This window comes from Histoplasma capsulatum, genomic scaffold (assembly GCF_000149585.1).
Source record: "Histoplasma capsulatum NAm1 scaffold_12 genomic scaffold, whole genome shotgun sequence".
Taxonomy (NCBI): domain Eukaryota; kingdom Fungi; phylum Ascomycota; class Eurotiomycetes; order Onygenales; family Ajellomycetaceae; genus Histoplasma; species Histoplasma mississippiense.
In genome coordinates, this window is record NW_001813971.1 from 518,201 (window position 1) to 587,030 (window position 68,830).

The following is a 68,830-nucleotide window of genomic DNA, read 5'->3' on the forward strand; positions in this document are numbered from 1 at the left end:
CCTTGACCACCACACTTACTTACCCATCACCACCGAACCACTGTAATACCAGTCCGTCCCTAGGTCACTGCCACTACCGACATTCCTTGTCCCGTCACAAGCCAGCGGCCTCGTAGTAGTTTCCCACCGCCCCCGCGATTCTACCAGACGATACCACGCTTATTTACTCCCGGAATCCCTACTACTGAACTGCGGTTGCTGCCACCTGGTACTTTATTTAGGGGCTTTTTATTTTTGCTTATTACTACTGTGCCTCACACCATCATCTTTCTGGGTTTGACGAAGCCTGTCGCTCTCTTCCGACCTCGTGTGTGGTGTCAAGGTTAGAGCCTGCTCAGCTTGAAATCCCTAAGGCCCCGGCTAAGGCGATTTCAACCCTCGCACAAGACCAACACTTACCAAGAGAGAACCATAGCACATTCCCAAACGCACTTGCAAACCTTCACCCCATCATTCAATCGTCCCGTCATCATTCTATTTTATTTCTAGTTCCTTCCCCGGTTTTTTCTTAGTGGTTGATCGAGTTCACGACTAAGGCCACGCAGTCTCCAACGCCAACAGGACAGGACTATCTTCCGCTTGTTCGCCTTGTATTTGGCGGGTTTTTGACACCTCCAGGAAGCAAACATCGTCGCTCCCTGACGCGCTTCCATCAACTTGTTCCTTGCTATTCCTCCCAACCCCCCCCCTCTCTGATAACGCGGGTTGTTTCGTGACCAGACACGCCTCACTGGCTCTCACTAGCACGTAACGTACAGAAGTTCATTACTGTTCCTGTGAGGAAACCTTTTTTCCCTTCCAGTTGCGCCAAGCGAATCAGTTTCCCCAAAAGTGCGCATATCGTGTTTCGCTGGCTAGTCGCAAGAGAGACTAGTATCAGTTTTTTTGTAGGGGGAAATAGGAGGGATCTTTGCCATTTTCAGACGCAAGAAAAGTCATTATATGGACAGGCCGGCCTCTGATTACGCGCAGCCAGGTTTGCATTCTCCGAATCCAACATTGGCGGAGCCACAATCTGAACGACCGGCTGCAGAACAGACTGCTGCTGCTGCGTCCGGTCAGTATACTTCGCAGCCCGAAGCCCGCCCGGCTACCCAATACACTGCATCAACGGACAGCCGACCATCCAACATTTCGTCCTCCAATACTCCCCAGCCGAACTACGGTCTGAACCCGGCGGTGCCCACGCCTACCCAACCCCAACAACCGCAGACTCAACCTCAACCCCCTCCGCCGTCCGCTGCTCGTCCCCCTCCCGGACCCTATCCCGAATACTTGACCCGTCAGCCACAGTACCATCACGTGCCTCACACGCAGCCCGGCGGCGCGGCAGGTATGGCTCAAGCAACAAGTCCGTCTATGCCCCTACAAGATGGACAACAGAGTGACCATCGCGCTCCATCGAGTAATAAATCTGACACCGCCGTTCCTATAGATCCCTCAATTGCGGCATCGAGCCCCACGTATCCTCCTCCGTACTCCCCATATAACCCCCAGGGCCACGAAATGGCTCAATATCAGGGTCATCCCCCTCCACAGATGTATGGCCGCCCAGATTGGCCTCCACATCAGTATGGGCAGCCTCCACATGGCTTGCCAGGGCCATATAGCTCCCCTGGAACAACGGTGGGTTCTGCGTCTCCAGCTGCGACCGCAGGCCCTCGTCCAGGACAGGTACGTTTTTATCAAGTTTTGGCAAACCAACCCCCCTTAATTTGCGTGAGGGAGAAAATTCACTGGAATGTTTTGACCATATTTTGCCGGATCGTTCGAACCACCTTCAATAAATGGCCAAAATCAAAACAAATCATCTGATTATTATCTACACAGACTCATTCTCTTTCCCAGGTATACTCCTTCGTTCCCATCCCCGGTGCCCAGCAGCACAAGCGCCCCCGCCGCCGATATGAAGAAATCGAACGAATGTACAAATGCGGCTGGAACGGATGCGAAAAAGCATATGGCACGTTGAACCACCTTAATGCACATGTCACAATGCAATCGCATGGCGCGAAAAGAACGCCAGAAGGTTAGTTGTTCCTACCTTTTCGGAGAACGCGTTTCTTATTTTGTTCTCGTTACGCGATCATATGTTTTCCGCTCGCTTGTTGTTTTGTCTTGGTCGCAAAATGCTTGAAGTGGTTAGCTTTACTCGTGCGTTAAACTAGTCGCGTTACACTGCACTGGTGCTGGAAACCACACGTGGAGACCTTCGCAGTAGCGTGCAACGGCGCGCTGTTAGCTAAAACCATACCCGACGCCAAGACGCCGCTACCCACCATCCCAAACTCCCCAAAGTCATCCACCTTATATATGTCCCGTCTGGTTGGTTCGTTGGAGCTTATCTGTAACTTGGCTAACATCATCATCACCCGACCCCGCGCTTCTGGGGTTCGTCTTGCAAAATTAAATTTAGAATTCAAAGAAATCCGCAAGGAGTGGAAGGCCCGCAAGAAGGAGGAAGAGAACCAACGCAAGGCTGCTGAGGAACGAGAACGTGCTGCCGCCCAGGCAAGCCAGCAGGTCGATGGCAACGCACCTACCGACCCTTCGCAAGCGGCGCAACCAGCATCGTATCCTACCAGTGTTCGTCCTCAGCTACCGCCTATTGGATATCAGTCTGCGGACGGTCAGGTTCCTACCCAGTACGGTGCTTCAACTGGAGCTGGCCTCGTATATCCCCCAAGCAATGGCCAGATGGCGGCACCATATCCTCCGGCCAACTATCCTCATTCCCCATATGGCCAGGGAAACCAGGTATACCAACCGCGTGAGTGATAGTTCGCACGTCCCTGTCTTTGTCTCTCTCACCTCTTGAATCTTTTCCGTCAAGTTCTTCAAGTTTTACCCCGATACACAACAAAAATGCAAGAATTTTAAAATTGAAAATAAACGGGAGGGTGGAATGAAAGAGAGAAAGAAAAAGAAAACATAAAAAAAGGCTCTTTTTTCTCATGTGTGTGGTTTTGGTTTGAGCATGGGGGAAAACAAAATTTGCAGTTTTTTATTTTCCTATAAATATTATATTGTCTTGTTTTCTTATGTATCACAGTGTGGTACTGACGGCTGATGCTGTAGCCCCAGAAAATCAATCCAGTAACTACCAATAAGGCTTGATTTGATGGGGGAAAGTGCAAAGGGAGATAGAAGGCAGAAGGAAAATGTTGGGAGGGGGGATAAACGGAAGAAGAGCAATTCCCTGATGTCTGTTTTTTTACTGCTTGACACACGCCCTTGTTCCATTGAAGGGCGGTTTCCTCTCCCCCTTTGGCTTACTTAATTTGGTTCTCATGCTTCTTATTACGTATCTGGGGGGAGGTTGTCTTGGTGGGTTGTTTCTACTCTTTCTGTTCTGCATTTGTGTTTGGGGTTCATCTTTCACTATGTGTGCATGTGTGTGGGAGTAAGAGTGAGCTAGAGAGGAGAGGGGGACCGATGCTATATATGTGTCTCTCTGTGTGTTGCGCGCTTTTATCTCTACGATTCCCCAGTTTACCATTACTTTTCCTCTTTGTTATTTATCTCCACAAAGCTGTTAGCAGGATTTTGTCACCATTTGGTCATGTTTTTCGTCTTCCATCCCCCCAGGGCCTCCTCACATCATTTTCACTCGCCCCATAATATCTGTTCTCATTGCGCCTTGCGATGTTTCCATCCCCCCATTTTCTTTGACATCTCTCACGATTCTTGTTCGCCTTGTTCATTCCCTCAATCGTTATTTTTGGTTTATGTGTGAATTTCGTCGTTTTGTTTTTGCGTCCTCGTCGCTCCCATCCCCCCTTCTCTATAACCGTTACTGAGTGCAGATTTTTTACAAATTGTTTATGTACGTAACTCTATTCCCATCCATCCCTTGAATACCAAATTCGCTGCGTTATGTTTTCCGGTTCTCTCCCACTGTCCTCCCAACTCCTGCCGAAAAATCAAATCATATCAATCAAATCAAATAACCGTCGGTGTCATGTTTGTTAAGATCATTCGTCTAGCTTTTATTCCTATTCCTTCCCCCCCTCCCCAATTTTTCATTCGTTGGCAATAGTAACTAAACTTGACAGACTGCCACTATAAGAGACAAGATGGCTACCTCTTCTATCACATACGAACATAGGGAGTGGAAAATAGGGCTTCCCGTCCGCTCAGCCGTACTCAAGCCACTATACAACGTGCCCAACCGCATGTCGAGCCTCCGAGTTGCTGCCGCTTCAAGAGTGATGGTCGCGCGACGCGAGGGTGAGTGCGGGTGAGTGCGGGTGAGTATGGGTGTGCTGGGTGAAGACATGGGTGAGATTGGAATGACACTGTGTGATTGCAGGTAGGCCAGGAGGAATTGCCAGCCCTACCTCCAGAACTATTTAAGATAGACCGGACGGTCCGTAAAATTGAGGTTTTGCTCTTTCATCCTTCAATTCTCTTCCCACCATCGGACCCTCCCGCACCCATCACGTGACTAAAAATGGATTCGGTTGAAATGTGCTGCATCTCGGGGATTCACTGCTGAGTATCAGCAACAACAAGAAGAGCAAGACAACGTTGTTTGCTTTCGAAAGCTCGCCCCTGCTACTGTAGCTAAACAAGAGCGAGCTGCTGTAGATTGGGCACTGTACGCTTCGGACACATGATGCTAGATGATTTGTGCTGATTCAATTCAGTTGGAGGCATTCTCGCAACGAGCCTATACATGCGAATTTCGATAAAGACGAGCCCGATCCCACTCCTCGGACCCTAAAGCTATTTGCCGAAAGCTTGATCGCATACCGCACGCCTCTCCCCTCCGTCAAGACTGTGTGTGGTTACTTTATCTCCTTCACCTCAAAGTGGGAGCGTCACACTGGCCGAAGCATCTCAAAGGCCGTGAGGCAAGACGTTCTTAATGCATGTTATCTTCCCTGCTTCTCGTATCTCTGTTCCTCTTATTTCTGTTCCTGCAGCGCTGACTAGATGATAGCATGTAAGAACCGAGCTACAAGTCAAGTACAATCTGCCCACAGTGGTTCGCGAGCCATTCCATGTGACTCATCAAGACATCAAGCTACTCCAGCATCGCCTATTTGGCGAGGACGAGCATGACTATGAACATGAGTCTGCAAGGGTCCAGATTGGAGCTGCTCTCTCGCTCTTTGCAGGTTCAGCCGCGCGAGCTGGTGCGGTCGTTGAATCGAGCAGCTACCGGAATACAAACGAGTGCCTCTACTATAAGGTATGAGAAAAGACCTAGCCATAAGCTTGGATGAAGTGGTTGCTAACATATTTGCAGCATCTTACCTTTAATATTAAACGGACGAGCGGATCAGAGGAAGTGATACGCTGGGTCACCCTTGATCCTGAGTTTTTGAAAGGGCATCGTTACCGAGACGATGAGATATTGTAAGTTCGTATCCCCCGCTGCCCGTTGATCGATGAGCTCATGGCGATGCTTAGACCCAGAACCTGGTTCAATTCTCATCCTGTACTCGGGTTGGGGTTTCTCTTTTGGGTGTCTGTCATTGGACTCGCAGACCATGCATTCAGAGGAATCTCAACAATCGATGAGCTGCTGGAGAAACGCCCGCCAAAAGGAAAGGAATCCTGGACACTTCAGTGGAATGATAATGTCAGAGACTGTCCCTTTCTCCGGATGGTCGCTGTTGAAGGACGTAGCCACGACCGCGCGTTGACTTTCTCATCGCTGCGCCATCATATCACGAGTTTGGCCCAACGAGACGGCTTTAGAGATCCCCTACGCGTCCACGGAATCCGAGGCGGAATGGCAAACAAAATTGACCGTACGTTAGTATCTAGTGTCTCGTGGCTGGTTGGATTGAGCTAATAATGGTGCCTAGCCAACGCATCCACGGCTTCCCGTAATCAGGGCCTTGATCATAAAAACTCAGCAACATTTGTGAAGTACCAATCACAACTTAAGTCTCTGGACATGCAAGCTTTGTTTTATGATCTCAAACCGGACTACGAATGCCGTGACATGGAGCGAAGTATGGCCCATCATCGAGATCCAAATGTTCCTCTAAACCTCGATGCTGAGGCTGTTGCTGAGTTCATGCATGACGACGAAATCGTGTCAATCAACAAAAAAATTGCTGAATTGACCCGGCAAATCGCAGGCGAGCCGGATAAATACCCAATTTTGACTTCGGAGCGGATTACGTTGTATTCTATTAAAGCCAGAAAGCTTCGGTCAAAGCGACAAGATTTTACTGCTAGTTGGTGGGCGGCTAGCTATGATGAATACATTGCGGGAAATGAGTTCAACGAAAAGGATACAACGAATCTCTTTGATATCTACTCCAAATACATACCTGAAAGGGCTCGACTCAAAGAGAACCTTTTCAAAGAGGCCTCCCTTGATAGTGAGGTTGGCAGGCAGTGTCTGCAAGATGCAGTAAATCTTTGCATGTCAACAGAAAGAGTTGCATATTACCCCAGGCTATCGCCAGTTGATGGACTGTGTCCTGTGTGCTCTTGTTCAATGTCTAGGTCGGTTCTAACACATCATGCCTTTCTCTGCTGGCTGCTAATGTTCTAGCAGTGTCTCCCTTCAGTTCCGCGCAAAACATATTCTGCAGTGCAGGAGAAAATCGATGAATGCCGCATCTTATCAGCAGCAATACCAGAACGGCAAAAGGGCCCATCGATGAGTCGGCCGCGTATTTCTTGAATTCTGTTATCTTTGTACCCTCTTCTGCAATGACGAGGCCGACTGGGCTCGGCAGTGCAAAACCCATTTGCAAAATCTCCAACCCCGATGTGGTAGGCTTACATTCCGCTACACACTTGTTGCCCCTGGATTCTGCCCATTCTGTTTGGGTGACGAGAGGATGCCACCGGAAAGACGGTTTACACAATGGATGAAAACTGCCACCCTACTGAATCATATTGACAATCAGCATTTGAGCAAGTTGAGTTTCGAGAAAGCTATTTTATGCCCTCATCCCTGCTGTGGTGACACAAATTACAAGGGCGTGACAGGTCTTAAACGCCATTTCTACAATGTCCATACGCTCAGGGAATCTCGTTCGAACTGCGTTTCGAGGAAGAGAACATGGGATTTCAGTGACGATCGTGCTCAGCTGGATGAAGCACGACCTGTGGAAAACTTTGGGGTTGACAGAGCTACGGTTGAAGAATCGTGCCAGCCCAGGGATCAGTGCGACGGTCCGCCACAGCCCGCGAGCAAAAAGCGCCGTTCCTCACCCTGAGCCAAGACAAGATGATACAACAGACATCTAGGGAAGTAAATGATGGGTCGAATGCGCTACTAGCTGGCTGCATAGCGTCTAATTTGGCCCCTCGGAACCATTTAGTTGGAAGGAATGCGGCATCGGTTGGGTCCAAGCTCACGCTATCCTTCATCCTTGACTTGCCATACTATTCAGCAGCTAGAAGAAAATCGAGGCTCTACTCTTCAATTCCTAATCACTAAACTGTCCCAATTTCCGCAGAGTTGATAAAGTCGTAGCCTTAATTCGCTGTAGGAGCCAAGTGGCGAGTCTGTTTCGAAACATCTTTTCTACATGCGGACAGCATACATAAAATTATATTTTGCCCTGTGGTTCACAGGAAGAGAGATGTTCTAAGAAAACAAGAAGAAGCTAATATCAAGAACAATTCAATAATCCACTCTGTTTCTATTGTGATGCCAGTCGTTTTGCTCTGCGAGTGTACTGTCGTGAAGTGGGCTTGCAAGCATTGATAGAACAGATCCTGGAAACAGCTGCAAGTGAATATTTTATTGAGAACGAAATCGGCGCACAAAAATCCTAGTGTTAGTGTAACTAGGTCCAACACTCTCCTACCGAATCTGTAATGCATCGCAGACAGAATCGGCGCGCATCTCACATGCATACTTAACACCGCAGATGCCGCCACTTATACCCTCAACTTCACATCTATGCGGAGACACATGTATAGCTGCTGACCATGGCAGAGGCACGTAACCACAACCGTTCCTACTGGAGGACTAAATGCCGAAGGGCATTATCAGATCACATCTGTAAGGTCAACCAAAGAAAGATAAATGTCCCATTCAGTTAACAAAATCAAACAGGGAAGATCTTGAAGATCCGAGTTGATCCGGCTGATGTGCGCTTGATCCCAAATGTCAATACATCTTATAGATGGAAGGCAGCTCCCTCAATCAAGCAACTGCTCAAAACGCATCTTAGCAAACACTCAATCAGAGCGTACAAGACATTGTGCCAAGCAGTGGATGAAAATTTGGAGAGAAAGCTTTTACAGGCTATTTTTGCAGAAGAATTGCTACAAGTGTCAGAAGATGACGATGACCAGGCTGACACAGGCTCAATAAATATGGTATTCCACGCTGTTCTAGCTAGAAATGAAGAGTTAGAATCTGAGGAGCTGGTACAATGGAAGCTACAAGCAGCCTGTGAGGTGAAAAGAAGAGAGCTTGCTGAGGAAACCATAGAGAATTTAAAGAGACTGAGTGAGGAACAGCAGGCAAAGATCATACATCTCGAAGGAGAAGCTAAGCAATGGCTATCAACGACCAAGTTCTTTCAACAGACTGCTGGCGAATGGTTACAGAGAGTGACTGAGGCTATCTCACCTCTACAGACAGTTCAGTCAGAGCTCTTATCAATGACACAAAGCAGTTAATGAATTGCTAAAATTATAATTGGAGAAACAATATCCCTTTCGTATTTAAAACATGATGGCGGTTAGTGGTAATTCAGGCCCTGTCTAGCGCTTCTAATGTACCTTTTCCGCCAGACATTTCATGCATTATTTGATTGGTAAAGCTAGAAACGCAGCCCCATGACAGGGAAGAAGATATAGACGATGGATTTAGTTCAGTGCATAGCATCGGAGATATACTTCACGCGAAAAGACATGGATCCAGGTGATGGTATTTTCTCGGCATAAAATGCCATGGCATTTCGCGAACGTGCGCACGCCGAAAGGAACTTCTTCTGCGAGCCATTTTCTGGTGCAGGCTGGTTCAGTTGCACTATATAAATATTACGAATCGTTTGCCTCCTGTCCCTGCCATGCGCCAAACATGGAGCACATGGAGGATATTGACGGCCACACAGCCAACCCGGAGACGGTAGAGGCCATCCGGCATTTCCGAGGGTACGCAAAGATTGACCTTTCACATTTTCGGCTGGAGGATGACCACGTCCTCGGCTCCCGGCCCGTAGGCCAGAATGTCGAGACTCAAAATGTCTTGAGACTGCTAAAATTATTTGAGTCTGTGGGTTGTGACCGTGAGGACCCTGAGAATTATGTTCCTGTTCTCATTAGCCAGAATACTTTGAGCCAGGCAATAGATGACTCCAGGACGACACAGGTCGTGCTTTTAAATGGTATCGAACCCCCAAATCTAATCTTGGGGCATGGCACAAGGCTTCTATGTTTGCAGGGCAAAAGCCGCATACGAGCGGCGCAGGAATTTTTCTACCTGGTGAGAGATGGTGGGGAGCAAGACTTTATCTAGACAGTAACAGTAAGTCCTGCCCTTTTTCTCACGAGTATGATATTCCACTAACTAGTGAAAAGGCCTTCCAGCTGCTGCGAGAGATCGGCTGCGAGAAAAGTACTCAAATGAGCAGAATTTCGGCGATGGTGACATCTATCGCAACCTCCGCTATCATCAGCTACGGGGTAATGGTCCTCGAGCGGAAGCCTGGTGGGCAAGGTGGAGTTCCCCTAAACGCCGCCATGTGCGCCAGATGCAGAAACAGGAGCGACTGCTAAACCAATTTGATCGCCTCTTACCGTATGTTGGGCTGTGGGCCTCAGTCAATGTTAAACTCTTTCGGCGTATTGTTGACTCCAGATGTTATGAGGTGAGTCTCCTGCCCATAAATGTTTGTTGTTAGGGCATGCTGATTTCTTAACAGGAGTCGATTAATTACTTAGACCAGACTTTTAAAGTCTGGTCTGTGCTTCCTCATGATGCTGCTGCTCTGGTTGATGCACAGTCAGTGCATCTCTTAGAGGGTCTGATGCCAGCATACTCTCTAGTGGATCAGAAACGTATTCAAGATCTGATGAACAACAGAGAAATATTTCCTGCACTTATAGATTCAGAGAGAAGAAGCAAGGTTTTGGAACGTTTGCTTCAGGTCTCCGGAAGAATACTCTCTCTTCACACTTTCAGTCAGGACTTACTATTCCTAGAACTCCCTAGCAAAGCATTACGTGGTCTTCTTCCGAAAACTTTTAAGGGCTCTGTCAGGAATGCACTGTTGAAGAAATATGTGCATACTGAAAATTCATACATCATCCAAACATCTGCAGCAGGTTACAGAATAGCAGCAGGTACTTTGAAAGCAGCATCGTATCTATCATACGTTCAGCTGTGGCTCTGTGCTATACGGCTATTCGTCAGCCCGCTCAAGGATTCTCACACGTCTGAGGCTATCCATACGTTTTCCTCTATCTGAGGTTTGCCTTTTTTGGCAGACGAAGCCATAAGCTTAGGTTTTAGCTCCACAGAGATTAAAAAGTTATCTAACCAGGATGCCAATGAACAGACGTGCCGCTATTTCGTTGAGCATATGTGTCAGGTCGAACTCTATGAACCAGAGCCAAAGAGACTTAGTGACACTGTGCGCAGAATACAAAACACTCTAAAGCAACTGCAGGAGAAAAGAAAAATAGCTGATGGAGTGCCAGTATTCAGTAAAAATGCAACGAGCGAGCCTCTTTGTCGTCGGTATAATCGACCCCTTGCCTCCCACCTTGAGAGTGACCGGTGTTATTTTTTCATTGAGCATATTTACGGTACTGATCAATCTATTGCTCATCATCCGACTTCAATTGCGGTTACACGGGAGATAATATTCTCTTTCTTTGGGAAGGAACCCATATATGATCAAATTTTGGAACTTCCGGAATCTCCAGAGCATGAAGATCATCCAACAGGCAGCCCTGGCATCCCATTGGAACGACCCACCCTGCCGTGGCAAACAAGTAGTTATATGGAGTCGACACCACCTACAGAATCCTGGGTTCATGAAGATCATTCATCAGGTAGCCGAGACGTCCCATTTGAGCGATCTATCCTGCCAGGGCAACCTTCCATTTTAAGCAGCTACGTGCCCTCGGGCACGAATAAGCTAACGGTCCCCCAAGCATCAGGATTTGAAGACTTTAGCGGCGACCCAAATACGAGGCTTGCCATAGCAGCGAATCGCAGTACAGATGAGATATTGAACATGTGGTATGCTTCTCAAGACGACGGCCTCATTGTCTTCTATATGTTTTCTACTCGACAATTCTACAAATTTTGGAATGATGACTTCGCTCTTCAATCTACGATATTCTTACTATCTAAAGATCACTTTTTCATGCATTATGTCGGGAAAAAAGGTCAAAGTTTACCTGATGAAAGAATCCTGGCAGTAGCCGAAGAGGAGAGATTGTTATTTGTTGGTCCAAAGACAGCTCCTGGAATATCCATCACAGCTTCTGCATCAGTAGATGATATTGAGAAATATGTGTCGATGTATGATACTAAAACTGGAAAGCGGAAGGCGGGACGGCTAACAAGATCAAGGCAAGAAGAAGAAGAAGAAGAAGAGCAGGATGATCCGAAGCGGACTCGTGAAGTACATCCGCAGGATGAGATAGACGAAGAACTCTAGAAATTGGAATGTAACTTAGCTGTAAACTCCCTAGGCCCTTTTTCTCTCTCTGATAGAGAATAGCCACCTCTGCCACAATAAATTCTTAGCATTAACTTTTAGAGAATTGGCTTGCAGATCATTTTGACTTGCAGATCTTGCTTGCAGATCTTTTTAGCTTGCAGTTTTGACTTGCAGATCTTTTTTGCTTTTTTAAATAGTTACTTTAAGCTTGCGGACTCTTTTTCTTATATGTTTAAGCTTGCCAATTTTCAGCCATCGGCTGCGTCTGTTCACATATATGTAAGTTCTTATTGCCACACAAAGTGATCAGATAAAGTTGCCTTTCGTAACTATAATTTTTGTTTATGTATCAATTTTTTAATTATGACTGATGTCTCTCAACCTTTCACTAAATCTGAATGAACAAGCAGTTATCTCATTCTAACTTAGTCTTTAGTGTATTGGTTCTGTCTTTCTCTTTGCCGCTGCCAGGGTGTTATTCAGCATTAGGGCGCACAAATACAAGAGTTCGACATTATGGCGCATCAGTGATTGGTGTGAAGCATGCTACCTATGTTGTTTTTTTGATTCAGGATTGCACTCGGGCAGATGGATATCAGAAAGTGCCTGTAATGCTAGCGACTAGATGATCTCAACAGGAAGATGGAAAGAGAGCCTGGAGCATCTTTTATAGCAGTTAGAGAGCTAGCTAAAAACAGCAGCGATTTAACTATAAGATTCAATCTATACATTGTGTAAAGGGGCCACTGCCTTCCCTGGGTTCACTGCCTTCCCTAGTTCACTACCGTCCCTAGGGCCACTACCGTCCCTAGGGCCACTGCCGTCCCTAGGTTCACTGCCGTCCCTGGGTTCACTGCCGTCCCTAGGGCCACTGCCGTCCCTAGGTTCACTGCCGTCCCTAGGGCCACTGCCGTCCGCCCACTAACGCGCCTCTACAACAGCCTCGAGACAACACTGGGAGAAGGAGCGGTCAGTCACCTGGAGTCGCGGATCCCATTCCCGGTAAAGCCGTGGTGGAGAGCGCCCACGGTCACTATCGCGGAAGATCGAGAAGCGGCGGAACGACTGCACACACACATTATCAGCGGAGCCGATCCACCACTAGCAGTCTACACTGACGGTAGCGGCATCCACGGGAAAGTGGGGGCTGCTGCATTGGCGCCGCCGATCCACACCCAAGAACTCGCTTATCTCGGCAAGGAAACGACTGCCACCGTGTATGCAGCCGAGCTTCTTGGCATTCTCATGGGCCTAAACCTAATCCTAACGTCAGACCGGCGCAGAGCAGCGATCTTCACGGACAACCAGGCAGCCCTGAGGGCTCTCCAAAACCCCAGAAGATCATCCGGCCAATCCATACTTCGGAGGATCATAGATGCTCTAGAGAGGGTCCGCTCCCAGGGCCTTCAGGTGGAATTCTACTGGATCCCGGCGCACCAAGGGATCGAAGGTAATGAATTGGCGGACAAGCTCGCAATGGAAGCGACGGGCTGCAGACAACAACGAGGCAGAAGAGGGAGGATGATCACAGTGGACACTGATGACACCGCAGCTACACCTGACTTCCTAAGACACCTGATATCCGCAGCCAAGTCGGAAATTCACCGCCAGACCCAGGTACAGTGGGAGCGGGACTGGGAGAACGAGTCATCGGGGCGAGCCACCTACGCGCTCACACCCGCACCAAGCCCCACGGTCCTCCATCTACACCACTCCTTACACAAGGCCCTCAGTTCAACCATCGTACAGATGCGCACCGGCAAGATTGGACTACGACAATTCCTATATGAAAGAAAGGTGCCAGAGATCACTGACACCCTATGCGAATGCGGTGGCGGAAATCAAACAGTACGGCACGTCCTATTAGCGTGCCCTAGGTTTAACAACCTCAGAACGGAAACATGGGAAAACGGGGAAGGAAGGGGGGAAAGGTTGGATCTCAAGGAGATCTTGACGACGCCTAAGCTAGCTAAGAAGGCTGCAAGATTTATGATCTTAACTAGACTCCTCGGGCAATATGGAGCAATTACGGAGGACAAAATACGATAAGGCATGCACTGAGTTCTTTCGGTTTATAGGACAAACAGGAGTCAGGGGGACCCACTGGAGGACCTTGGCTACCATCTAGACTGTATTATATGATGTATATTAGCTATAGATACCCATCGTCTGCATAGCTGCGGAAAGCGGCTGGGCCGGACGTTAAATTGAATAGAAGAAGAAGAAGCCACTGCCGTCCCTAGGTTCACTGCCGTCCCTGGGTTCACTGCCGTCCCTAGGGCCACTGCTTTCCCTAGGTCAGAAGCCCATCAATCAACCCCTCTCTCAACAGGCCAGGAAGTTGAACCGACGAACCCCTGCCCGAACCTCGTGATCACTTTCCCCGCCCTGAGTATATATATATGGGCTCCCTCCCGCCTCGGATCCATCTTTCTTTCAATTCCCTTTCTACCTTCCATCCTACACCGTCGACTGAAACCTTCCGCCAGGCCCTCTCTGGAGCTCTTCGTCACTCCTCTTTGCTGATCTACGACACGACCATCTTTCCATCTCTTAGCTATGGCGTCAGCGGATAGTTCCCGCACTGTCATCATCATTTCAGACGAGACGGACGACCAGCCCCTGGGGACGCGAAGGTCACAAAGAAAGAGAACCTTCACAGACTACAGCTATCCAACCTATGATGGTCCATCCGATGATTTAGTGTCCTCTGATGCTCTGGAGCCCGAAATGGAGCGGCCACCGAAAAAACCAAAAATATCCAACCTGGACACGGTTTTGGTAAGCCCACGTTCACGGTATTTTCTGTCTACTACCAATTGAGTAACCCAACAAACGCCCTGGCCATTGTATCTCCAACGGCGGTAGAATGCATTTCCGGCAAGATCCCCATCAACAGTCACCGTAACATAGTAGCTCTCGGTAGCGGGATGGGGAATATATTCCTCTCGCAGGCGGCGCGCACCAATCTTAACAGGTTTCCCTGGGAAGGTATTAGATATATGACAATGAAGAAGATCATCCTGGCGTACCTGGGTTCCGTGAATGCTCTCCCCAGGTTCCGTAGTTCTCACTGAATAGTCTGGCGGCTACAGACAGCATGGCATCGGTGACTCTATCACCAGAAAATATCTCATACAATTGCTTTTCCATTTTGATACTATAACTAAAGCAGGCTGCGGCAAAAAAATTTCCTCTTGAGGTCTAGCCGTCCTGCCGCCGATCTCTTCCTTGCAAACCTTCCAATCTTAATGCCGGATGTGCGCTGCATTGCACCGAAGGCCAACTTCTACCCGGATAAGCCCCCAGATATGGGCTGCACGTAGTCGCTGGTAGATGTGCCAGCTGGCTCATAAAAGGATTGTGCTCCCCAGCAATCTATCCATTTCCCAAAATGTATTCTGACTCCAAACCCCGGATTCTTCCAATGTGCTATTTCTGCCGCTACGAGAGATAAGTGAACGATGTTCCCAACCGGTGAGGTACGTGTGTTCCTCTCTGAAAACAAAAGTACCGCTGCTGAACTTTCCTCAATTCCCAGGAAGAGGCCGTGGGCAACTATATTTCCTTACAGAGATCGAAAGAGCAAGAGCTTCAAAACCTTATCCAAAATGCCGGCGAATATCCACCCCACAATCCTGGTTTTTACGGCGTGCTCCCGTCTTTGTCAAAAATAGTCAAACTCTGCCTGGAAAATGGGAAGGCCATTGCAAACCTTGAAGAGCTGGAGAATGAGGCGTTGAAACAGTTCAAGGAATTAGAAAAGCCGGACTTCGAGTTTCTACATGTTGCTTTAACGCCTCTACAACAACAACAGCAAATCCCTCGGCATGCTCCTGGACTGGTCTTTTACTGAAACTGGCGTCAACCTCATTCTGTGGAACGGACAATATGGTGCTCGAGCGGCAACCACGACTGAAGCTATGCACTGGCTGTTCCCTGAAATACCTCATATTCAATACGCATGCACTAAATGCTTCGTGGAATTTGGAAATAAAAAAGAATGGATTCGGCACGAAAATACCGAACATTTTCAAATGCAAGCCTGGCGTTGCCCCAAAATCCTTGACCTGAACTTTTGTCCCGATGACCCTGCTAAGGCTCTGTCTACAAATTCCAGCGAGAATGAATGTGCCCGGTGCTTTGATAGGAAAGACAAGTTACAAAAGCACCTCTGCAGTGAACACGGTTACAGAGAAGCTGATGTCAAAGCTGTTGTGTCAGCAAGTGAAATTGGGAGAAATGGTCAGGGTCAGACATGGTGTGGATTTTGTCGCAAACTTATCCCACTGCAGCAAGAGGGTCAGATTCCTGGACAGAACGTTTTGATCATATCGAAAAACACTTTCAAATAGGACGAAAGATTGGTGATTGGTTATTGCCAGATGGCAATAAAACTGTGAGGGAAAGTTTGGGATGGTCTGATAGAAGTGTAGCTTAGGTTTTCTTGATTTTCACACTCAACATTCAGAATTTCTAATTTTCCGATGCTCTATTTCTTCAGTGTTAATTTTCCTTTTGATTTACTGAAACTTTTAGACTTTCCAAGAGAAAGCAAAAGATACATGTGAAAATCAAACAGTTGCTGAAAAAATAGCCAGTTGTAGAAAGTACGGAAGTTATGGAACCTGCGGGAAAAACAGAAAAAAGGGAAAAGGGGGACTAGTCGAACGCTGCAGGAAAAACACGAAATCTCTCGCTTCTTTCACTTCTTCCACCTCTTCCGTTTCTTCCATTCGTTCCGTTAAGTTGAATGTTCCAACAAGGAAGACAAGAAATGACTACGACATCCTGGTTCAGGAGCCATCACAAATGGCCAGACACTGTCTGAGGCTATTTCTTTCTTCCTGGAATTGCTCCCACTGTGCAAGAATCTCTCGTCGGTACTTAGCAAAACCCCCAAGGTTCGCGACCGCTTGGTGAGTCCTCTCGATGTGGTTGGGTGGAGATTTTAGTAGTTGCATCCACTCGAGTTCGACATGGCTGGGTCTCTCCTAGATACGCTTCCATTTCACTACAGCAGGCCACATCTGCCGTTTTCATTTGCCGCGCGCAATCTTTCGGGAGTGTAGCGATTAATTCTTTAAAGGAAGGAAGCTGAACAGAACCATCAGATTCATAGCGAAATTGGCTCTGTCTTGATGGTGTGGTAGGAGCGGGGTCCTGTAAACTTTGTTAATAGTGAAGACGTAGCAAATATTGTTTTGACGTAGTTACCAAACCCCCCCCCAAAATGCTTCAAGTAAAATAGTATTCTATCTGGCTGGTCAAAATCGATCATATCGAGTTCTTCATCTTCAAGTTCAGCAGGCGATCTGAGTGTACGATGCCAGCAAATTGGGCAGAGTTTAATGAACTCATTAATTATGTTATGAGGGATTCTGAAATGTCAGTCAGCAAGAGCTTTGACCACCAGTTATGTTATTAACATACTTGAAATAGATTCTTTCAACTTCAAGTGAAGTCTTGTGCAGGTCTCCATGATGGCATTGCTGATGGGCTCGTGTCAAAATTATAAACAGCTTCTCCCAAATTGCAATGGGTTTCCCTTCGCGGCAGATCAAAAGCTGGTTATTGATTGACTTGAGTGTGAACATCGTTTTGCACCAGCGTCTTCGACATTAAGTTAGCCATATTTCTCCCTTTGAAGAAACCAATAGAAGAAACAACATTCCATACTGAAACTCTGGTGATTCTGCGGTGGTTTTAGGGCCGAGCACTGTTCTGATCCTGCCAGCCATGGTTGTGGTAGAGTCGAGCACTGTTCTGATCCTACTAGCCATGTTTGAGGATATCAAAGCTTCTCCCTGTGTATTCAAATTTTTGAGACAGCTACAAATCATCAGCAATTCTCTCAGTCGAATTATACTATTTCACTTACTTTTCAAACTGGTTGACATTTGGAAATCCACAAAAAGGCATTGATTCCAATGTCATTGAGTTACTTGTCTGCTCTTCGATCCTTGAATCCTGCTCATGATTCAGTGGCGAATTCTCTGCCTGATGCATTTTGATAGAATTTGGAAGAACTTTGGACTGGGCCCGCGAACAATTCCTCGAGAAAGGAAAAGAATAGGAACTAGAGATACTTTTATTCTAGAGTTCGTAAACGGCTCTATTATCTCTGCTGCGCGCATGGCACGCTGCAAGGCGCAGTTTTGGCACAATTCCGGGATCAATGGAAACTCCAGGGTGTGATCCAGATAGGCGAACCATTTGCGAACGCTGGGAACCAATTGCAATGGGCCTCCAGCTGTATATCAACCAGCATCCTGCAACCCATGTTACAACCAGTGACGGAATTCGCTTCCCATATTCACTTATCGGTTTCAACGATTATATAGTCTATCAGCAATTGGGGCAAGGTGTCTTCGTTCACTTCATCGTTCGCCTCTTTCACGTAAAGACATTTTAATGCGGAAGGCAGATGATTGATTAGTGGCGATTGACGCGATACTAGGGATTCCGCCGGCACTTTGAGCGTGGTGAGGGTTGGCAACGTGGCAAAGTTAAAGGTGGCTAGATGCACCTCGCCATGAAGGTGGTTAAGGCAAAATGACCTAAGGCTGCCCAATTGAGAGAGCAAGCGTGCGACGCTTTCATCCGCCGATGGGCTGGTCTCCCATCCCGCCGTTTTCACCAATTCGTCCAATTCGTCCACCTGTCTGGTATCCTCTTTTCTCAGATCACCGATCTCGAGCGTTTTGATATGTCCAGCCAGGGTTGAATCTTTATTGATCATTGCCGACAATTTTAACACATGCAAATATGCCTTCTTGGAGGCGTCCAAGTTCACTGTCTCATAAAGACATGGCTCGATCGAGAGGAGGAAGGATTTGCAGGTACGGGCTAGATGTGCGATGTCTTTCGTGTTCAGGTGGCCCGCAATCTGCCGTTTCAGTTCAACGGGTAGTCTGGTGATATTTGCCTTCATATTCCGATTAGTACTTTCATTTATCTAGAGTCGATAGAGCTTCTTGGCCTTACCCTGTGTGGAAAATTGACCTGGCTCTGGAACGGAGGCTGAGGTCTGTTTCTCAACTCTGTTAATGCAACAGCAGCGATCACCGTCCTCTCTCCTCATCTGGAGGATTCAACAGAGATCGGACATCCATTCTCAACAACTCGCCACCCGGCAAAGAATAGCGTGTCTGACCGGCAGATAGAACTGGTTCGCTGAAGCAGGGTCAAAAAGGGTTCGTGTGCTGAAGTGCACTGGCTCTTGTTAAATCCTGATTGAGGGAAGGGTGGGTGCAAGGCCTCTCTTTATGGAGTCTAGCGAGAGACACAACAGGGTCCAGAATGCAAGCCAGCCTTACCTTGACTGCTTCCCGCCCGGGGAATTCGTGCCCCTGGAATAGCACAGAGACCATGAACAAATGGTTCGGATTTTCGCTTCGCCCCAACTGGGAATCAATATGTGCATGGCCATCCATATTCAATAAACCACGGAGGTACAGGCTGAGGGCATTGGCTTACGTATGGTACCATTCATTTACATGCGAGTAGCATTTCCACCATGCAACGGCCACGCTCTGGGTGGGTGTTCCTTGGAGATTTTGGATGAGTTGGGATTTTATTGATATAACTTGAAAACAAGCTACAAGCTGCCGTCCAAGCAATACGAAATTATAGATCTTCCACCAGTTGCACCGTGCTTTCTGCGCAAACAACTTGTAAATCACCTATCATTTTCTGAAGGTAATCTACGCCTCGACAAAGCTTGGCATCTTCCGATTCACGACAAAATGAATATATATACTTGAGCTGCAGCACACCTTTGATGAGCTCTCCGAGTGTTGTCGGCTGGCTGCGCACTTTTTCCTCTGCCTCTCGCTCTTCTGCCTGCCTTCTCAATTCTTCTGCCCGCCTTCGTTCCGCTTCCGCTCGACGGTAGAGAGCCTCGTAGTCGTTCCACCAAGAACCATATAGCTCGCTGGGAACAGATGCTGGTATATATAATCAAAGGGAGGATTATGGTCAAAAGGGTTGATCCGGCTCGGCTTCGATGCAGAACGTGAATGTGGGAACGGATAGGGCTGCCGAGCTATGAACCCGGGTGGAGAGTGCCCAAACCACTCCTTGCACTTATTGCCTCGTTCGAATGCAGGCTGGTCACCCATGCTTAAAGCTGCGCAAAAGGATTCCGGGTTTACCAGACGCCTTATTGCTGATCTGGGAAACTTTTCACCACTGGAATTGAGGGATGGGCTCCAATTGCAACTGGTGGCTTGCATAGGTCCAGCGCTGATCTGGGAAACTATACACCGCTGGAATCGGGAGATGGGCTGCTCCCACTGCAACCTGGAGGCTGTACGGGTGCATATCCTGGCGGAAGATTCCCCTGCACCAACCATGAGGAGGGATTCCGGGTTTGGTACAGTAGTATGAATAAGACTAGGAGGACAAGCGCACATTTTTTATTTGATTTCAGGTTCAAGTTTAATTTTTGGGGATCTAGTAACGGCCACGCCGAGCTATTTTTCCGGCTCCGGCTTGCACCACAACGAACTCTTTCGCTTAGTCATGTTCTGTAAAATACATACAGGAGCTCGCAACCAATCCAACTACAGACACCCAACACATGAAAGCGGGGTAATATCACGTGTCAGCATCAGTTATTCTTGCCTCGGATTCAACTGAGAATCCACCGGCTCGCAGTGTACAGATTACATTGGGTTAGGACGAAATTTCGCATTGTCAAGGAGGAGCCAGCCCTGTACACTGGTACTTTTGTTGACCAGGCATTACACATATTATGATTCTTTGAAAAGTCCTTTGTGCATAGCAGAACTCTGACCATTAAATTCTCGAAATTTTTCGCTGTGCCGTTAAAGGCGCTTAGCACGCGGGATAAAACACAACTTTCAACTGTTTCCTGCTCACTCGCTTTCAAGGGTAACCTCGACGATTTCAATCGTAGAAGACGGTCTTACGACTCCAGAAGGGAGAGCGCCCCGCTGATTAGGTGCAGGCTTCCTGTTAGCAAAGCTTGCATGCCGTTATTCTCATCACCAATTTTCCTAGCTTGGTGCAAAGCTTCCTCGATTGTCCGTTCGCATGATACTGTTGCCGTTCGATCGAATTCTTCCCAAAAATCTGCATAACTCTTTTGAAGTTCTGGCGAGAAGCGATTGCCTAGATTTCTGTCTGCGGGTTGAGTTAGTACCCATTTTACCTTGTGGTGAGTGAGTTTTACCAATTCTGGCTCGGCCATCTTGCCTTTCGTCATATGAGCTAAAAATGACATTTTGCATTTGAATATTTTTGTCTCGTAGAGATGTTGCAAGGGTTCGCAAAAGATGGATACCATTTCGGGTTGAAAAATGACTAAATATAAGGATGCGTGTGGGTGTCGTGTCACTAGAGATCATCAATATGCATAAAGTCTGTAGTTTCCGGTTAGGATATCACTCACCTTTGATATTCCGACGCTGCCTTCGCGAACCATTCCACAACTAACCGAAGACTTAGTTCATTGTGCGCTCCGTCAAGAAACCACTGGTAATGTCGGTCTATGATTTGCTGATACCGTCCCGGCCAGTAAAACTGCTCGATGCCGTTGGCGATGCTATAATTAGTGATACCCAGTCCAGGTGCCTTTCTAGCTAGCCAAGCGCGAACGGCTGCAAGAGCTAGGGAGCAGTTTAATCTCTGAGGTTCCGGCTTTAGGGCATTGATCGGAATTGTACTGTCTAGACTGACAAATTCGAGTCGGACTCCCTTTTCGTCAGCTCGTTCTTGGAGTACTTCCGCAACAGCACGTTCCTGGGGGGCTGAAAGGGCAACGCTCCCTGACTTGAAAATTCCTCCTTTGTGCCAAGCAATACGTTCAATCGTTGGTCCCAGTAGATTGACGTGATCCATCGCAATTGAAGTAATGGCAGTTACGGTCGGCATTTTTATGATGTTCGTTGCATCAAATTCTCCACCTAAGTGAGCCTCGTAAACTGCTACGTCTACCTTCTCCTTGATAAATACATGAAAGGAGAGCAGGGCCAAGAGTTGAAGGTAACGCGGAATATCCAACTTGTCTGTAGCTTTGCTCGGCAGCTTGTCCCAGACCTCGAAAAAGCGGATAGTGAAAAGATCCTTCGATATCGGTTCACCATTAATACGAATTCTCTCACGTATGTCCTTTATGTGTGGGGATGTGTATAACCCTATTTTCTGAGGGTATCCGCTGTCATCGCCGTGCGCTTTAAGAAGGGATGCGATGAATGCACAAGTGCTACCCTTCCCTTTCGTCCCGGCGATGTGTATAACGTTCAAGCGGCTCATGTTTCCCGTCTATGCTTGTGCTCAGTAGCGTTTTATTATGCGGGCGGTATAATGTACGTACCGAGTGGCCAAGAAGCCTTAACCATTCCACCATGTCATCTGAGCCACGCATGTCATCCAGGTTTGGTTTTGCGATCGCTCGCCTCGTGTTTAAGCGGTGGATAGCTCCCTGAATAAGGTTAGTATGCTGAGGAAACAGTATGTTGTGGCTCTCGAACCTCGTAGTTTCTTTCCATCTTTGCAGTGTCTTGGGAAGTTTTTGGGTTGCGGGAACGTGGGCATATGTCCGAAGGGCATCTTACTTAATATTTATTGGTCACAAAAAGCCCATGCCCCGAAGCGCGCAATTGCTCCAGGAAATACGTCCCAATTCCTGGCATGAAATGTCGTTTAGCCTGCTTCTTGACAATATCTTCTGTCGATGCAAATATTTCCAGGGCCCCTGGGTCGCCGAGGTTGAATTTTACCAAAGACAGGAAGAGAGAAATAACTCCGCTGTAGAAGTTGCCATCTAAAAACGTGTCGTACTTTCCCGTAAGACTAAGGGCCTGTTCGGTGATTTTTTCCGTACAGTGCCAGGGCCGTACAGAAAGTGGATATTTGCCTTTTGACGGCGTAAACCTTCAATATTGCCACCTTTCCCTATATGAATAGTAATCTGCTTGGCGTTTTGACATTACTTTACTGCTTTCTTTTTCCACTTGAACTTGCTGTTCCGCATCTTGTAAATGGGTACCAGTACTCCGTAGTTAGTTATCTGAACCCCTTTTCCATATTATCGTACTTCATACGGGGTACCTTGGCGTTAGTTACGGTGCCTGTCTCTCTGAACACTACCGATACCACTACTCTACCATTTATTATACCTCACATATGCGGAGTGTGTAGACGTTAGATTGGGTCGATTGGTATTCCTGATTTATACGTGCTTGCTGTATGTTTAGTAACTACTCTTGTCGATGCTATTTGACAGGTCAAGATTCTCGATCCCGGTGAAAGAACTGATCCACTTGATTGCAAGGACAGAGGATGTATATATATATATTATATATATTCCGTTTTCAACACCTAAGTATATAAGAATAAAAAAGACTATTGTTGTATACCTCGCTTCATTCCAACAAAGGCCGTCCTTGATGATTACCTAATCTCATTACAACCGCCTTCCTTCATTGAGAGCTCAAGACATCGCTCATAACGCGCTCAAAGCACTAATTCAAATATATGGGAACGCTCAGGTAAAATCCAAGACGGGTAGCCATGTGAATCACATCCCTACTTCAATATTCATCAAGGATCACTCTCTAGTCTCTACACCATGACTTCTCTCCACTTTACGTTGCCTCCAGATGCTCTGCTTCAGCTGCATGATGTGCTTATATGCCTTGCAAAATTCAACGAAAGCGTATCGATTGAAGCTGAGGCATCCTTTGTATGAAATCTAGTTTTCAACTCGTTTTTCCTTCGGTACCTCTTCTGTTGAAGACCTTATCTTGTGTGTGTGTTGCTGACAGAAATCAACGGAGGTTAGCTCCGGCTCTCAGCACTGAATCCAACCAAGTCGGCATATGCGTCTTTCAAGTTTGATGCCTCGACCTTTTTCTCGCAGTACATGTTTGGTGGCGCGAGACGCGTTGCATCCGGTGCTGCGGCAGGTAATGCTGCAGATAAATTAACCTGTCAAATATATATCAAGGTTGGTGGTGAGCGAGGTTTTTTTTTAGAGTCTTGTTGTGTGCATCGCATGTTTATCTACTAAGAATGATATATATATATATATATATAGGCGCTGTTGTCAGTGTTTAGGGGCCGAGTCAGTGACTTCAAAGACAAAGAGACTGCCATTGAGCGCTGTGAAGTCCGGCTCCAGGACGGACCCAATGAAACTCAATGCAGATTTATCATCCAGATGATATGCAGGCAGGGTGCGGTGGAAACCTTTTTTTCTTGCTATGCCATTTGATTCTTTGTTTTATCTAATTTGGAAAACTAAAAAATGCGCGGTCACTTAGGGGTCGTCAAGACATACAAATTAACCTACGAAACCGCGGAGATTCAGCATGCTCTATTCGACAAATCAAAAACTCAAAATCAGTGGAGTATAGATTCCAAGTATTTGCGAGAAATTATTGACCATTTTGCGCCTACTGCCGAGCAGCTGGATATATTCTCTGAAAATAATAGAGTGGTGTTTACGAGCTTTACTACAAAACTTGTGGATGGAAAACGTAAGGAAGCCGCAGATGGATTCATTGGTTATAATTATCTAAAATTCTAACCATTACCTGCAGAAATTCTCAAGCAACCCGTTCATACATCTGTAGCTATCGATACCAAAGATTTCGACCATTTCACAGTGGAGGATAATCTTCATGTGGCTATCAACGTCAAGGACTTTAAGGCTATCGTCATCCATGCACATTCTTTGAATGGAGATATTGTGGCACGATATACCCGTCCATGCCGGCCAATGCAGCTGTCCTACGAAGTAGGTGGGATGGCGTGCGCGTTCACGTTGATGACGAGAGGGGAGGCTGGAGAGGCGTCATCAGGATCCACAAACGGAAACCGAGAATTATCCGCAAGACCATATTCACGGCCGACTACTGTCCATCCAATAGAGCCGACAGCAAATCCCCAACCTGAGGTCCCGGAATCTGTCCCGAGAACTCACTCTCTCCAGCCGCCTTCGCAGCCAGGAGCCAGGGAGGGAGCTCAGGCGAGCATCCTGCCACATCCGCCACACCAGTCGGTTCCCTTCGAGTCCTTGTTCGTCCCGGCTGACGACGACCAACAATGGGATGAACCGAGATATGGTGACGAAGACGAAGACACTCTTGGCTGGGACACACATATGGATCAGGTATGCCAGCAACTAGTTCTCCCCCCTCCCCCCCCCCCCTTGTTTTCCCGAACAGTACCGCTAATAAGTTCCGTAGGGTGCGCTGCAGGCAAGCATTGGAGGGCGTATCCAAGATATCACGCCTGTTGCGGCGAGTATGAGACGAAATGATCAGGACCAAGAAAGCTCAATGGCAATACCTCCAACACAGCGGATATCACAAGTATGTAGATCCTTGTGTTTTAGCACACTGATACTGACTTCAGAATAGATACGAGGGATATTTGATTGATATGGCTGGCGAATGACTTGAAAAATCTTTTTGTATGGCTAAATTGCAGTCACTTGGTCGCTGAGATTGTGGTCTTTAAAACGAGTTGGTAAAGTGACCCAAGGAATGACCTTGGCGTACCGCCCTATTTTAGCATTCTGCTTCAGGCCGTCATAATCCAACTTGTCGCACAGCCTGCTCCTACACCAGTGACTGTGTTGCTGCCCTCAGCACTCAGCGGGATCTCATTCCAGCGTCCAGCGACATTGCCTTGTGCATCAGTGTTTGGTCCACAATTACCATGCTCACCCCATCCGAATGCCACAATATTTGTGCCCTCGATCATAGCAACGGCATGCTCGCTCCCTATAGCCAGCTTCACAAGCCGTGGGAGGTTTGGTGGAAGCAACTGACCGCGATCATTCCTGCCCCACGATATGGTAGAACCATCCTGTTTGTGGACATATACACCATGCCAACTAGCTGCTAGGGTAGTGTAATATTTAATCTCCTTCGGTGCACCGGACAGTATGTCCCACTTTTCGGGTCCAAAAATGGCAAACTCTCCCGTCCGTGCATCCCCCGCGACAGCTGTAAATTCCCTCCCACAAGCAACCTGACAAGCAAAGAACGAGACATCCTCGATCTTCTGCGGTGCCCATAAGATTTTCTTCTTTATATTCTTTTCACCAAGCTGACCTTTCCTTGAAATTCCCCATCCATACACTTCACCATTCGAGAGCGTCGCCGCTGTATGCGAAACACTGCTGGAAATGGAAGTTATTTCCAACCCTGTTGGTGGAAATTCGCGAATCCGCGTGGGGCTATTGGCCTCTACATAATTTTCCCCAAGTCCCAGTTCACCCTTATTGCCCACTCCACAGACGTAGAGATGACCCCGCTCAGCGTCCACAAAAAAGGACGCCTCCCATGTTGCGAAAATGGCCTTGAAGCGATTAACGCAACTGCCGTCCCCTCTAGCAAAACCCACTCTACTGAAATGTAGTAATGATGTAATTCTATTGGGATCATGGGCACACCTGCCGTTCTGGTTAGACCCAGCGGCATAAACAGCACCGGACTTGAAAAGAACTAGAGTATGGTTCCCCCCAGCGGCGATTTGGACGGGCTCATCTGATATACAGGCAATATCGATGTCTTTTGGACTATTTTCTTTGTTCTCCTGCTCAAAGAGGCACCGAGAAGGAACTGGAACATCATCCAAGTGCCCGATCCCTAACTGACCAGAGCCGTTCGAACCAAACGCATAGAGTGGCATCTGACTTCCGGACCCAGCAGCTTTTTGGCTAACACAAATGTTAGAAAGAGATATTATTGGTGTAGGTTATGATTGAACTAACAGATTGTTCCAGATGTACACTGGCATGTACAAAGTACTACAGACTAAATATATTGGTTAATAGGGGGTGGCGGAGTGCTTTGATGTTTAGGTAGTTGAGGGATTGCGCGCTTATAAACGGGTGGATGTTTTCAGAGAGTCAATATAACCTAACCGATCTGTATAAAGGGATAAGGCGGACATGAATATATCTATGCACGATATTCTCTTACCAGTAGTATTTTGTCTATCGAGTACTTGAACCCTTCAGGACCGTTGGCGGTTCCCAGTTGAGCTCTCGGCGGAATTTAGTTCATCCGGCTAATCATCGGAAGCCAAAGAAAATCTCATTGCGTCGCAGTCGACAGAAGACATTTTTATCACACGAATTGAAACCCAGCCATCTGATTTTTGAGCTGCTATCCGCTCATGTAATAAGGTAGCTAGCTGTTCAGGGATTTTGTGATAAAAGTGCCAAATTGTGGTAAGTTTCCCGCCTCGTCCCAGTGTGTAGAAGCTTCCTACAAATTTATTTGCTGAGTGATACTAGTAGTTAACGATTTCTTCTAGGTTTAGACCCCGTTTATTCTATTGGCAAAGACTCGAGGAAACGGTGCACGACGACTAAAAGCTACGGAAGAGGTGGTGTTTAAATGTTTCGGTGCAGAAATGTCTGTGCCTGTAGCACATTAGCTACCAGATTGGTTGGCAACAGGGGTTCGATGCTATATGGCAGACTCTCGGGAGCTTTCCTGGCGCAGAGTATTACTGGGAATGGATCCGAATGTAGAAGTATTTCCACCTCAAGGTTCGATAAACGTTCACCGGGTGGTGGAGGACGCGCTACGCGATTAAGATCAGACTCCAGACCTCGTACCCCATCCTTGAAGACGACTGGCTACTTAAAGCTTGGCGGAAAGGAGGAGGAACTCGTTGAAGCAGATCTCGTTGGGGACTCAGGGATAGGTGTTGAAGGGAAACTAAAGCCAGAAGAGAAAAGAGTGTGGAGACCTACGGTGTCAAAGAAGGCAATCGATATTGAATTGGAGTGGGCAAGGGATCGGGTAGTTTTGTCAAAGCGAGTGGCACAGATCCTTAACAAAGGAGACCTCGAGAAGGCGGTTGCATTAGTGCGAACCGCACAGTCGAGAGGCTATGATTGTATGGTTGCTTGGAACGTGCTATTTGACCATGAGATGAAAAATGACAGACCGGTTGCGGCTTTCAAGCTTTATAACGATGTGAGGATCCTCTGCTTCCATTTTTTTCAAAATTCCCCCAAAATCTAATACTAGATGTAGATGAAAAAAAGAGGCCGGAAACCGAACTCTTACACTTATACTATTATGTTTCGGGGCCTAGCACGCAGCAGTTCTCAAAAATCAGTACAGATGGCACTGTCGATTTACAAAAGCTTGTGCTCACCCAATTCCGGCGTTAAGCCATCTGTCCTACATGTCAATGCGGTTTTGGGCGTGTGCTCCCGGCATGGCAATATGGATGCCTTGTGGGAAGTGGCTGGGTCGCTTCCTGAACGTGGTGACGGAGCTCCTGACTCAAGGACTTTTACCATTGTTCTCAACGGCCTTCAGGCACATACAGCTAACGAAACCAAGAACCTTAATCCTCGCAGCCAAGTAGATGGCATTGCGGAGAAGAAAGCATTGGCAGTACGGGAAGGGAAAAGAATATGGGCTGATGTGGTACGCCGTTGGAGAGCGGGCGACTTCATTGTCGATCAACCTCTCGTATCTGCAATGGGGCGTTTGCTTCTTTTCGGCCGACGAAAACGTGATTGCCTTGACGTGTTCGCCTTACTGCACCAAACGATGGATGTTCCTTTGCTTGAAGGTGTGGATACGCAACTTGAAGCACCCAGAACTAGAGAGCAAAATAAAATGACAGCGCAAGAGTTGGCGGTGGGGAAACAAGAGTCTAGTGCTGAAAGTCCCGAGCTGGAGAGGGTGTCAATGGGCAATGATGAAATGAACCGTGCTCAGAAGGAGGAGCCGGAACCATTGCCCGAAAAGCAGGAACTGGCATCTGAAGGATTAGGACTTCCAGCCGAAGAAGTCGAACAGTTAAATGAAGAGCCGGAACCATTGTCAGAAACCGAAGAGTTCAAATACCTATTCAAGCCGGTAGACCTCTCACAGATCCACAAAAATGCGCAAACGAGAACGAGAACGAAATCTCGCCGTTTACAAATCACTCTCCCTACTCCTACGAACGATGAATTATCCTTGGTTTTATCAGCTTGCCGAACAACACCAAACGGAATTGCCATTGGCCGGGCGTACTGGGAATTTTTCACATCTGGACCTAAACAATCCATGATAAAGCCAGATACACATTCATTCCACGAATACCTGCGTCTTCTGCGGGTTGCTCGCTCCAGCACTGAAGCTCTTCACATTATTAAAAATATGTTACCTAGACCCGACATGGTTGCGCGCAAAACCTTCGTCATCGCGATAAGCTGTTGCTCTCGCGATCGAAAGAATCCACACGTTCTCGAAACAGCTGGCGAGCTGATTGGGCTTATGGATACAGCTCTCATGCAGCCGGAGCCTGAGATTCTCTCCAAGTACCTGGAACTTGTCAGGTACGGCATTTCGGAAGAAAGTATCAGGGAATCCGTTCCCATCCTGGCGCGTGTGTCTGATACGAAGACTTCTGATATGGTGTTCAAGACGAGAATATTGAACGCTATTGACGCACTGCGGTCGCAGGTTGACAAACTGATATCGTTACTGGCCTACGCGACGCTTTCTAAGCATGGCAAAGACGCGGACGAGGGGGAAAGGGTCAAGGCTGCATCAGACCGAGTTTCTGAGGGCTGTTGGCCATTCTCTCGTCCCTATTTACCTTCATTCGAGGAATCGGTCTATATCCTGAAGCAGGCCAAACAGCTAAATGAGCTCGCCCGCAAGGAGAGGACGCTCAGCGCTGAAGAGCGGAGTGTGCTGGAAACCGAAAACAAGCGTCTGAAAAACATTCTCAATCCAAATCGGTAAAGACGAAGACTTTTCATCTTTCTAGATGTTATGAGGAACAGTATATTAAATTATGCGCCGCAATTCTTAGCTGTCCTTATTTGTAATTCCAATTTACGTTTCTCGTGGTACCTGGTATCCCATGTTTGATTGATTCACCGCCCATGAATTGGCTTATGTTTGTACATGTACAGAACACATATTGTACTTTTAGAACCGTCCTTTTCTCTCCAGTTGTTTTGGAAATGTCCTGGGCCTTTCCATTTATCATGTACTCTATACACATCATATTTCCATTTCTTTCCTATCCCATTTATTCATATGAGCCCCCGCCGGTGTTGCCCTTTATGTATGTTTTAGGTATGATTGTAAGATATATCTGTGTTGTGCGATGTTTCATTTCCTCCCAGTTGGTATAGATATATTCATTCAGGAAATGGGGCTGGATCTCATCTTCTTAATTAACTAATTTATTTACTTTGATAATACCAAACTTGACTAGGAAACTTGGGCCTAGTAATATACAGCAGTGTCCATCTGAACTATCTGGCGTATGCCTTGAGTTCAAGAAAAAAGAGAAATGAGCTATTGGTATTCGAAGCCGCGCAACACCAAGGGTTGTTTGAGTAGATGCGATAGAACGCAGGCTGAATCAAAATAGTGTATGCAACGGCAAGCCTCCGAAACTGTTGCGTAGTTTCAAATCATGCTTAGATGTAGGCTTTGATGATGAATAATTTAACCCCAAAATGCAACCGAATAAACCACAGCGGGTATAGCGGGTAGACATGTGAGGAAGCAATTGCATGACTGGAGCAAGAAACCCAAGTTGGGACATTGGGTATCGATTGTCCATTCTTTGTTATGCGCCCGTTGATGTGTCGTTTCTCGGTAGATCAGCTTATGCTTTCTCCGTTTTGCGTGCAGCAGCATCCACATCACACTCGAGCCGGATCGATGGGTAGTGAGCACATGAGTTAAGGAATGAATGAGAGGGGAACCCGCCATATGCTGTAGAATATCTACTCTTGTTTGAGTTTCGATAAGGGTGTAAGGTCAGCTTTGTAAAGGGTGGACGGTGGGATTCGGAATGAACTCAACAACCAACCACTCAGTTTAACATTTTCTGAGATCTGCAATTGTATCTTCTTCTTCCCCGGTTGAGAGAATCTGTCTCTATATATGTGATCCGGCACTTATAATAGGTTATTCCCTGATCAAAATCAATCCAAACAACATGCCCAGGATCCGTCCTTGAGGGGGAGCATGTTTTTTGAGCCTCAAGTCACCACGCTCTATGTATTTCACGGATGCCCATCAGAAAGCTATTTATCCGAGCTGGAGTACAATTGTGTAGGTGATGCATCTGAAAGATTTGAGATACTCCAAAAGAAGACACTGGGGCAGTACTCATCACTGAGAAACTTGTCCAGGGAAAGCTGGCGTAGATCTCTGGATAAAACTTGACCATGGTGATGAAGCATTAAGGGACCAATTCCATTCCTAGCATGCCCCTCCCTCCTTCAAAGTAACGACATGCAAGTTATGTAGATAAAAGGCGTGGATGCCCAGCTCTCAATATTTTTCCTTCACAATATCGTGGTGAGCCTCGTCTATGATGCTGTCATTCATGATTAGTTCGATGCGTACTACATAGCTATGCATAGCAATTTAGATGCCCTGGTTAGCCATCGCTCACCACCTTCATAATACATACATCCATTGCTGTTTGTGAACTGCAGCAATTATCATAGAGAACTCCTCTAAGACAAAAGGCTGATTGTTAAAGACAACTTCAGCTGGTTTGGCATCATCCAATTTCATTTCTTCTCTCTTGCTCTCTTCTCTTCTTTTCTCAGATGGACATAGAATGGCTCGGGTTGAGGGGGTCAGAATACATATGTTTTTGTTCTTGCTTGCTGTTCGCAGAGCAGCTCTCGATGGCGATGCTAAAAAATAAATTTGACGCATTGATCATTTTAGGCGACCGTGCACAAGGTGGCCCTTGCGCGCTCTTTCGATTGGAAACAATTCTTCGAGCCAACGAGATAATGTTATCAAATCAAATTGGTCTAGGCAAGGATGGTAGATATGTTACCTTCACATGCCAAAAGCCACACCTGTGGGCTGTTTTGATGTTACCCGACCACGAGATTGAAGCCAATGAAATGGCGCCATAAATAGCACATCTTAACTGTTTCGCTGATCGTTCTTCAGCGGCGAATGTCTTTAATTCCCTGTCATGACTGCATACCATGTCTGATACCAGGCATGTGCTTTTCGTTCTAACAATAGTTTCCCATCTGATGCGTGACCAGCGAGTAGGTGGATATCTTTAGCCGCTTTATATATTCCTTTATCCCATGCCTGTGGCATGCATAATTGGAAATGTTTGCCCCAAGGATATTGCATCCACATCCATTTCCCCCCTCAGAGCGGAACCGACATCGTCGCCATTACGTTGTATTGACAAGAGTGGTAATCCAGAGCCAATTTTGCTTCCGTAGAATCAAAATATCTGCATTTGTCAGAATCATTATGGAGGAACGAACTTCTTCGCCGTTACACCCTCTGGAGCAGATGGTAAATATTTCGGGCATCAGTTGGGCTCATGGTGATGCATCACTTCCAAGCAAAGACCCTGTTGACCACCCCTGGAGTGCGTGAAGTCTCTCGGGGTAAGGGCGGGCAGGGTTTGTGCCTGTACTAGAGCAGGAGCGCGTAAAGAAAGCTTGTCGAAAGGTTTGCTTTTTTGATTTTGCAGCCAATAATCGTGAAAGGAGACGGCACGCTCAAATTTGCGAATGAACGACGTTTCTTCAGATATTGCAAGATTGACCTTTATATCCCATCAATGGTCATAAGAAACAATGCACTCTTCTCGATACTGAAAGCAAGTGTTGCAGTGATGAATCTGGAAAGCTGGGGGCATAATTTTCATTTGGTGTAATCTGTACAGATGTACAGCGTAATGACATAGCGTAAACGCCACTTCCATGGAGGTCGAGGATCCTGGGCTAGATTGTTTCGTCAAGAAGCCAACTAACTGGCTGGGCAGGGCGCTAGGGGATCTGACACGAGATATATCCCGACCCTGAAATCCTCCAGTTGCAAACGGAGCGATAGACAACATGGCCAACGACACCCAGTTCCAGTTCAAGGTATGGCCAGGGCTATGGGTAGCCACAACAGCCGTGTTAGAGCGCAACGCAGAGAGGCGCTACCCCAACCGTTTATCATTGCATAATCATTGAAGTTGCTGAAGACAAAGTTAGACAGTCAGTCAACGTCAAGACTCAAGAACAACGACAAACGTCGGCTTTAGCTTCATCTGACTAAACCTGTCGTGGGCAGTTTGTTGACGTCTTGCCAGCGGGGGGTGGGGTACCTGGCAGATACCCCCCTCCCCATACCACAATTGGCCGGTTGTGGTGTATCTCCCGCGTACTAAATATTGGAGCCCACCCAGCAGCGAATTGGCCGCAAGCGTCCACTTGGAAGACTGCTGGCGGCGTTGGTGCATGGTTATGCCTTGTGAAGATTGATTCTCCAGCTCTCTAGCCAGTTCTATGGGCTCACAAGAGGTGCCCAGAACAAGGTCCATTGGCGTTGGGCAACTCAATTCCTTTTGTTGTGTTCATCTCCAAACCAAAAGCCCTGCCACCAAAGTTGTGCGGGTGTGCCCAATCCGGAAGTCATAAATAGTTCGAACACATTGTCCTCTTTTTCTCCTTTTCCTCTATTTTCACCCCCAAAGTCAATTAACTCCAGCCAATTCACTTACCCTCTCCAGTACCTCCTCTCGTCTCCTCTCCTTGGACCTCTCTTAACTCTTCCCTCTCCATTCTAGCGACTTGCTAAAACTCAGAAGTGATAGACACCGACATACATACACAGACTCCCTTAATATCTACCCCGCTAACCACCTACATCACCATGGGAAAGAAGGCTGTTCATTTTGGCGGCGGCAATATTGGCCGTGGCTTCGTGGGCGAGTTTCTCCACGAGTCTGGCTATGAGGTTGTCTTCGTTGATGTGATGGATAATGTTATTGATGCCCTGAACAAGCACTCATCCTACACCGTCACTGAGATTAGTGAGGAGGGTGAGCAGCAGAAAGTCATCACCAACTACCGCGCCATAAACTCCAAACACAACCTCGACGACGTCATCAAGGAGATATCTACTGCCGATGTCGTCACCTGTGCTGTTGGCCCTAACATCCTCAAGTTCATCGCCCCACCGATCGCCAAGGGTATCGACACCAGAACACTGTCCAAACCACTAGCTGTCATTGCCTGCGAAAACGCTATTGGAGCCACAGACACCCTCCATGGCTTCATCAAGGAGAACACGGATGAAGCCCGTCTTCCGTCGCTGTACAGCCGTGCCCAATTCGCTAATTCCGCCATCGACCGCATTGTGCCCACCCAGGACCTTGGGTCTGGCCTCAACGTCAAGATCGAGAAATTCTACGAATGGGTCGTGGAGAAAACACCTTTCGGTGACGTCGGACACCCAGACATCAAGGATATCCACTGGGTTGATAATTTGGAACCCTACATCGAGCGCAAGCTATTCACCGTCAACACCGGCCATGCAACCGCGGCCTACTACGGCTATTCAGCCGGGAAGAAGACAATCCATGACGCCCTGCGCGATGACAGGATCCGCAAAGAGGTCAATGCAGCACTGGCAGAAACGTCAAGACTGATCGTGGAGAAACACGGCATTTCGCCCGAAGAACAGGCGAGGTACGTCAGCTCGATCATCACCCGCATCTCCAACCCTCATCTCGAAGACATCGTGCAGCGCGTCGGCCGCGCGCCGCTCCGCAAACTATCTCGCAAGGAACGCTTCATCGGGCCCGCCTCACAGCTCGCTGAGCGGGGCCACACGGTCACCGCGCTGATGGACGCCGTTGAGCAAGCTCTGAAGTTCCAGAATGTGCCCGATGACGAGGAGAGCTTTGAGCTCTTCAAGATCTTGAAGGAAAATTCTGCTGCGGACGCCACTACGAAACTTACGGGGCTAGAGAAGGAGCATCCTCTGTATTCTCGCGTGCTGGAGAAGGTCGACAAGGTCCAGAAGGAAACGAAATAGACTAGATTTCGTTCATCAGAACTTTTCTTTCTTTTCCTTTCTTTCTTTTCTTTTCTTTTCTTCAAATTTACAATGTATCTTTCCGCCGCCCCCCATTGCGTGTGAAGGACAACCGCTGAGGGGAAAGGAAATATGGAAACAGAGCACTGGGTACCAAGCTACAAAAGTACTATTTGTTGGGGAAGGGAAGGGGCGTCCTTTCTCTCGGAAACAATGATAGGGCAGGACACGGCAAGGAATAGGAGCTCAGGTAGCGAAATAATTATTCTCCCTCCACCCCTTTTTTGTCAGCTAAGGCAGGGTGCTAGCGATGCATTCATTAAAATAGTTACAGTAATAAGAATGAAAACGTGACTTCTAATCCCCATCCCTTTTTCTTTTTATTAATAATTCCTTCTCTTTTCTTCACTTCTGCTTTTTTCCCCTTTCCGTAGTTCCTTTTAACATCGATCATAAAAAAACATATGGAACCCTTTTTCCTCCAAAGGGGAAAGAAACCAGGGTTTTGGGAAGGCAGGTTGTTTCCCCCCCCCCCCCCCCCCCCCCAAACCCCATCTTCCCGCTTCCCGCTTCCCGGTTTGCGAAGGAAAGTGGGAGGTAAATAAAAGCAAAAGAAAGCAGGCTGAGGCCTATTCATAAAGAAACGAAAAGAAACCAAAAAGACACGAAAAAAAAGAATATTAATACATACTAAAATGCAGTCTCTGGAGATATAGTTGAGTTTGAAATTAGCATTCATCGGAGAGTTTTTGTGATGAAGACATCCTCTTCGGCTGATATGCCAACATCTAGAAATTCATCTGAATTATCACTGTAGTATATTCAATCAATCTTCTTCTTCTTCCCCTAGAGACGATTTTCATCCGACACGTCAAGATCGAAGAACATACCAGAGTTGTCGATATGTTCATCAAAATCCAGTGGAGAAAATATCTGCAGCGCCACTGAGAGCAGTGAGTCGATGCAAAATCCACTGCAATCCCAAGCAATGCAGTGCTGAGAAGAGGTTTGGTCTCTGGGTCATCTGCCCCTGCAGTGTTAAGATGGTGCCTGAATAAAATTTTTCCTCAGTTTCACAGGTGAAAGCTTCATATTCCGAAGTCTCCATCGAGGGTCATAGGTAATTTTGGTCTTGTAGAATATTGACTGATATGGCCTTCTGGGGCACTTGCGGAGCCAGAAAACCGAACTTGCATTGGTTTTTGTATCCTCAGCGACACCGAGACGCTGTGGGGCGAATAGTGCTCTCTCCTGACATAGATGAACTTCAGGAGCAAGTGTGGTGAGGTTATGGCAAACCTCAGTCTTATTCTCCGTAAAAATGGAAAACTTCGATTGTTGAATGCGATCGTCAGACTTTGGCAAAATATCTGTAGTGTTCTCCAGAACTTATTGTTGTCATAGATGAGAGTTGTTACAGACTTCCATGGCCACCGCCAGGCTGCCTAGATGACCTAACACCTTTGCTCCTATTGAAGAAGCCAACCTTCGCCGCAGGTTTACAGAATGTCGAGATGAAGATTGCCCAGAATTTGCCGGAGAACCGGCTGTAGACCGAGGCCGTTTCCTTTTATTCCCTATGACAACATCAACATCATTAAATCTGAAGTGCCTGAAGAACTGAAGGCAACGAGAGGAGATCACCACCCACATGGTTTCAAGACCTTCATCCTGCAACGGCTGATTGGCTAAAAATCGAGGGCAGATACAGAGAACGCATGGTTTTTGGGTCTTGGGGGTTTTCGAGATCCTTGGGAATGGACTGGCGCATCGGATCTCTAAACTCCAACTCTGGTGTGATGATCCCGGTGAATGATAGGAAGGATGCTCGCACCGGCGCCGTAAGCAAGCTACATGTGAATCGTGGATGAGTCATCTAAGCTTTTGTTTGACGGAAGCGTCCTTGCTTGGATCCCGCCGCCGCGGCGAAGTGGTAGTATATATAGAATCCACACACGCGCACGCGACACACACACATATATATATAGATAGATACTAATAGATATATATAGATATATAATTTAATTAGGTATATATATATATATATATATATATACATATATATATATGCATCCCTTTCTGGGCCAACTGTGTCCCCTTCCCCCCATCTCACCTCTATTCTGCCTTTACCAAGTCGCCGCCCCGCAGGCTGTGCGTCACTGTGACGGTTAAACGGCAGGAAAAACGTGTGCTGGGGGCCTGCATGCGCCTAAGTCTACTTGCCACCCTGATCCTTTCCATCACCGCAAGGGCTAGACACATCATTGATATCAGCCATCTTTGTGCCTGCGGGGTAGGAATCATCACTGTCTAGTTGCTCCACACTCCACACGCGACCGGTGTTGTTCCCGAGGAAAAGCCTTGAGAGCATCTTAAACCTCTCCTGTTTCCTTTTTCCTGTCCCATCATCTCAACAGTGAACGAACACTCAACGCAATTGCTACAATATTCGTATACAATTCTATCTCGCCAACCAGCTTGCGAAAATCTGCAGGAGGGACCAGCTGGCGCTCAACCTCATGGCTTTTCGTCCCGCTCGATCTTTGCTGCACCCATATCCGGAACCGTTACCCCCATATACCCCTCGCCAAACCGACCCCGAAACCTCCTCCATCCGTTCTAACGCCCCGTCTTACGTCTCTGCGGCTCCTTCTTACCATTCTGGACATCATCCATCATACAACAGAGAGAGTGATCCTGGCACATTACTAGTACCCAATACCAACGTTGCGGGGAGAAACCAAGCGTCCCCTAATACCCCAAACCAATCGTCCGGACTCCTTTCCTCCCAGCATCATGCTCCGGGATTCGGGGGCGTAACAGCAAGTTCGTCTGTTGGAGGTCTCCGCCGGCAGAGCCACCTGACCAATTCCCATTTGCATTCTCTTTATAATGTTTCAGACTGGGTTCCTGTTGCGGGCGGGTTGCAGGCACGCCACTACCACAATGTGGCAAAGCGGAGGGCCTCAGCGGCTTCTCAGCATGACAATTTAGCGAGATGTATATTCCCGCCTTTATGCCAGGCGATATCTGAGACTATGAATGGTGTGAGCGAACCCGATGCAGCCTCTTCTTCCGCGCTCTCTTCACCTCCTCTAAGGGCAGACATGGCGGGCTATGGTCATCGGAATTCATCCCCTAGCATTTTGGCTAGTTTGCACGAGGAAAGCGTTGTGAATCCTCGTTCGCACTCGCCCCTCCAGACGACTTCGGGTGAAGTCGCAGGAACGGTTGCCAGCCAAGCTGACCTTGCTGATCAACTGCCCATCTCTCCTCATGAGGACCCTGATCTAGTCGGTGAAGCGGCAGCAGCAATGTTCCGTTCGCGGCGCCTCTATATCACTCGCCAGCAGATAGAAAACCATAACCTTGAGGCGCAAACTGTCTCCCCGTTCACTGGTCGGCCCCACCAACAGGCACCCCAGATGGGACGAACCCATCAATATAGCTCCCTCATCGCCCTCGCAGACGCAACTAATTCCCCTCCAGACGGGCAACAACAGAACAGTAGACCGTCAACTGCCCCCAGTCCGTCCGAGGTGGTCGCTGTACAACCGGAACCTGACACATGCTCTCAACCACAACCACAACCACAATCGCAGCCACAGCCACCGCAGCAATATCTCGAAAGCCAAACTACGACCGGAAGCGGCACGCAACACCAACAGTCCACAAGTACTCCATCCGCCACCACCACCGCCACCACCAGGACCACAATGCCAACAAGACATCTCTTAGACGACGACGCGCTCTGCGCCCTGGAATCGAAGACGTGGGATTTCATGTTAGCGCAGATGGCGGATTGGGAGGAGCGCGAGCGCAGCTGGAAGAAGTTCAAGGAGGACATGGACAAGAAATTGAATTCTGGGAAGCTGGGGCTAGGGTTCGGGCTTGGGTTTGGACGTGGGTGGGGGTCCGGGTCCGGGTCGAGTTCTACGGGTGGTGGTCGTGGGAAGGGAAAGTTGAAGAAGGCGTTGTCGTCATCGCATTATTTCGGGCATGAGAAGAAATGGAAGAGGAGGGCTGGGTTGGCTTTGTGAATGGCCCCTTTTCCCCTCCCTTGTATATTTTTTGTTCTTTCTTTTTTAACAATTTTTTTTTTATTCATTTTGAATTTTGAATTTAGCATATAGTGTGTGTGGGTGTGTGTGTATGTGTGTGATGGGTATGGGTGTGGCAGGCGGAGATATTTCAACTTATCTATATGCATTGAAATACTTGCGGCTAGTTATAGTTCGGTTTTTCCTTGAGTTCATTTTTCATTTTCATTTTTTTCTCCTCGGGATGAGCGGAGGGCAAAAAGGAAAAAAGGAGTTTTTCATGAGATGAGTTCCTTATTTTTAAAACTAGTAACTAAGGATTGATAATTTTCATTTTTCCCCTTCCGTTTCATCTGCAGCCTTACAAAATTCCACTCCCAACTCCGACACCTTCTCCACCCACCCTTTTCTTTCTTTTTTTGAAACTAAGGCGTTTGCGCCCATACTATCAGTTCCCGTTTCCAACAGATATCCAAAGAGCGCGCGAATGGTCCGAAAACAAAAGCCAAAAAGCCCATGGAAATGGGCCGAGCGGCCGGGCGATTGATTGCGCGTTCCTATCCTATCGTGCCCGCTTTTTAAATTGTGTGTGGTTTGGGTTCTATCGTTTCTTGCCCAACTGGTCCATCCTTTCCAATCTACACCCGCTATTGAGACTTGAGATTTGTTTGACAGGGATTGTCAATATTGGGGGGGGGGGGGGGGGGTGTCCACTACCCGTACCGGTGAAGCGCTTAATATCCAACACTCCACTCGCAAACAAAAACCAAAAAAAAAAAAAAAAAAAAAAAAAAACCCAGGTGACAGGCGATGCTGAGCTTTGAGGAGAATAGTTAGTTAGTTAATATTATTATGTATATTGCAATGTACACCGTGTTCTTGTTGCAGCTGCTTTTCTTCATACGCAGGACATTGCACATACATGCACGTCCCAACGCCAAGATCCGGGGTAACTAGTGGTTAACAATGTTCCTGGGGAAGCGCCGAGGGCCCATGCCGATAACGCGGGGGGCGCAGCTCAGTTAAATAACCAGTTAAAGCATCTGGGCGGATAGTTAGTTATATAACGAAGTCACAAAGAATTATCCCATTAAACTTGGGCCTTTTTTTCTAATTACATTACTTATAACCTTACTCAAGTGATTCATTGATACTGCGGTTGAAATAATTTGAGTTATGTATGTTATGTAGGCGCCAACAGCCAACCAGTAGATTTCACAGGTAGGTTACGTGATGTGATTAAACATGGTAAACATTTCCTGCAATGGATTATACATGTTCGCAAAAAAAAAAAAAAAAAAAAAAAAAAAAAAAAAAATCGTGGGCCCTAGCTCAGTCGACAATAACACATTTCGCAGGTGGTGGATATCAATGGCTGTTCGAGTAGGCAATTAATCTTTTGACTATTTATCAAAATCGAAGTGAAGGTCGAGGAAAAGAAGATATTTTTGTGTAATGATGAAATTGAGGAATGGGCGGTTGGGGGCTTGCCTAAGGAGACGGAGGTGAGGGAGAAATGATGGTGATGGTGAGAAGGATGATAATATTAGTGATATTACGGGTGATGACATTCGTGTATTTTCTTCTTTTCCTCAATCTCCGTTTTGTTCCTCCAATTTCATTATGCCTTCATTATCCACCCGCTATGTACCATAAAGTCGTATATTCGTGAAGATTTGGCGACGTCGATCTATGGATAAAGCCATGTCAATATAAATGGTTGATTGATTATTGCGAGCGGAGCTGCGCCGCAGTCAAAAAAAGAAAAAGATGAAAAAAAGCAGAAGGAATCGAGAGAAGTTCCCTGGGCAGGGAATCTGGGGAAGTTGAGGGGCAAGTGAGAATCTCACCTTACACAGCGTCCTGGCGTCTTTCTTTTTCAAGCTCCCGCCTTGCTTCATCGCCTCTTTAATCATATGCTCCTTAATGACGAGATACGGTTTAGGTTGTAGATGAAGAATATTACAAAGTTCCACTTCCTCCCTCGTCAACAAGTGCAGGTCCGGCGCGATGTCATTTTCCAATTTCCACGGCAAAAGTCCACTTATTGGGGGGATGACGTATTTCGTCTTCGCAGACGGCTTTGGAGTCGATGTCCCGTTCATCTCGGTACTAGCGAACATCTTATCGAAATCATTCATGGGTAGAGCTCGTGCAGGTTCGAGAGCTGTGGAGGCTGGTACGGGGGCTGCTTGTTTTTGTTGGGCTCCGCTGCGTTGAAGGCGCAAAGGTAGCTCCGGCATTGTTAATTGGGTGGCGGCCGAAGGCGCATCGGGGATCTGTGATGGTTTGGGCCTTGTACCTGCCATTCTATCAAAAGCTCCTTGTGGAATTGCGCGTTGGGCTCTCTGCTGCTTTTCTTGTTCGTACTTCTCTCCGCTTTTCAAGTCACCGATTCTCATCGTTCGCCATTCTTGAAGCTGAGCTATTGCGAGCTGGAGATTATGTTCGTATTCGAGGCCCTTCGTGAACTCTTCGAAATCTTCATGGTTCATCATTCGCGCGAAGGGTTTAGCTTTGTTGAGCAATTCGCGTTCTTCCTTTGTTCGTTTCTTGTCCTGGGCAGTGTTTTTGCGGTATTCTAATAGATTGTGTTCGAATATTATTTTCTTGCGTTCTGTTCGGGCGGTGAGCCGAGAGTTATAGATGTCTTTCACGGTCATTTTAAGTTCCATCTCAGGGTCCATCTCCCCGTTCGCGTTGAGCCCATCGCCCGGCTCAAATGACATGTGCTGTACAGCTTCCTCAGCCTCATTCGCGAATTCCGTTTCGAATTCGAGGCGGCCCGGCATATATCCCTGCACTTCATGGCAGGCTGGCACAGAGGCTGTGGGTTTTTGTTTCGGCGTTGCGGGAGGGGCGGCCCGGGCTGCCTCTTTACGGGCCTCGATTCGTCGCTTTTTACGTGCCTGGAACTCCTCTTTCGATATTTGCTCTTGTAGGGTCTTGTCATCAGGATCAGCGCGTTCGGGGAGAGGAAATTTGGAACTATTGATGTATGTTTCGATGTAATGGTCGCGCACTTCTTCCTTGGTTCGGAAACCGCCGATATGATCCGCTATGTCTGCCCATGATCCTAGACCGTAGATCTCCGCACCTTCTAACAGTAAGAGTTCCTCATCTGCGCCCCAGTCGGGTTGGTAAATAGGAACAGAGTTTTGTTCGATGACGTAGTATGGGTGTGTTCGTGGATCGTGATTCTTTGAGCTTTCGCCGGCGGAGAAGCATGGGACGCACATATCATATTCATGACAGGCATTATGCGCGCATGCAATGCGCACCTAATTTCATTCCCCCACGATATCAGTTTTGGGTGACGCGGAGCATAAGCACTTAGTACATACCGTCGAGGTGACATCTACAGAACAGACGTCGCAATGGTATTTTGTTCCACCTTCGGTCCCGCGCGCTGCAGTTTTCTTCCGTATGACGCCCATCGAGTGAATCAACTTGGAATTGCCTTTTCCTGAGTGTCCGTCTAAACAGTGTGGGTGAAGCGATAAGTTGGTAGGCCGCTAGGAAGAGGCAACAAGTATCGACTGTATTTCTATTACTTGTCGAGGATGCGCGTGGGTATGTGTTATGCCATTCACTTTGTCGGGTCCTGGAATGATCAGTAACTGGCCCGATGGCTGGAAGTGGCACCTACGCGACATGAAATTGAACCAAAAACTGTCTAGTGGGTAGGTGAGATATTCGAAGAGAGTATGAAGCATTCCAGGGTTCACTACGGGCCGCGCTGTTTGATAAGACAGCAGCTGTTTGGGGATCGGAAACATTATTTTCCGCCAGCCGCCAGCCGCTGCCAAGGTCATGTGATATTAGCAGTCACCACTTTAGGTTTAGTGCCTTCCGTCCAAGCGCGTTCCAAGTGTGGCTGAATATAGTTATTGAAGGGTTAGGAATGACTTAATAATACATAGCTAACTAAGTCAACTCAACTGACTGACTTCTAAATAAGGTGTCCACCTTCCAGTGCTGCCACCGTGCTGGGAAACCACCCAACATTCAAGGGCTGTGTAGAAGTCGGACTCAGCCACGCTCCAGAGAGAGCCTCACGACGCGTTTCAGCCGGCGCTCGAAACCCCGTTAATCAGCCGCTGCTGACTGAGCAGGCTTGGCGAGCCTCATCCCTTCTGCGTTCTTGCTGGCTGCGAAACAATTTCGGACCATCACCACCTGCGCCATCACCACGGCGACTCTCTCTGTTTCTCTGTTTCCGCTTCACACGACCTACAGCAGCAGCCATCTTACGGGTAATCCCAAACGCCTGGGAAGGACTCTGCTTTATCATCCTAACTCTCCTCTCCTTTTCAGTCTGGCTGCCGAATTCTGTCTCTCTCTAGACCCACTTGTCGGAGTTTCATTACCTCATTTAGACACTTTAGAACAAGCATATCACGGCTCCCTCTTTGACCTCTCTTCCCACCCAACTTCACCCTTATATATTCATTAAAAGCTCTAGAAAGCTTTTTTCGAATTTCTAACCTGCCGCTTTGCCAGCACTTGCAATTCTTCATTCCGTCTTAACTTCCCAAGCTTATCATCATGTCGTGGAAACTCACCAAGAGTATGCATGACATTTTCCCCATTGGAATCGTTATTTGCCTCTCGAATTTGCTGAGTTACTGACATTCTCCCCTGCAAAGAGCTTAAGGAGACGCATCTCGCACCTCTAGCCAACTCGTTTGGGAGGTCATCCTCGACCTCTACCATTAAACCTGATGCTGCTCCTGCAGAAGACAACACCCAAATTCCTGTTGCGCTTTCTCCAAGCCTAAATGGCATTGGTGAGCGCCCTTCTTTTTATATCATTTGTGATTTGTATATATCACAATGTGTCGCTAATATGGTAATTTTACAATTTAGCTGCCTCAGAGGCTCTAGTCTCTCCTCCTGTTGCTCCAGCTAAGCCCGGTATTCTCATTATTACGTTACACGAGGGGAAGGGCTTTTCGCTCTCACCACACTACCAACAGGTGTTCAATTCCCATTTCCAAAATTCAATCTCAGGCAACAATAGCTTCGCGGGACCTACTTCTATCAGACCCACCTCATCCTCATCCCATTCTACTCAGGGGACAGTCACTAGCTCTTATGCACAATCCAACCGACCTCAGTCGACGAGTGGCGGTATCAATGCTGCACCTACAATCCATGGTCGATATTCCGCCAAATACCTTCCGTATGCTCTTTTGGATTTTGACAAGCAGCAGGTTTTCGTCGATGCTGTATCAGGGACTCCAGAAAACCCTCTTTGGGCTGGTGACAATACCTCTTTCAAGTTTGATGTCTCTCGTGTGACTGACCTCAACATTCAACTCTATCTTCGGAACCCTGCCGCTAGGCCAGGTGCTGGCAGAAATGAAGATGTATTTTTGGGTGCTTGCAGAATTAACCCGAGATTCGAAGAAGTTCATCCATTTGTGGAGGATCCGAAGGCAAGTAAGAAGGACCGCGAAAAGGCTGCTGCAGCACACGCAGAACAGGAGCGTCAAATGGGACAGGCAGGCACGGAATGGACAAACTTGCAATTCGGTACCGGTGCAATCAAAATTGGCGTGTCGTTTGTTGAAAACCAGCAGAGAAGCCTTAAAATTGAAGACTTTGAACTTCTGAAAGTCGTGGGCAGAGGAAGTTTTGGAAGAGTCATGCAAGTCAGGTGAGCCTAGCTCCTCATTTCCACAACGCTCACGCTAAACGGTAATCTAACAATATCATTATTCAAGGAAACGCGATACCGGTCGTATCTATGCGATGAAAACTCTACGCAAAGCCCACATCATTTCTCGGTCCGAAGTGGCGCATACATTGGCTGAGAGATCAGTGCTCTCTCAGATAAATAACCCCTTCATCGTCCCTCTCAAATTCTCGTTCCAATCCCCAGAAAAGCTATATCTCGTTTTGGCCTTTGTCAACGGCGGTGAACTGTTCTATCATCTCCAAAAAGAACAACGTTTCGATATCAACAGGGCCCGTTTTTACACAGCCGAATTGATCTGTGCTCTAGAGTGCCTCCACGGTTTTAAAGTCATCTATCGTGATCTTAAACCAGAAAATATTCTGCTGGATTACACGGGCCATATTGCCCTGTGCGATTTTGGATTGTGTAAGCGCGATATGAAAGATGAAGACCGGACGAATAGTAAGTGATTGCTAGTCGAGATAATTTAAATTAAGACTGGTACTGATTTCCTGCTAGCGTTTTGTGGTACTCCTGAATATCTCGCTCCCGAGCTTTTACTTGGGGAGGGATACACAAAGTCTGTGGATTGGTGGACGCTCGGAGTCCTCTTGTACGAAATGTTGACAGGACTTCCACCATTTTACGATGAGAATACGAATGAGATGTACCGCAAAATCCTCCAAGAACCGCTTACTTTCCCAAGCCAAGATATTGTTCCTGGCGCGGCTAGAGATCTTCTTACTAGGCTCCTTGAGCGTGATCCAGACCGCCGACTTGGAGCAAATGGTGCCGCTGAAATCAAAGCACATCACTTCTTTTCCAACATTGATTGGCGCAAGCTTCTGCAGAGAAAATATGAGCCGAGCTTTCGTCCTCATGTGGTATGTTTCATTTTGGACTATCTTGACATATTCAAATCTCATTTTATCTGAACCTTTCCCGGGTTGGACATAATTTTCTAATTGAACATCATAGGTTGATGCCGACGATACCGTAAATTTCTCTGAAGAATTCACGCGCGAGGCTCCTGTAGACTCGCGCGTGGAGGGGTCTGTTCTTTCTCAAACCATGCAACGACAGTTCGAAGGCTGGTCCTACACTCGACCAGTTGCTGGCCTTGGCGACGCCGGAGGAAGCGTAAAGGACCCATCTTTCGGAAGTATTCCTGAATGATACTTTATATTTTCAGCCGCTTCGACGTTGGCCCGACGAAAGAAGACGAGATCTTCGATTTCATTTCTCCCCAACTCCCGTCTGCTCAGCTAGGATAGGATTCCTTTGACGCTGGAAGCTCAAACAACTTTAACGAATCTCCTATGGTTTTCCTTTGACTGGATTGTTTTCACTCGTTTCCTGCTTTTCTGCTGTCCTCGTCCATTTGTCTTTCTCTCCTCCTCTCCCTCTCCCTCTCTCTCTCTCTCTTTTTTTTTTTTTTTTTTTTTTTTCGCTATTCATTTGTCAAACTTTCACCCACTTCCCATTTTATGTTCATTTCTCTCTCATTGCGTTGAAAGTACCTCACCAGTTCTCTGTTGCTTCAATTTCCATTCAAGTTTTCAACCTTCATTTTCATTTCGTTCCAGGTCCGAATCTAGATTTCTGGATCCTTTTTTCAACCCTGATATCTATTATTTCCCCACGGCTGTCCGGTATACAAGCGGCATACACCTCCCTGCATATTGTTCCCTTCGGTTTCCCTTGATTGATCTCCGCAAATACACAAGGCGCTTGAGCGAGTTGTGTTCACATTTATCTGTTTGAGATCTATTCCTAGTTATTCTCTGCCCATTTTCATGTTCATTTTCATTTTCATTTTTGCAACCGTGTTTGGCAAATATACCATCGCGGCTGAGCCACCAGAAATCAAAACTATCTGACCAACCAATATATTTTGTGATATATTTACAAAGTCTGATGGGATTTTTTCTGCCTCTGTCTGTTTCTGTCTGGTTAGTTTCCACTATCATTTTCTCGCTTCTTTTTCTCTTCTGTCTGCTCATTTACTCTACAGCTGTATTTAGCTGGTACTCCTGCCCTGGCCTGTTCTGGCTTGTCTTATGACACCTTTTCTTTTGACTCTTTTCTTTGTCATTATTGAAAAGGTTTTAAATAAGAAAGATTCAGGCATCAAATTTAACCTGCACATATGAAGACACAGACTGCCGTACTTCGTCCTAGTAAAGCTGTGAAAGCGATTCTTCCGACTAGTTTGTGAGGGCTTTACTCCTTGATTAAATCCAACATCCATTGAAAACAGTTTGCATGCATTTACAGTAACAGGGGCTACAATAGATCAAAAATAGAAGAATGGGTAGATAGGTACCAGTGATATCCAGTTTCGTGTCACTCAATTTTAAACTCTACGTGGAGATTATCTCACATTGGTAAAGTCTAACTGAGAATGATTTTCCGGTTGTACCTTTGCTTCTACAGTGAGATGACTGGTCGTCTTAAGTCCCTGAACTTGGCTGGTGGATGATGGGAGGGTTGAAATGCATAATGTATCAAAGGGGTTGGCAGGGATGAAGAATGGAGGGTGTGACGAGAAAAGATATGATTTTCACGAGGCTATCTAAGTTTTTCTGCATGGACCCTTGAGGATTTAAAAGCAATAGAAAGTCAAGAAAAGAACAGGGAAACATAGAATTTATACAAAGGATGAGAATGAGAATGACGAAAATGAAAATGTAAATATATAAGTTACCTCTTTTAATTTTACTTATCGTTCGTCCTAGCTGTAATAGAAAGAATGAATTAAAAGTAGCAAAACTGGAAATAGTAAAATAAAAACGAGACAGGGCGAGACTGAGCTAATAAAAAATTAGAAAACGAAAAGGGGACAGATAAAAAGAGAAGTAAAAAGCCGTTTCCATCTCATTGCCCCCACCAATGGAGCTGCAACAATTTGTTCGTTACTCTTTCTCTATTCCGAAACGCCATTGACCTCCGCTCCCGCCTCACCATCATCACCATTAATATCAATCAAATCCGCAGACTTAACACCACCCTCCGTCTCTAATCTCAAAAATTCATCCCATTCCGGAAACAACTCATCATCGGTTTCAACTCCTTCAATCCCAGCCCCGGGAGGAATCCCAATAATCCTCGCCACCTTCGTCTTACCCCCTTTTTCTAAACTTTCTTTCCATTTACCCGCGAGCTTAGCTGCTCGACTGGGCTTATACGTTTGCGCAAATAGAACAGCTTCCGCTATCCGGTTCGTCCGGACCAGAAGATCGATGCACGCATCGACATCGCCTAGTTGCCAGAGCGCGGAGAAGGCGACATTATGCGAGCCTGCTTCGCTGGCTTGCTCAGATAGCCGACGAAGACCGTCCATGTTGCAGCTGGCAGTGTGCAGGAGCAGCAATGAGCCCAGGTCCTTGGAATTAGAGAAGCATTCTTGAGCAAGGGAGAGATCCCAAGCAGCCATGGCTGCATCTCCGACGATTTTCCATTTGTGCTCGACGTCAGCGGTGCGGGCGATTTCGAGAGCGATGTCGAGCATATTGAGGGATAGCGCGAGTTCAAAACGGTGTTCCGGGTCTGTGGCGACCTTGAGGGCTAGTTCCTTGTTACCCTGTCCTTCAAGGAAGCGGGCGATTTTGTTCATTTGGTCAGCGGGTATGTCTTGGAGGAGATCTGCGGCGGAGTCCATGTCGCCGCGAAGGATGAGAGTTTGGTATTCGACGACAGAGAGGGAGAGGGAGAAGGAGACTACGTTGACGTCTTTGTCGGCCAGGTAGATGCGTCCGTCCCGTGGCAGGTAGCCGAGGAGATACATTGGCTGATCGAAGTGGGAGATTGTATAGGTTTGGTCACCGACGAGATAGTTTAGGCGGTTGGTAGAGTTGGTGTAGATGAAGCAGTCGCCAACCCATTCGCCTGTCCTGACGGATTCGTTGACGTCTGTGACTACTTCAAAAGCAGCTTCGACCCCATCCTCGTCTACTTCGCCGTTGTTGAGGCCTGCGATGTAATTCTCGCGGGAGAATCTGAGAACGTAGAACGTATCATCGCACGCAAGAGTAACTAGTTCTCCCGATTCAGACCAGTATACCTGGAGATAGATAATGTTAGATGATCGTGTCATCAAGAAATCTTAACTTAAGACGTTCAAGAAACTTACAGCTCGAGGATCGACTTCTATTCTCCTCACGAGTAAACCAGTGTCCCAGTCAAACATACCGATACCGCCTTGGCCCTTGACTCCCAGAAGAACACCACCAGTTAGACCTTCAGCTTGGAATCCCACATCGAGCCGTCCACTCTTCACTTTGAAGTTGCGGAAGATCTTGACGCTTGTACTCGACTCCCGAATCGCATAATCGTTACTGTTATCCTTTGAGCCCCATGAAAAGTCTAAGGCCTGTCCAAAGGCTTTATTCCTCCATGCAAGTGCAGTGTAGATAATATATTCACCATCTCCGCAGACCGAGACGAATCGTCCGTTCGAAGAGTGAGTAAGTGTTTGTGGGTATATCTCGCAGGAACCAAGCTCCTTCGTCGGAAGTGAAAGGGGAGCACCATCCTTAAGAGTTGAGTCACCACCCTTGATTACCGTCGACACAACTTCGTTGTGTCTCGCCCAAACTAGCTTTCCAGACCCATCCATAGAAACTGCGGGTTCCTCACGGCCCATTTTGACGACAACAGCTCCATCGTCAAAACCCATGGCAATGCCTTGTTTGCCACGCTGGTAGCTGACACACCATGCACGCTCCAGACCATAGCTTAGGGATTGCTCTAGTCGATATGTGTTGGCATGCCAAATTTTGATGGTTCCATCTTCAGAGCCGGAGATGATCACAGGCAACTCTGGGTGGTAGCAGGCGAAGGAAACATTGCTAGTATGGCCTTCTAAAGTAGCTATGAGTGCCTTTGTTGTGTAATCCCAAACTTTTACAGTCTTATCGTCGGAAGTCGTCAATAGATACGGCTTGTCCGCCTGTGGGTAATAATCAACGTGGTTAACACCCTTCGCCTCATGAGCTTCAAGTGTGAAATTCGCATGCGGCGAGCCTAGGCTCCATATTTTAACTGTCCGGTCAAGACAGGCAGAAGCAAATGTATTTGTATCTTTGGGGTTGATGGCCAGACCCATGACATAATGGTTGTGTCCTTCAAAAATCTGTACACATTTCCAGGCCTTGTCCCAATCCCACAGCTTAATTGTCATGTCGTCGGAAGCTGTGAGGACGAACGGTTGCGACGGGTGGACGACAATAGACCGGATGTAATCTGGATGCGCTTCAAAAGATGTGATCTTCTCGGAGGTGTTATAGTTGTAGACGCGGAGTTGAAAGTCATCGGAACCGCAGACAATCCAATTTTTTCGGGCAATGAACCGGCCAGCTCGGACAGGGACATCAGTAAGCTCAAATGTCTTGATAATCGACTACACAGGAGGTTAGAATCACTGGAAACAGATTTTTACGTGGAAAGCGTGCTTACCTGGGTTTCATAAGACCATATATAAACATGACCTGTTTGTTCATCCCGCGCATCAGTAACGAAGGCCTTCTACCGCCCGCCCAGGAAACAATAGCGTACCGCTATACAATGTAGTTAAGATCTAATGAAAAATAAGTTAGAGAAATGGGCACTGGCATGCGTAGGAAGTGTCGCAAACTTACCCATGGCTCAGTCGGGTGAAAGTCAATGCCCTTGACTCTCTCCGACCGGGCGAATAGTTGTCGCTGGTACAGAAGATCAAGTCAGTTCCAAGTCATAAAATGAAAAACAACCCCCTCGCAAGCCAGATAATAGGCAGGGACTCGGAAAGACCAGCGTTCCACGCACCTTCACATCCAACCGCATTGTGGGCAACGTTCGCTAGGGTGTGTGTGGTGATAGATAAGTGTGCGGCCCACGAGCGGCCTTGTAAAAGGAGGCACCCGGCGATCAGGGTATATCCTCAATCGCTGGGGCTAACCGAACAGTATGCTGCTAGTTCAATGTGTCCGTAGGACAACAGCGCGGGTAATGGTGGCTGAATCGGATGTGTTGAGCCTGGTGAGTTGCAAACTGTCCGTATCAATCAATTGTCACTGGTCCCACCAGCTGTCCCAAGATGGTTAGCGCCACACCACACCGGATTTTGGATTCAAGTTGTTACAATGATCAATAAAAAGGGAAATATCTAGGGCAAATCTGGCATATACTATATAGTTATTGACGATTTGCACTAATTTGTAATAAGATATCGCACAATTGTGGGAAACACAGGTATTTCCCGCCATATACTTTCCTACAAAACAAAACGATGAATCGGATTTGGATGTTTTGAACAGTGTGAAGGTGGAAAAAAATAGGTGTTTGGAGTGTTGATATACTAGTATTTACAAGAACCAACGTGAATTTCATTAGGAACAAAGAGATTAAAAGTTCTCTAAACACCTTATTAAGGACTAGATCGATAAATGGAAATGTCCAACATGCCAACCGGCCCGGGCTCTAGTTCGCGGCACTGCCTGTGTCCCTGCCAAAATATGTCCATTGGCCGGGTTTCGGCTTTTCTACCAGCTCTTCCCATCTATAAAAAATTGAGAATCAGCGAAGGAATATTTCCTGGTGCATTTCGGTTCCTGGAGGAGCGGGCTTACACTTTGAATTTGATCATGTCATCCACGAGTTTTAACTCTCCCTCCGCAACTTCAATAACTTCCTCTATCAGGCCCGCTCCGATCTGGTGTTCGATTTCGGAGATCCTGTAAACTCGACATCAGAACAGGAGATCTAAAATAAAAAGAGACGGAATAATGAAAAGTTTACTGGATAAATCATACTGCGTCGCTTCCAAAGCCGGTTCTTCATACAAATCAATCCTAGATTGTGTCGCGACAGGCTCCTCTTCACGTTGAAGTCGTTCGCTTTCCTCTTTTTCTCTCGACCACTGTGCCACAGCAGGCTTCAGGTCCTCAGGCAACTTCTCGAACTCCTCTTTTTCCTCCGCTATTTGGCGCAACGCATTCTCCATGTTCTCGGCATAATGTCGCTTTTCAAGGTTTGACACCCGACCACCTAATAGAGAGTATGCCCCCGCCAGAGCGCCACTTGGTGTAGAGATGGTTTTGACCAGGTCCGGGTTTGCTGCCACTTTCTGTTGTACTTCCTGCTGCCATTTATCGTAGCCTGGGGGTTTGGTGGATTCGATGATCTTCAACCTGTGCTTTGTGAGGGCTTCTGTGGCTTGGCGGTAAACCGACGACTCAGGGATATTCTGGAGTTTGTTCAAAGTGGTAGTATATAGAATGAGGAGGGCTTGTCTGGGTCTTGGGTGGGTTGTGAGGCCGGTGAGACCAGTGGGTGCATGAGGTTGGAGGTATCTGGCAGACTTGACGTTGGCCAATAACCGTAAAGTGGACCTCATGATTGGAGTCTATATGAGGGTAATGCCAACGAAAAGAGAAAAGCTGCCCAATTGCAGTTGAAAACAGCGTGCTCAGCAGTTCGTCTTGTGAATAGTGGGTGTCGGTCTCCAGCTTCTGCGCTCCAAAGTGACAATAACGGAGTCTGGAGGATTTGTTGTTCCGCTTCCGGGGCGCTTCCGAAAAAAGAAACCGTGTAGCATGCGGCTCAAACACTTCAAACGTCTTAAGGGGAAATACTTTTTGGACGACGACGACGAACGAACAATCCCAGGCAAGGCTTCGTCCGCTGCACCTCAACTCAGCAACTGTACCCATCGCGAGCCTGTGTCACGACTCTAGTTGCTCGGCCGGATATTGTCGCGTCGCCAAGTACATGGCCGCCCCCCGACCATCTTGGACGAAGCCAGACCACCCATCTCAACCATATTCCAGCCCCAATCTTACATCCTTCAACTCTTTCCGTTAATAAAACAACTACCTATTGACAGCAATAACTCTCTTTTGAACAAGACCTAAATATTCACCAGTTTCGGCAGTGATCTGGGGATAGATTAAGCTCTGGTACTGGGGCCCATTTGGCCTTCAGCCGCCTAAAATGAAGGCCTCACTCCTTACGTGGTCATTACTTTCCTTGCTGCTAAAACCTGTTATCTCTACTTCGGCGGGGGAATCTGGGCCGATACCAGAGCCGCGAGTGCTCCCCAGGGCAGAGAAGCCGATTGCCCTAGATGAAAGCCCTACGGTTTTTAATGGAATCGAAGTGCCTCCAATGAAGAAACTAACGGAATCTAATTTTGATGAAACTATCAAGGAAGGTTACTGGTACGTTTTGGGCCTTTTTTGTGTTTTTCGTTATTGCTTTCTTGGATATATATACAAATATCAGCGTCTGACACGGCTGTAGGTTTGTGAAGCATTTTTCTCCTTATTGTAGGTATTGTATATCTGTCGCACCAACATGGCAAACATTATATGAATTCTACTATGTTAGTATTATACAACGTTAGTCTCCCAAAGAATAGGATTACTGATTGCAAATAGACCTCAAACCCCCTCTCAACGTCGACATCTAAACAAACGCAAGACACCACTTCGTCCCTTAACTCCTTTCAACGTTTCTACGATTTCAATTTCGCAGCTATGGACTGCATTGCCAACGCGGATAAGTGCCAGAGCCTCGGAATCAATGCGTTCCCTATGTTCACACTCTACTACAGGGGGGAACAGGTAGAGACTTTTACAGGCAAAAAGTCGATTGCAGGATTGAGCAAGTTTATCGAAGCGAAACTCGAAAAAATTAAGCCTGGCTCAAGACCTCTCAATGACCTACAGCTACCGAAGCCTGGCGACACTAAGGTTGGCACCGTAGCCACTGCTGAGGAAGTAGGTAAACCAGAAACCAAACCACAAGCTAAACCAGAAGACGAACCGGAAACAAAGACCGAACCACCTAAGGAGAAGGCCTTTCATATGAAGCCAAAAAGGCCCAATGGAACCCTGCCCAATCCTCAAGGCACATCGATACCGCTCACAGCCGAAAGTTTCCAGAAACTCGTCACAAACACTCAAGTTCCATGGTTTATCAAGTTCTATGCACCTTGGTGTAGTCATTGTCAGGCCATGGCTGCGTCGTGGCAACAGATGGCTAAAGACATGAAAGGCGTCCTAAATGTTGGTGAAGTTAATTGCGAGACAGAACGACGCTTGTGCAAAAATGCTCGCGTAGAATCTTTCCCTACTATCTATTTTTTCAGAGGTGGGGAGCGTGTTGAATACAACGGACTCAGAGGTTTGGGCGACCTGATCAGCTATGCCAGAAAAGCCGTGGATGTTGTTGGCAATGGTGTTCAATACGTTGACGCTGCCGCTTTCAAGAAAATGGAAGAAACTGAGGAGGTTATTTTCTTATACTTCTTCGACAAGGCGACTACATCAGAGGACTTTGCGGCTCTGGACCGCTTGACTCTGAGCTTGGTTGGGCGTGCAAAGCTAGTCAAGACTGACAGCGATGCTCTTGCTCAGAGATTCAAAATTTCCACATGGCCTCGCCTTCTCGTCTCGAGAGACGGAAAGGCCAGTTATTACAGCGCACTTGCCCCTAAAGATATGCGAGATTTCCGACAGGTGCTCTCTTGGATGGAAAGTGTTTGGTTACCCATAGTTCCAGAGCTCACCGCTGCTAATGCTCGCGAGATTCTCGTTGGCAAATACGTAGTGCTTGGTATTCTCAGCCGTCTGCGCTCAGACGAATTCATCCAGGACAAGAAGGAGCTGAAAAATGCAGCGCTTGAGTGGATGGATAAACAGACAAAATTGTTCCAGCTTGAGAGGCAGGAACTTCGGGACGCGAAAGAACTGCGTATCGAAGAAGCAGAAGACAGAAATGACCAACGGGCACTCCGTGCGGCAAAAAACAGACAAATTACCATCCGCGAGAGCGACAAAAAGCAGGTCGTTTTCGCATGGGTGGACGGTATCTTCTGGGATCGATGGATTCGGACAACGTACGGAATTGACGTGAAAAACGGTGAACGTGTTATCATCATTGACGAAGACGTAAGTTTTTACTCTCCATTTCCCCTCTTCTATCATCGAAAATTCATACGCAATACTCCCGTATCAAATCTCGAAGTGTCCATTAAACCTCCCAGAACTGACTCCTTTTCTTTCAAACGGTACAGAACCGTCGATACTGGGATACCTCCCCTAGCGGTGCCTACATAATGCCAAGCCGGACCTCCATCCTCGAAACCATCAGTCAGGTCATCTCGCCGTCCTCGAGACTCAAGGCGAAATCCACCGTCGGCATTTTCGAAAGCATGTACTTTCGCACCCGCTCTTTTTTCCGCAACCACCCTGTCCTTTCCATTGCCCTGTTCTTCGTTGCTCTGATATTTGCCTACCTCTTCATGAAGGGTAGACATAGAAGAAATCGAGGTCCTGCAGGTCTACTTGGTGCAGTCACTGGTAGCTCAGGGGCTGGATTCTTCCACCTTGATGGAAAGGAAGGGTTACTCGGTGGTGGAAATGGGTCAGGGAAGGTCGACTAGCTTTCGCTAGCTCTTTCTTTTCTTTCTTGTTTTGCTCTTGTTTTACTCTATTTTCTCCCCAATTTTATTGAAATTTCATGAACTTCTTTGTTTTCTTCATTTTTTCTCATTTCCGGCAATAACTTCCCATTTTCATGTAGGACTGATTCTATTCTTTGTCTGGTTGTTTTTCTCCTTTAGGTTGCTATATTAATATTATATTTTTCCTTACCGATCATGGCCTTGGATTCTCTCCAATTGCGCCCTACATCTTTTTATCGTTTATTTATCTTTGTTTTTATATTTATATATATTTTTCGTTTCCCTACATTTTGTTACCTTTTTTGTTTCTTCCTTTTTTTTCAAAGATATCTTCAGTGGTGTAAAAGTAAGTATTGAATCGGAAATTCAGTCACAGCATGACAGAAGGAGGCTCTAGCTTTTCAACCGTTTTATTGGAAAGAGGGAAATTAAATAAAGTCAGAAAGCACGAGTGGATCATTGTCACAAAAGAAGACAACACAAGGAAAAGGACATACAGAGAATATGGACGACGAAAAAAAAATAAATGGATACAATGCGTGTAAATGTGTGTAATCTGGCATATCTCCTCTGCATCAGAATTCGAGTAACAATTATCTATCGGCTTGTATTTCAATTTTTGTACACCAGAGAAATTGAAATGCAATGTCAGAAGTTATTTACTCCTCCCTTTACCATCAGGCATTAGCTTTTACCTTTTGAAGGGTGTAAAATAGAAGGAGTGACTAAACGATTTTTCCTTGAGAGGAAGACAATGGACCCAAAATATAGGATATAGGAGCTGCTGCCCTCTCACACCCAACATTTAAATAAGGCATGGGCATTCAATACTCCCCATGTAAGCTGATAATCGGCTCCAACTAATCATGCGTACTCCGATACGCGAAGCACTCTGGGCAAGCGGAAGGAAACGAGAAACCCCCAGAAATCCAATAATCCCAAATCCGCCCCAAAGTCTCTATATATCCATTTCATCTGCTTCATCCCCCTTTCCATAGACACACGACACGAAAACAACCATATGACTTACAATGAATAGTGTGGGGGAAGGGCAAAATGAGAATATATTGCTTATCTCAACAACAACCAACATCCGTCGTTTCAGCGGAGGAGGAGTTCTTATTTTCTCTACTCCCTTCGTAAGCTATAATACCTTCAGCATCGGATGGATCCTCCTCGTGACTCTGCAGGATATGCTCAATGTTAACTTTGGGGCCTTTGAACCACCTATGCGCATCAACAAACCACCAGATGGTTACTAGAAGCATTGGCCCACCGTATGCGATACAGGTCCAGTTCATGTCCTTGGGGCTGGTTCATGAGAGCGAGATGGGTCAGTGTGCATGGAACAGGAAAACTAAATCAGCGGGCTCCTGGGGTAGACACTCTCACCTGAGTTCCGAACCAGTCGTTGTCGGAAGACACAGAATCGGAACCATCAACATAACAAAAAGGACCCCCGCGGCACCTATTGGAGTGCTATATTTCCCCAGATTCCATGGCCCGGGTCGAAAGCGGTCCCCCACAACTAGAATTCGAATGGCGATGGGAATCGCGAAAGCAGTGAATGAAGCGATGGCGCCAATAGAAAATAGAGCGCCAGTCGCAATATTTCCCGCCAGTATGAGCAGGCAAGATAGTATCCCAATGGCACAGTTAAACCAAACGGCATTGACTGGTGTGTGCGTATAAGGGTTTACTTTCTTCCAGATTTTGGACAAGGGGAAGCAGTCATCACGAGCATATGCATATGTGACGCGGGACGCTGTGATCATGCATCCTTGGCCCATTGAGAAGCCGCAGATAATTGTCAGGACGAGGATAGAGACGGCCAGTTTATCCGACATAACTTGGAACAAATATGATGCCCACGGCTGGCCAAGGTTTGATTTCAGCACTGTTGTGATATCTGTCACTGTGTAGGCGACGGCAAGCTGAAGGAACCAGCCCATAAGCCCTCCAACACCGGAAGTGATCACTATGGCGCGGGGACACGCGAGGTTGGCATTCGAGCATTCCTCGCTGAGGTGGAATGGGGCATCGTATCCTGACATCGCCCAGATCACGCTCACGAAGGACATTAGGACCGAGAGACCTTTTGGAAATGAGGTACCTTCGTATATTGCCCCCCAGACCACTGAGGATGGCGTAAACTTGGGAGAGTTAGTCGTGCCCACGGGAATAGCAATGAGGACTGTAGTAAGCGCGATGATGTTGAGAATCGAGCCGTGAGAATTTAAGTTGGCAATCCATTTCGTTGGCATACTACTAAGAACCGCATGAAGGATCATGATCGAGGTAGTGAGCAAGAATGTTTGATAATCCGTCGGAATGTAGCCGGGTTTGCTCATTGAGACCGCAGCCAGAATCATGGCGGCTACCCCATAGTTCACAGATGGAGCTGCCGTGACCTGGGCTATCCAGTTGGACCACCCTGTAAACCAAGCAGCGAAAGGGCCATACTTGGGCGGCGCTAGAACTGCTGACGCATAGTAAAGGCCACCACTAGAGTAGTTAATCGTCTAAAGTTAGCTAATGATTAATCCGACATCAAATTCAAATGAAACCTCAGAAAACCTGGTGGTCGAAATACCTCGTGGGCATGGCAGAACAGAGTTCAGCCATACTCATGGCAACACATTGGATAAAAGCCATTGCGATAGGCCACCCCCAGACCATTCCCGCTGTACCCGCATAACCCATACCTGCAGTAAATCCCAGTTTAGATCACCAAGACATAGATTTTAAACTATCTAGGATTTAATCGTCGTCCCGTAGCTGCCAGTGAACTAGGAAACGGGAATAGGACGAACATACCGTACCATAGCGTACTAGCAAATGATGGTAAAAGCCCGAGAACTGAAAAACTAACACAAAAGGTAGTCCAGAGGGAAAACTCGCGATTGAATTCTTGTCTATATCCGAGAGAAACTAGAGCACGCTCATCAGCACCCATTGCATGCTTGACGGTAATGTCACTTTTAGGTAGCACGGAAGCGACTTGGGCCTCTATCGCCTTGAGGGACCGTTGTGTTTTGACAGTGGGCATGGTTTAATCGAGACATATGGTGTGTTTCCATGCACTGCTTCTCGAAGAGTGGGTATGGACATGGAGAAATCCAGGGCTGAAGAGATATGTCCAGATATATGCAAATATGTGGCAAATCCTCGAGCCCCTCACCCGCTGCATATCGACTTTTACACCTGTGAGATGCAACATTAATTACCATCCTGTGTCTCGCGACTGCAGCTGGCCGTCTATCGCTGGAAAGCCATTGGTTAGAGACACGCATGTAGACAGCCTATCCTTGGAGATCATATTAAACTTGATGTTTATTCTGCTTCGTGTATGTAGCATGTTCATGAATATCAATTGTGATGGAGCCCTATGGTGTAGGGCGTGTTTGGGTGTTGAATGAGGTTGTTGATCCCCCGAAGTCGTCCTGCAACAGAGTTGCACGGGTATATAAAACTGTCCTCTGGCTCAAACCCATGATGCATAGTAACTTTCTGACTTTGCTCAAACTTCCTAAACCTTATCTGCAACAATTCACGCTGATAATCCTTGATCAGGAGAAAGATTTCCCCTCGTGCTCTTGACTCGTCCCTTTGGCATGAGGTTACCGAAGCAGCGTGGTTAAGGAAGAAGAATATATCTCATTTTGCTACTCCACAATGGGAGAGGAGAGGAAGAGCATGCAGCTCCAAGGATGAGGCTGGTTGACAAATAATATCCTCATATGAACAATCACTGGTGTCACTGGTGTTTAGAACATAGGAAGTTGAGGCGCGGCTGGGCCAAAAGGCAGAGTGACATTTATTGTGGCGGACGTAAAGCTTGCGAAAACAGAATTTTCTGCCACCCCCTGAAAAATAGTAGCAAAACACCGCAGAAATAACCAAAATATCCATGTATCTCTAGAATCATTCAAATATCATCCAATTCATTCAAATACGCACCTTTATCATCAAATCTGCCAATATGCCCCCCCAGCTCAGCGAATTTACCACCAATGAGATCGTACGCCTTCTAAACGATGGTTATATGCCTGCTCAGATTGCGCGGACCATTGAGTGCCATCTGGCCACTGTATATCGAATCCAACGAAATATTTGCTGCTTTGGAACTGCTAGAAGTCCTCGTTCAACATGGGGTGTAAAGCCAAAGATCACACCGGATATCTTGTCAGGTTTGGAGGACTTTTTTGAGGCATATTCAACTGCATATCGCGATGAGGCTGTCTGCTTTGTGAAGGATGAATTTGATGTTGATATCCACCCTCGATCGATATCTAGATTGTTGAAGAAACTGAATTTGACACGGAAGAAGGTGATTAATTATTGCAATTGTCACTTATAGAACCTGCTAATCTGTCAGTTCTATTTGATATAGGTTGAACCTGTGGCCAGTCAACGCAACGAAGAACTTCGAGCTGAATGGCGTATTCAAGTTACTCAGTATCAACCTGATCAACTTATCTTTTTAGATGAGAGTGCTGCGAATGAACGTACTGCAGATCGACGATATGGATGGTCAAGCAGAGGATTCCCTTGTCGCATTAGAAGGCCCTGTAAACAATCTCGCAGATGGTCAATCTTACCTGCAATAAATGTCAATGGATATCTTGATTATGATATATATCAGGGGTCCTATAATACAGAGAGGTTCAATGAGTTTGTTCGTGTCCGGATACTGCCCAAATGCCAATGAGGTTATCACTACTTAGTGATGGATAATTGCTCTTCTCATCGTTCACAAGCACTGCGAGATCTCTGCAGAGAAGCTGGCATTGGACTTTTATTCTTACCTCCATATTCTCCTGATTATAATCCTATAGAGGAGTCATTTCACGCGTTGAAAGAATGGATTAGAAGATACAGATGTCAGTTAGAGAATCAGTTTGATGGAGATTTTGAAGCCTTCTTGCATCATGCAGTTGAGAATTTCATGGGAGAAGAAGATGCAAGAGGATATTTCAGATCTGCTCATATAGAATAGTATTGTAAAATTTAAAAAGATTCAGATTGCAATTCAATTATGATGATATATAATATCTAAGTTTCAAATTCAGAAGCAGAAGCAGTATGAGGTCTGCTGTCATCATTACAAACAGCAGATAAAGACAATTTAATCTCCTTCAACTGTGACTGCCAGATAGAACTCTTTAACCCATTTCTTATTATTGAGAATATACCCATTCCAATATTCAACTGAACCACCTGCTCATTTGTCATTGTCTGTATATGATCCAGTTCAAATCCTTCATTCTGAATAATGCTCTTTGCAGTTAAAAGAGCTTCTGCTCTTCGAGGTCTCTCTGTCATCAACCAGTTGAAGAACTCATCAATAAACAGATCCGCGTGTTCACCAAACTGAGGGATTGGACTACTTCGAATAGAAGGCAGGTTCGGATTCGATGGCAGGTTCGGATTCAATGGCAAGTTTGAATTCGATGACAAGTTTGAATTCAGTCCTCCCATGCCTCCCATTCCTTCCATCATATATTTCATCACCATCACATTGATTATCTCACTTGGAGACAAAATATTAGATGAAGAAGGAGTTGAGGGAGGAAATATAACTGCTGGCATCTGAGGTGTCTGTATAGAAGGATTAGAAGCAGAGATAGATTCGCTTTTTTGTTCCTTCTTCTCCTTTCTATTCATTAATCTTTTTGTCATCTTTCTTGAGGGATTTTTAACTGTTGCATGTCCACGTTCAACATCATCTATCCAACTGGCAATCTCACTACTCAGGAGTTGAATATGAGTATCATCAAAAGCTATCCAACAAGTGCCCTGCTCAAAGTTATGACAATTCATCTTTTGACAACGCCAGTGAGCAGTTATCTCACGCCCAATCCGCAAAGAATCATGCTCATTTGACCATCGATTTCGAGCCTCCTTCAGCTGCTGGCTAGTGGCCGTGGATCTTGTACGCGTAGGCGGCAGCTTTTCGTCATCAGATATTTCATGAATTCAAGGGGATTTGGCAGGACGATAGAGAGGGGATTTGGCAGGTGGTGAGATTACTTCTTCTTTGACATCTAATGCTCTTTTTGATGCCAATGCCTGGGTTGTTAATTGGGAATCCGACACTCCAATGAAAGCTGCAGGACCGCGTATTACAGAGGTGTTTGAGGATAAAGTTGAGATATCAAGAAGATTAAAAGAGGTGGTAATCTCAATGCTAAATCCGCTCATCTTCTCCTTATATAACTCCTTCAAAAGAGTGATAATCTCTCTCCAATCTGTCTCCCTCTCGAGGGTGATTTTGATTGAAGATCCACATTTGTTTGATGAGATGACTGCTATACAATTTGCAACTTCTATCTCCTTGCAGTTCTGCTTCATAACATACTCTTCAGCTATTCTTTTTGCAGTATATTGGATACGATAGAAGCTGACAGTCATATCATTTGTTGTGACATTCCGTAACTTGATCTTTATAGGCTCCTTTATCCCATTGATAATCACCCGTTCATACAGCCGGAATGAGATCTCAGGCTCAGGGGTAGGTGTTCGCAGAAATCGAGGATCTTCTGACTGTGTCTCCTCCTCCTCCTCCTCCCCCTCCTTATCCTCCTTCTCATCATCAGTTGGATTCTCGTCATTATCCGGAACATCCGGAACAGGCGGTTTGGACAGACGAAGGCGCAGGGTAGTTGGAGTCCTTTTACGAGCTTGCGAGGCAGTAGAACGGTGGGTGTTGCGGGGCATATTGGCAGATTTGATGATAAAGGTGTGTATTTGAATGAATTGGATGATATTTGAATGATTCTAGAGATACGTGGATATTTTGGTTATTTCTGCGGTGTTTTGCTACTATTTTTCAGGGGGTGGCAGAAAATTCTGTTTTCGCAAGCTTTACGTCCGCCACAATAGCGTATTCGAAAATTCTGTCATTTCTTGGCAGTTAAAAACAACGCGTTGACACCATTTGAATCAATTATTGATTGAAATCAATTCTTATCATCTTCTGCCTCAATTTCTATACAAGTCTTATATGCTTTGATGGTGATTTATTATCCTCCCTGCTCTGTTGAATGAAGCTGTGCTGATTTCTGAATTTAGCAATATATACATTGATGGCTATGTCACAGGAGCAAGAGAACTTGTACCTCTCTGAGTTTCCTAAGCTGTATTCTTTGCATAGCCTACCTCTCTCAAAACAAGCTGACTTGCTGTGATTGCTTCTTCTTAATTGGAAGCCAAATGATATAGCTTGAGAATGTCATGTTAGTCCTCAGACAGTCTTCCAGCTTCAGAGCAATCTACTGTGATATGGAAGTGTTCAATTGTAATGCACTCGTTTATTATTTCCTTATTATTATATTATCTTTGTTTATATCTTCGTCTATTCTTACCTCTTTCCATTATACTCTCGCTACCACTAATTCTATATGTATATATATATGGATGCATGTATTTCGCACATCTTCTTTCTCTTTCTTTTCCTCTTCAGCGATTAGCTACAACTACAACTACAACTACAACTACAACTTCAACTATACTACTACTATAATTATTATTACTATTATCTTCTACTACACTACATACTATCTTCTACTATTCACTCTTCACACTGTCATCACCCCTCACAAATATACTTATTTCATGTGCTTCTGCTTGGTATGTGGGGATTCTCATTCTCTCAGTATGTTTGAATGATCTCAATTCAATGCATTATTCTGTATATGCTCTACATGCTGTCAAGCTCAGTATCACATACATGAGATATGTTCAATTCAAATTTTTCATCTGTCATTAAGAGATGTAGTTGTTTCTATGCTCAACTCACAGTGAATTGAACTGTTAGTCTGTTACATTGTGATGTGTGTTGTGAAGATTGTCTGTTTCATCTATTCTATATTATTATTTATGTCTTCAAGAACTGCACTGATTGCTGAGCTTTTAATTATAAATGTGTTTGTGATGTTAAACATCATCATTTAATAGCTGTTGCTGCAGTTTCTGCAGCAGATGAGTCTGCTGATCATATATATATAAATTCATTGAATTAATCAACTCTTAATGATTTTGACATTTGAATCAGCTCAATTATCTTTAAATCGGTTGTTAATTCTTCAATCACTCATAATTCTTAATCTATTCTCTGCAGCTTCCACTTCTACATTCATTACTGTCAATCATTCAATTTTAATCCAATGAATATTTGCTGCTCTATTTGCAGAGTTAAGTATTGAATTGATAAATGTGTATATAAATTGTTAAAAATTCTCTTAGTGTTTTTCTTATATTATACAAGAGATGCTGTGAAACTGTCATTTGTCAGAGAATTTTCATCAGAATTATATGAGTTGTTTAATAATAATAATATTATTGATATAAAATATTTTTGTAGATATATTCAGAACTACAACTCTGCTCTGACATTTACATATTTTAAATACAAACAGAATTCATGTTTTGATTGCTTGATTATTGACAGTTTAGTGTCATTTCAAATATAAAAAAAAATTTATCATCTATAAAAATTGTTAAAATATGAATCAAATGAAAATGTTTATTTTGCATAAATGTAAATTCACAATCCACAGTTTGATGTGAATATTATAAATGATGTGGACTTTGTCATATATTCTAATATTATTTAATTATATCTATATTATGTTGTTTACTGTTTATTCATTTGTTTTTCTATATTTTTCTATTATATTGTTGACTGCTAACATTTCTAAGATTAACTCTTTTATTCAGTTTTATCAATTTGTATAAAAGATACTACAGAGCAATTCTGCTGTATATATTGATTTGAATTTTATTATACAGCTGAAGACAGACAGTGATCATTGTTGTGAGAATTTGTTTACTGTTTCAGAGATTGCAGTTGTTATACAGAATACTCTCAACAGTATTTATCATTTTTATATTATTTTTCTGATACTATGATAGCTCAGTGCTGATTTAAGTTTCATATGTATTGATTTTTATAATTCATTATATCTTCATTACATTATGTTCTACTTTTTCCTTCTGAAAATCATGGCTGATGTATTGATATGAATGTGCTTGCAGACCTTCTATCTGTCTGCAATGACTCTGATGATGATGTTGATGATGCTGTTGATGATGAGAATGAATATGACAGCTGTAATCTGACTCTGCATATATGACATGTATATCATCTTTTTCAATGAGATGATGTTGATGCTTCTCTTTTTCAAATCAGATATCTGTTTCAGCAGTATTTAATTGATATCTATGTCAACATTGATGAATAACAGTTGACTTGAATTCACATTCATCAATCAAAAATCCACACTGATTAATATGATGATCTATGTGATGTTATACAAACAGATGATACAGACTGTGAGCAGCTTTACTATTGTATGATATTATTTGCTTTTCATACAAATAGTGAACATTTCATGCAGAATTTTATAATGATTGTTTTCAACTACAGATGCTGAACACTTTTCATTACATTTACAATTAATTTTGAATGATTATTATTATTATTATTATTCTTCAATTATAGATGTATGCAATCAATGACTATGATATCTAACTGAAATACTTCAGGATTTTTTAAATCAAGAATAATCTAATATACAAAAGCAATTTGAAACATGCAATATCAGAATTTCAGCTTAGAATAAAACAACTATTTAAACTGTTCAATCAAAAAAAATAAAATCAAAAAAATGTCAATGAGTCAACATAACTCAGTTTAAAAAACAAATGAAACAAACATTATAAAAGACAGCATCATTAAAACAAAGAAAAAATCAACCACTTGCAAAAATTATAACATCAATAAAACAACTCAAACTTCTCAAAAACAAATCAAAACTACTCATAAACAAAAATTAAAATAAGAAAATTAAAATAAAACAAGGTTATAGAATAAACCTCTGCAGTTTACACTTTGAGTTATATATATATTTTAACACTTTATATAACCGGCTGCCGCCTCTGTCCTCTCAGGCTATCATTAGGGGTTATCATTCCCTCTAGAGCGCCGCCGCCCACCCGGGTTCTTTAACTAGCCTATCTAAGTGGGCTCCTCACTAAGAATAACGCCAGAGCTACCCAGTTCTAGTTAAATCCTCCGACCTTCCGGCTGCCAATCTCGGCATTCCAGCCTATCAATTGGCCGTCACAGCCTTGCTTGCACTAATCATCTATTACGCTAGACCCGGGGTGCCCTGATCGGGTAGTTTTTATTTCTTAATTCCCCGGAATTTAGGGGTGCCTAGATAGTAGTGGGTGAAGTGGCGGTGAATCCCTGGTCAGTTAAGCTTGACGATGATTCGCTATCCTGCGGGTGTCTCCACCCCCACCACACCTTACCTATCCAGTACTGATCTAACTTGAAGCGCTCGGGGGGTGCTAGCCCCACAAGATCAGTGAGAATTTAGCGCCCTGTTATAGCCGGCCCCAAAGGGCCGGTTACACCCGGTACTGTTTGGTGATTTAACAGTGGAAATTGGTTAAAATGAGCCCTGCAGAATTCGAACCCGCGCCCCTTCTGGAACACCGAGTGGGTAATTAACCGCTACGCCACCGGGTCTTAATTTTGAATGAGAGGAGATTATTCATAAATTGCTTTCTGATCAAATTGCAGTGAACTGTTCAGATTTAATTGTATATATTTTTGCAATGAAGATTTTTCATTTTTTTGATATTTTCAAATCTGAGCAGCTGTTCAGACTGATGTTGATCAGAATATGAACAATTGAATATTAAAAATATAAATTGTCTCATATGCATTTATTGATTTGATTAAAAAACTTTGAATGATTTTTATGATCTGAGATGTAATGAGATTATATCTGCAGAGCTGTCAAACACTGTTGAGAATATAAATAAATTGAATGAATTGATTTATAAATACATGATTTATAATTCATGTAATGCTGATGTGATGATTATTATTATTATTATTATTCTATTATACTCATATGCAAGCAGTCCTTATGACGAGTCCTTGTGTAATGTTAAATACAATCAAGAGTTGATTATACAGAAGGAATGCTTAGTGTTGAATGATGTCAAAAATATAATAAAAATATAGAAAAATTAATGAAAGACAGAATTTGATACTCACAATGTAAATTTTCAACTCAGAAATAATAAATTAAATCAGATAATAGATTCATTTGAAGATATTTATTTAACAAATTCACATTTTTTTATTTTAGAAGCTGAGAAGTTGACTCTGAATGTAATGTTGCTTTCTTATGAGTTTCAAACCCACACATCTTGAATCCCCATACCAAGGCGCTACCTGGTGGCCGCATTACTCATTCAGCCACCGGGTTTTTTTTTTTTTTTTTTTTTTTTTTTTTTTTTTATTATTAGCTGCTGTTTTTTTTATAATCTTTATTTCATTTATTTTAAATTGAATATATTAATCTATTGTTCTTCTTTTAACATTCTTTTATAAATTAAATAATTTGAATAATTATTTGATTCTGAGCTGAAATTCTGCTATTGCATGTATTAAATTGACTTTATATATTAATTTATTTTTAAGTTGAAAAATTCTGAAGTATTTCAGATAAATGTCATAATCACTGATTGTATAACGTAATCCATAAGCGAGCGAAACACATAAGCAAGCGAAACACTTCCCACCCTGCCATATGATGAGAATGCTTTTCATTAAAAATGTCAACCACACAATGCAATCAGGCTTTTAATCAAGAAGAAAGGCTTCTTTTAGCTATTGAAGCCTTGAATAAAGGCCAAATTCTAAGCATATGAGCTGCAGCAAAGCTGTATGATGTTCCTCATACCAGCCTATTCCATCGAATGAAGGGTCGTACAACACGCATCAATACTCCCCCAAAAAACTGAAAACTCAGTCTTAGTGAGGAAGAATCTCTTGTTCAATGGATTCTAGCCATGAATGAGCGAGGTCAGCCACCCCGGGTTGCAGCCGTACGAGAAATGGCCAATCTCCTTCTTGTCAGTCGAGGATCCAACCCCTCACCCACAGTTGGTGAATGCTGGGTACGAAACTTTGTCAACCGCCATGAAGAGCTGAAATCCAAATTCTCCCTCAAGTATGATTATCAGTGTGCACTATGTGAGGATTCTGAGGTTATCCGTGGGTGGTTTAGACTCGTACAAAACACCATTGCAAAGTATGGGATCCTGGATGATGATATCTACAACTTTGATGAGACTGGATTTCAGATGAGGGTTATTGGGACTGCCAGGGTCATTACTGGGTCTGAAAGAGCTGGGAATTCTAAGCTTGTACAGCCTGGAGATCGGGAATGGGTGACTGTTATTGCTGGAATTAATGCAACTGGCTGGGCTCTACGTACGATGATTATACTCAAGGGAAAGATGCACCAGTCCTGTTGGTATGAGACAGAAGGGCTGCCAAGTGACTGGGTGATTGGAGTCAGTGAGAATGGCTGGACGACTGACCAGCTGGGTGTGTACTGGCTGAAAGAGGTGTTCAACAAGGAGACCCTACCCCGTACGAAGGGCAGATATCAACTATTGATTCTAGACTGGCACTGAAGTCATGCCTCAGCTGGATTTGATCAATTCTGCTCTGAGAATCAGATTATTGCTCTCTATATGCCACCTCATTCCTCCCATCTTCTTCAGCCATTGGATGTTGGCTGCTTCTCCTCACTGAAAACAGTGTACGGACAACAGGTAGAGAACCAAATGCGGCTTGGAATCAACCATATTGATAAGGAGGAGTTTCTGGCCCTATATCCTGCAGCTCAGATACAGGCCCTGACTGAGAGCAACATTAAGAGTGGTTTTAGAGCAGCTGGGCTGGTTCCGTACGATCCTGAGCAGGTTCTCTCACGATTTAATACAACAATGCATACCCCCACCCCATCTGGGACCTCTCATAGCTCTCAGGCCTCCTGGGCCACTGCTACACCACATAATATACACCAGCTAGAGCAGCAGACTAAGAAAGTTAAAGGATATATTAAGCGCCGTACGCAGAGCCCACCCAGCCCAACTGATCGTGCCCTAAATCAGCTGGTCAAGGGATGTCAAATGGCAATGCATAGTGCTGCTATTCTAGCAGCTGAAAATAGGGAGTTAAGGGCTACAAATGCTAAACAAAAGAGAAAGCAAGAAAGAGGCTGTACGTATGTAGCTCAAGAGGGTGCTTTAAGGGTTGAAGAAGGCTTGGATCGCGTACGAAGGGTCAATGAATTGGAAGGAAAGGTGGTTGAGGCTGCTGGCTCTCAACCACGAAAACGTGCAGCACCACGGTGTAGTGTATGTGGGACTATTGGACATACTGCTCGTACATGCTCTAAGCATATAGAAATTATCTCATAATATAATTAATTGTATTCTCTTTGTTCTTGAGCTCTTTTATGCTCTTAACTCTGATTGCATGGTAGGAAGTGTTTCGCTTGCTTATGTGTTTCGCTCGCTTATGGATTACGTTACATTTATAATGAAAGAATAATAATAATAATAATAATATTTCTTTTATATTTTATCTCTTATAATTGTGCAATCATTCTATTGCTGTCTTTGACAATTTATTCTATCAGCAATCATAATCTATATTCAAATGTTTATACATTGACAAATTATTGATTTAACTGTTAAGAAATGAGTGTAGATGTGTTGATGAGCTGCTGAAACTGTTGAAAATGAAGCAGAAATGAGAGAGAGTTGATAAATGATGCAAATTATTCAATTTTTAGAATCTGCAGAGTTTACAGAGTTTGCTTTGTATTATTATTAATTGTAATTTCATTATTTCTGAGCTGTTTTTCTTCATTTTTTGACAGTTCTCTACTTACATTCAGCCATTTTGTCTATTTCAATTGTATTACAGATATTTTGAGGGTTGATAAATGTAAATTATTACATTTCAAATATTTACTGTTTGATTGTAATTGCTATGTTCTTTACATGAGCTGTCTGACATTTAATTACACCTTGCTTAGTGCTTCTTTATTAACTCTATAACATTACTACAGTGTTATTCATCTTTTTCATCTATGTGATTGTTCTCTATTAACAGCTGTAGATTACATGGAATTCATCTATATGAGTCATATGTAGTTGTTATATATCTCATTACGTTCGCCCGAGGGATTAAACGGCGCGTTTTCAAGCTGGATAAGCGAGCGCAAGCGAGCGATTGCGGGTTGTAATATAGTTAAGGAAAAGTATGCTTGCTTATATGAGCTAAAATTCAGTGGGGCATTGCTCAGTTTCATATTGAAGACGTTCAGGGT

At 45.5% G+C, this 68,830-nt stretch overlaps 19 protein-coding genes across 19 annotated transcripts; 11 read left to right on the forward strand and 8 right to left on the reverse strand.

Annotated features, from left to right (window-relative positions):
- Positions 1–942: 942 nt before the first annotated feature.
- HCAG_08711 (conserved hypothetical protein) lies at positions 943–2,778 on the forward strand (the record flags this gene model as incomplete). Its single annotated transcript, XM_001536340.1, has 4 exons — positions 943–976; positions 1,034–1,674; positions 1,831–2,029; positions 2,417–2,778. 4 exons carry the CDS (start codon positions 943–945, stop codon positions 2,776–2,778), a joined length of 1,236 nt encoding a protein of 411 aa, XP_001536390.1.
- Positions 2,779–8,881: 6,103 nt separating this feature from the next.
- HCAG_08713 (predicted protein) lies at positions 8,882–13,661 on the forward strand (the record flags this gene model as incomplete). The annotated part of the gene is made up of 8 exons (XM_001536341.1): positions 8,882–9,224; positions 9,380–9,463; positions 9,526–9,806; positions 9,861–10,193; positions 10,497–11,470; positions 11,522–11,573; positions 12,049–12,146; positions 12,407–13,661. 8 exons carry the CDS (start codon positions 8,882–8,884, stop codon positions 13,659–13,661), a joined length of 3,420 nt encoding a protein of 1,139 aa, XP_001536391.1.
- Positions 13,662–15,076: 1,415 nt separating this feature from the next.
- On the forward strand, positions 15,077–15,468 carry HCAG_08714 (predicted protein; the record flags this gene model as incomplete). The annotated part of the gene is made up of 2 exons (XM_001536342.1): positions 15,077–15,094; positions 15,154–15,468. The coding sequence occupies 2 exons, from the start codon at positions 15,077–15,079 to the stop codon at positions 15,466–15,468; spliced, it is 333 nt and encodes a 110-aa protein (XP_001536392.1).
- Positions 15,469–17,928: 2,460 nt separating this feature from the next.
- HCAG_08715 (predicted protein) lies at positions 17,929–18,985 on the reverse strand (the record flags this gene model as incomplete). Its single annotated transcript, XM_001536343.1, has 3 exons — positions 17,929–18,540; positions 18,600–18,623; positions 18,932–18,985. The coding sequence occupies 3 exons, from the start codon at positions 18,983–18,985 to the stop codon at positions 17,929–17,931; spliced, it is 690 nt and encodes a 229-aa protein (XP_001536393.1).
- Positions 18,986–20,525: 1,540 nt separating this feature from the next.
- Positions 20,526–22,129, reverse strand: HCAG_08716 (hypothetical protein; the record flags this gene model as incomplete). Its single annotated transcript, XM_001536344.1, has 5 exons — positions 20,526–20,572; positions 20,791–20,849; positions 21,031–21,902; positions 21,955–22,062; positions 22,112–22,129. The coding sequence occupies 5 exons, from the start codon at positions 22,127–22,129 to the stop codon at positions 20,526–20,528; spliced, it is 1,104 nt and encodes a 367-aa protein (XP_001536394.1).
- Positions 22,130–23,211: 1,082 nt separating this feature from the next.
- HCAG_08717 (predicted protein) lies at positions 23,212–24,896 on the forward strand (the record flags this gene model as incomplete). Its single annotated transcript, XM_001536345.1, has 6 exons — positions 23,212–23,325; positions 23,425–23,589; positions 23,680–23,818; positions 23,906–24,121; positions 24,185–24,756; positions 24,858–24,896. The coding sequence occupies 6 exons, from the start codon at positions 23,212–23,214 to the stop codon at positions 24,894–24,896; spliced, it is 1,245 nt and encodes a 414-aa protein (XP_001536395.1).
- A 273-nt stretch (positions 24,897–25,169) lies between these two features.
- On the reverse strand, positions 25,170–26,549 carry HCAG_08718 (predicted protein; the record flags this gene model as incomplete). The annotated part of the gene is made up of 2 exons (XM_001536346.1): positions 25,170–26,313; positions 26,521–26,549. 2 exons carry the CDS (start codon positions 26,547–26,549, stop codon positions 25,170–25,172), a joined length of 1,173 nt encoding a protein of 390 aa, XP_001536396.1.
- Positions 26,550–27,067: 518 nt separating this feature from the next.
- On the forward strand, positions 27,068–30,038 carry HCAG_08719 (predicted protein; the record flags this gene model as incomplete). The annotated part of the gene is made up of 4 exons (XM_001536347.1): positions 27,068–27,586; positions 27,788–29,358; positions 29,844–29,892; positions 30,003–30,038. The coding sequence occupies 4 exons, from the start codon at positions 27,068–27,070 to the stop codon at positions 30,036–30,038; spliced, it is 2,175 nt and encodes a 724-aa protein (XP_001536397.1).
- A 2,434-nt stretch (positions 30,039–32,472) lies between these two features.
- On the forward strand, positions 32,473–34,444 carry HCAG_08720 (hypothetical protein; the record flags this gene model as incomplete). The annotated part of the gene is made up of 2 exons (XM_001536348.1): positions 32,473–32,502; positions 33,239–34,444. 2 exons carry the CDS (start codon positions 32,473–32,475, stop codon positions 34,442–34,444), a joined length of 1,236 nt encoding a protein of 411 aa, XP_001536398.1.
- Positions 34,445–36,963: 2,519 nt separating this feature from the next.
- HCAG_08721 (predicted protein) lies at positions 36,964–38,484 on the forward strand (the record flags this gene model as incomplete). The annotated part of the gene is made up of 1 exon (XM_001536349.1): positions 36,964–38,484. The coding sequence occupies one exon, from the start codon at positions 36,964–36,966 to the stop codon at positions 38,482–38,484; it is 1,521 nt and encodes a 506-aa protein (XP_001536399.1).
- A 1,621-nt stretch (positions 38,485–40,105) lies between these two features.
- Positions 40,106–42,733, reverse strand: HCAG_08722 (conserved hypothetical protein; the record flags this gene model as incomplete). The annotated part of the gene is made up of 5 exons (XM_001536350.1): positions 40,106–40,174; positions 40,335–41,765; positions 41,829–41,962; positions 42,134–42,286; positions 42,655–42,733. 5 exons carry the CDS (start codon positions 42,731–42,733, stop codon positions 40,106–40,108), a joined length of 1,866 nt encoding a protein of 621 aa, XP_001536400.1.
- A 299-nt stretch (positions 42,734–43,032) lies between these two features.
- Positions 43,033–45,343, forward strand: HCAG_08723 (serine/threonine-protein kinase gad8; the record flags this gene model as incomplete). Its single annotated transcript, XM_001536351.1, has 6 exons — positions 43,033–43,054; positions 43,110–43,274; positions 43,354–44,146; positions 44,214–44,629; positions 44,687–45,051; positions 45,146–45,343. 6 exons carry the CDS (start codon positions 43,033–43,035, stop codon positions 45,341–45,343), a joined length of 1,959 nt encoding a protein of 652 aa, XP_001536401.1.
- A 1,750-nt stretch (positions 45,344–47,093) lies between these two features.
- On the reverse strand, positions 47,094–49,990 carry HCAG_08724 (coatomer beta' subunit; the record flags this gene model as incomplete). The annotated part of the gene is made up of 6 exons (XM_001536352.1): positions 47,094–48,230; positions 48,300–49,568; positions 49,625–49,656; positions 49,724–49,745; positions 49,807–49,869; positions 49,973–49,990. 6 exons carry the CDS (start codon positions 49,988–49,990, stop codon positions 47,094–47,096), a joined length of 2,541 nt encoding a protein of 846 aa, XP_001536402.1.
- A 636-nt stretch (positions 49,991–50,626) lies between these two features.
- Positions 50,627–51,542, reverse strand: HCAG_08725 (predicted protein; the record flags this gene model as incomplete). The annotated part of the gene is made up of 3 exons (XM_001536353.1): positions 50,627–50,705; positions 50,776–50,880; positions 50,959–51,542. The coding sequence occupies 3 exons, from the start codon at positions 51,540–51,542 to the stop codon at positions 50,627–50,629; spliced, it is 768 nt and encodes a 255-aa protein (XP_001536403.1).
- A 596-nt stretch (positions 51,543–52,138) lies between these two features.
- Positions 52,139–54,593, forward strand: HCAG_08726 (conserved hypothetical protein; the record flags this gene model as incomplete). Its single annotated transcript, XM_001536354.1, has 4 exons — positions 52,139–52,365; positions 52,478–52,529; positions 52,585–54,099; positions 54,225–54,593. 4 exons carry the CDS (start codon positions 52,139–52,141, stop codon positions 54,591–54,593), a joined length of 2,163 nt encoding a protein of 720 aa, XP_001536404.1.
- A 1,097-nt stretch (positions 54,594–55,690) lies between these two features.
- Positions 55,691–57,663, reverse strand: HCAG_08727 (hypothetical protein; the record flags this gene model as incomplete). Its single annotated transcript, XM_001536355.1, has 4 exons — positions 55,691–55,925; positions 56,007–57,119; positions 57,208–57,319; positions 57,432–57,663. The coding sequence occupies 4 exons, from the start codon at positions 57,661–57,663 to the stop codon at positions 55,691–55,693; spliced, it is 1,692 nt and encodes a 563-aa protein (XP_001536405.1).
- Positions 57,664–58,596: 933 nt separating this feature from the next.
- HCAG_08728 (predicted protein) lies at positions 58,597–59,224 on the forward strand (the record flags this gene model as incomplete). The annotated part of the gene is made up of 2 exons (XM_001536356.1): positions 58,597–58,944; positions 59,102–59,224. 2 exons carry the CDS (start codon positions 58,597–58,599, stop codon positions 59,222–59,224), a joined length of 471 nt encoding a protein of 156 aa, XP_001536406.1.
- A 1,369-nt stretch (positions 59,225–60,593) lies between these two features.
- On the reverse strand, positions 60,594–61,334 carry HCAG_08729 (predicted protein; the record flags this gene model as incomplete). Its single annotated transcript, XM_001536357.1, has 2 exons — positions 60,594–60,724; positions 61,010–61,334. The coding sequence occupies 2 exons, from the start codon at positions 61,332–61,334 to the stop codon at positions 60,594–60,596; spliced, it is 456 nt and encodes a 151-aa protein (XP_001536407.1).
- Positions 61,335–66,536: 5,202 nt separating this feature from the next.
- On the forward strand, positions 66,537–68,143 carry HCAG_08730 (conserved hypothetical protein; the record flags this gene model as incomplete). Its single annotated transcript, XM_001536358.1, has 4 exons — positions 66,537–67,032; positions 67,249–67,560; positions 67,726–67,850; positions 68,135–68,143. 4 exons carry the CDS (start codon positions 66,537–66,539, stop codon positions 68,141–68,143), a joined length of 942 nt encoding a protein of 313 aa, XP_001536408.1.
- Positions 68,144–68,830: the final 687 nt, after the last annotated feature.